The sequence below is a fragment of the Tachyglossus aculeatus genome, chromosome 23 (genome assembly GCF_015852505.1).
Source record: "Tachyglossus aculeatus isolate mTacAcu1 chromosome 23, mTacAcu1.pri, whole genome shotgun sequence".
Classification (NCBI taxonomy): Eukaryota; Metazoa; Chordata; class Mammalia; order Monotremata; family Tachyglossidae; genus Tachyglossus; species Tachyglossus aculeatus.
Window position 1 is genome coordinate 6,257,020 of NC_052088.1, and position 72,089 is coordinate 6,329,108.

The 72,089-nt window shown below is 44.7% G+C and overlaps 1 protein-coding gene across 1 annotated transcript; it reads left to right on the forward strand.

Moving 5' to 3' along the window:
• The first annotated feature begins 3,647 nt into the window (after window positions 1-3,647).
• Window positions 3,648-47,293, forward strand: RAD51B (RAD51 paralog B). The gene is made up of 7 exons (XM_038765437.1): window positions 3,648-3,750; window positions 7,260-7,373; window positions 18,027-18,143; window positions 28,768-28,904; window positions 43,715-43,834; window positions 45,952-46,135; window positions 47,078-47,293. The coding sequence occupies exons 1-7, from the start codon at window positions 3,667-3,669 to the stop codon at window positions 47,291-47,293; spliced, it is 972 nt and encodes a 323-aa protein (XP_038621365.1). The 5' UTR covers window positions 3,648-3,666.
• Window positions 47,294-72,089: the final 24,796 nt, after the last annotated feature.

Consider the following 72,089-nt stretch of genomic DNA (forward strand, 5'->3'; position numbering starts at 1 on the left):
GCCAACTTGTACTTCCCAAGCGCTTGGTACAGTGCTCTGCACACAGAAAGCGCTCAATAAATACGATTGATTGATTGACTGTCTCTATATGTTGCCAACTTGTACTTCCCAAGCGCTTGGTACAGTGCTCTGCACACAGTAAGCGCTCAATAAATACGATTGATTGATTGACTATATGTTGCCAACTTGTACTTCCCAAGTACAGTGCTCTGCACACAGTAAGTGCTCAATAAATACGATTGATTGATTGACGTCTCTATATGTTGCCAACTTGTACTTCCCAAGCGCTTGGTACAGTGCTCTGCACACAGTGAGCGCTCAATAAATACGATTGAATGAATGAATGAATGAACCCATACCTCTGACTCCAAAGCCCGTGCTCTTTCCATTGAGCCAAGCTGCTTCCTCAGGCCCCCAGTAAGCGTTTAATAAACACAATGGACTGGATGATTACCTTTCAGTCATGTTAGAAACTACAACTCCCAGCGTGCCACGCGCCCGCTTGAGTCTATCCGCGCCTCTGATTGGCTAGGAGGCGTAGGGCGACCCTCCAATCAGAACCGGCGATGTTCCCAGGCTGGGCCGTTGGCGGGAACTTTGGAAAGTGGCATCGCCTTGGTTGGTCCTGGGCCCTTCTATGCATGATGATGATGATGATAATAATAATTGTTTATTATTATGGTTATATTAATATTATACGTTGCAGAGAAGCAACGTGGCTAAGTGGAAAGAGCCTGGGCTTTGGAGTCAGAGGTCATGGGTTCAAATCCCTGCTCTGGCAATTGTCAGCTGTGTGACTTTGGGCAAGTCACTTCACTTCTCTGGGCCTCAGTTCTCTCATCTGTAAAATGGGGATGAAGACTATGAACCCCCCGTGGGACAACGTGATCACCTTGCAACCTCCCCAGCGCTTAGAGCAGTGCTTTGCACATAGTAAGCGCTTAACAAATGCCATTATTATTATTATTATATTTGTTAAAGTGCTTGCTATGTGCCAAGGACTGTTCTAAGGGCTGGGGTAGAGGTAAGCTAGACAGGTTCATTCAATCATATTTATTGAACGCTTACTTAGAGAAGCAGCGTGGCTCAGTGGAAAGAGCCCGGGCTTTGGAGTCAGAGGTCATGGGTTCGAATCCCGACTCCGCCACATGTCTGCTGTGTGATCTTAGGCAAGTCACTTAACTTCTCTGGGCCTCAGTTACCCCATCTCTAAAATGGGGATTAAGACTGTGAGCCCCACGTGGGACAACCTGATCACCCTGTATCCTCCCCGGCGCTTAGAACAGTGCTTTGCACATAGTAAGTGCTTAACAAATGCCAATTATTATTATTATTATTATTATTACTGTGTGCAGAGCACTGTACTAAACGCTTGGGACGGACAAGTTGGCAACCTATAGAGACGGTCCCTGCCCAACAGCGGGCTCACAGTCTAGAAGGGGGAGACAGACAACAAAACAAAACATATTAACAAAATAAAATAAATAGAAGGAACATGTACAAATAAAATAGAGTAAGAAATACGTACAAACGTATATACGTCAATCAATCAATCAATCGTATTTATTGAGTGCTTACTGTGTGCAGAGCACTGTACTAAGCGCTTAGGAAGTACAAGTTGGCAACATATAGAGACAGGTGCTTGGACACAGACCCTGTCCCACTTGGGGCTCACAGTCTTCACCCCCATTTTATAGATGAGGCAACTGAGGCCTAGAGAAGCGAAACGACTTGCCCAAGGTCACACAGCGGACAGGTGACAGAGGTGGGATTAGAACCCAGGTCCTTCTGACTTCTAGACTGTGAGCCCACTGTTCTGTAGGGACCGTCTCTATATGTTGCCAACTTGTACTTCCCAAGCGCTTAGGACAGTGCTCTGCACACAGTAAGCTCTCAATAAATATGATTGATGATGATGATGTTGCCAACTTGTACTTCCCAAGCGCTTAGTACAGTGCTCTGCACACAGTAAGTGCTCAATAAACACGATTGATTGATTGATTCTGGGCCCTTACTCTATCCAGCAGCAGCAGCGTGGCTCAGTGGATGGTTAGTGGTTCGACAGTGGTTCAATGGATGATGGTGATGATGGTATTTGTTAAGCGCTTACTATGTGTTAGGCACTGTACTAAGCGCTGGGGTGAAGATAAGAAAATCGAGTTGGACACAGTCCCTGCCCACAAGGGGCTCAAAATATTAATCTCCATTTTACAGATGAGGGAACTGAGGCCCAGTGAAGTGACTTGCCCAAGGTCACACAGCAGACAGGTGGCGGAGGTGGGATTAGAACCCATGACCTTCTGACTCCTAGGCCTGGGCTTTATCCACTGAGCCACGCTGTGGGTGGATAGTGGATCAGTGGGTAGTGTTGATGATGGTATTTGTTAAGTGCTCACTATGGACCAGGCACTGTGCTAAGCACTGTGCTAAGCACTATTATTACTGGAGTCAGTAATAATAATTGGGATATTTGTCAAGTGCTAATTTTGTGCCAGTCACTGTACTAAGAGCAGTACATTCCACTGTCTTTTTAAGGATTATAAGGCATATTAGACTTTATTTAAGAAGTACCTGTATATCTATGTATATATGTTTGTACATATTTATTGCTCTATTTATTTATTTATTTATTTTACTTGTACATATCTATTCTATTTATTTTATTTTGTTATTATGTTTGGTTTTGTTCTCTGTCTCCCCCTTTTAGACTGTGAGCCCACTGTTGGGTAGGGACTGTCTCTGTGTGTTGCCAATTTTGTACTTCCCAAGCGCTTAGTACAGTGCTCTGCACACAGTAAGCGCTCAATAAATACGATTGATGATGATTGATGAAGTATTAGGGAAGGAATGTTTTAGTAATAGCGTCATAGGGATTCACTGCCTTTACTTCAGCAGTGTTCCCTGTTATAACTGCCTGGGAAAGTAATTCTACAAAGAAATGTACTTAACCAAGACGAGCAAAAGAATCATAGGGTTTTGGAAGAATTTTGAAAAAAGATCTTTCTACTTCCTGACAAGACTATTCCCAAGTGATCCGAGACCAGTGGTGACCAAAACTCTTTATCAAACGGTCTGGAGAAAGCGGTTTTACCATTTTCCTTGGTAGTATTATTTTATAATAGCATTTATTAAGCGCTTCCTATGTGCCAAGCACTGTTCTAAGCGCTGGGGAAGTTACAAGGCGATCAGGTTGTCCCACATGGGGCTCACAGTCTTAATCCCCATTTTCCAGATGAGGGAACTGAGGCCCAGAGAGGTGAAGTGACTTGCCCAAAGTCACACAGCTGCCAAGTGGCGGAGCCGGGATTTGAACCCACGACCTCTGACTCCAAAGCCCGGGCTCTTTCCACTGAGCCACGCTGCTTCTCTAGCACTAGCACAACAACTAATATTTCAACAACTTTTAAACTCTATGTAAATTGCGGCCCTTCAGTGGATAGTTAAGGTTCTCCTAAAGTTGGATGCCCCTTAAAATGGTTTTAAGGATTCGGTAATTATAAAAGAAACACCACAGAGCCATATCTGTTTATTTCATTAAAGCATTGTGCGCGGGGAGGGGGGTGTGTGTCTTTTTGTGGGTTGTTGCAACCATTTCTTATCCTCTAGTTTGCTGTTTTCTCTTACAGCAAAGTCATTTGTAAGAAATCATCCGCACCTGGGAGCAACATGGCCAGCAAGAAGCTGAGAAGAACCGGTTTATCTCAGGAACTCTGCGACCAGCTCAATCGCCATCAGATCGTTACCTGTCAGGTGATGCTTCTTTTCATAAAGGAAAAATAGAAATAACCACCTAATTACATTTCTCAAGCCCATCTTTGCACAGACATAGTTATGGCCGGTAATTATGGCCATTCCTGGAATCCCACATCCCCTCACGCAGGGAGAGGGACAATATGTAAGCAATAGTAATAATAATGGTGTTGATTAGTATGTTTTGTTTTGTTCTCTGTCTCCCCCTTTTAGACTGTGAGCCCACTGTTGGGTAGGGACTGTCTCTATATGTTGCCAACTTGTACTTCCCAAGCGCTTAGTACAGTGCTCTGCACGCAGTAAGCGCTCAATACATTTGATTGATTGATTGATTGGTTCTCCCATCTCCCCCTCCCCTCCCACCTTGTCCCCCTCTCCATCCTCCCCATCTTACCTCCTTCCCTTCCCCACAGCACCTGTATCTATGTATAGATGTTTGTACATATTTATTACTCTATTTATTTTACTTGTACATATCTATTCTATTTATTTTATTTTGTTAGTATGTTTGGTTTTGTCTCCCCCTTTTAGACTGTGAGCCCACTGTTGGGTAGGGACTGTCTCTATATGTTGCCAGTTTGTACTTCCCAAGCGCTTAGTACAGTGCTCTGCACACAGTAAGCGCTCAATAAATACGATTGATGATGATGATTAAGTGTTTACTATGTGCCAAGCACTGGATTGAGTGCTGGGAGGGATATAAAATATAGTCACATCGGATTTACTCCTCATTCCAAATGGGGACCAAGGCCATTTTGCAGATGAGGAGCAGTGTGGTCTAGTGGAGAGAGCCCGGGATTGGGAGCCAGAGGACTTGGGTTCTAATCCCGGCTCCGCCACTTGTCTGCTGTGTGGCCTTGGGCAATTCACTTCACTTCCCTCTGCCTCAGTTCCCTCATCTGTAAAATGGGTATTAAAACCATGCAGAGGCCTTCCCAGACTGAGCCCCCTCTTTCCTCTCCCCCTCCCTCCGCCTTACCTCCTTCCCCTCCCCACAGCACCTGTATATATATGTTTGTACGTATTTATTACTCTATTTTATTTGTACATATCTATTCTATTCATTTTATTTTGTTAATATGTTTTGTTTTGTTTTCTGTCTCCCCCTTCTAGACTGTGAGCCCATTGTTGGGTAGGGACCGTCTCTATATGTTGCCAACTTGTACTTCATCATCATCATCATCATCAATCGTATTTATTGAGCGCTTACTGTGTGCAGAGCACTGTACTAAGCGCTTGGGAAGTCCAAGTTGGCAACATATAGAGACAGTCCCTACCCAACAGTGGGCTCACAGTCTAAAAGGGGGAGACAGAGAACAAAACCAAACATACTAACAAAATAAAATAAATAGAATAGATATGTACAGGTAAAATAAATACAGTAATAAATATGTACAAACATATATACATACATACAGGTGCTGTGGGGAAGGGAAGGAGGTACAGTGCTCTGCACACAGTAAGCGCTCAATAAATACGATTGGATGAATGAATCCCCCATGTGGGACATGGACTGTGTCCAACCTGATTAGGTTGTATTTACCCCAGTGCTCAGTACACTGCCTGGCACATAGTAAGCGCTGAACAATTACCATAAAAATGAGGAAACTGAGGTACATTATTGTACTTAGCGTGGCTCAGTGGAAAGAGAATGGGCTTGGGAGTCAGAGGTTGTGGTTTCTAATCCTGGCTCTGCCACTTGTCAACTGTGTGACTTTGGGCAAGTCTCTGAACTTCTCTGTGCCTCAGTTCCCTCATCTGGAAAATTTAGGCTGTGAGCCCCACGTGGGACAATCTTGATTACCTTGTAACTCCCCCCACCAAGTGCTTGGCACATAGTAAGCGCTTAACAAATATGAACGTTATTATTATTATTACTCCAAACTTCTGCTCTTTGCTGCCATTGGGGTTTAGCCCTCTTTATTTTTATGACACTTATTAAGCATGTAGGTGCTTATGGATTTTAAGCTCCTTGAGGGCAGCGATCGTTTGTATTATATTTCTATCTGCCAAGCATCTAGTAGAGTTCTTTGCACAGAGTTGGCACTCAGTCACTGTCGTTGTTTGATGAGATATTTGCAAGGCTATTGAAAATGATCTCTCTTCCAAAATAAGAAATCTGAAGCTGTATGCTTTTATCTCTGGGGAGCACTGAATGTGTAGAGATTTTCATCATTATCCTTATCATTTATCGAGTGGCTCTTGTATAAAAGACCCTGGAACAGGTGCTTGGGAACATATTGTTGGAAGCGAAGCATGGCCTAGTGGAAAGAGCACAGGCCTTGGAGTCAGAAAAATAATAAAAATTGTGGTATTTGTTAAGTGCTTAATCTGTGCTAAGAACTGTTCTAAGCACTGGGGTAGACTGTGAGCCCACTGTTTGGTAGGGACCGTCTCTATGTGTCGCCGACTTGTACTTCCCAAGCGCTTAGTACAGTGCTCAGCACACAGTAAGCGCTCAATAAATACAATTGATTGATTGATTGATTCAAGTCTCATAAGGGGCTCACGGTCTTAATCTCAGGAGACCTGGGTTCTGATCGTGCCTCTGCCACTTGTCTGCTCTGTGACTTAACTTTTCTGTGCCTCAGTTTCCTCATCTATAAAATAGACTCCTGTTTAGACTTTGAGCTCCTTGTGGGACTGGGACTGTGTCCAACTTGATTGCCTTGAATTTACTCCTAGTGCTTGGGAATTTTCTTGGGAGGGGTAACATGAGTCAATCAGGGGTATTTACTGAGGACTTACTGTGTACAGAGCACCGTTTTAACAGCTGAAGAGAGTAATAATTATAATAATGATGGTATTCAGTAATAATATTGATGATATTTGTTAAACGGTTACTATATGTGCCAAGCACTGTTTTAAGCGCTGGGGTAGATACAAGTTAATCAGGTTGTCCCATGTGGGGCTCACAGTCTTAATCCTCATTTTACAGATGAGGTAACTGAGGCACGGAGAAGTTAAGTGGTTTGCCCAAGGTCACACAGCAGACAAGTGGCTGAGGCGAGATTAGAACCCACGACCTCTGACTCCCAAGCCCATGTTCTTTCCACTAAGACAAGCTGCCCACAAGGAGTTTACAGGCCTAGAGGGAAAGACAGACATTAATATATTTCTTTAGATAACCAGAAGGTCTGCCTTGTGTCGTTACTGCTTCATAAGTCTTTCACGGAATTAAGGAGAACTAGGGGGAAAAAGGAGATTGTTGGGTCGGGACCATCTCTATATATTGCTGACTTGTACTTCCCAAGCGCTTAGTACAGTGCTCTGCACACAGTAAGCGCTCAATAAATACGATTGAATGAATGAAATGTAATCCTAGCATGAGAATGGGATAGAAAGGGCCAGATCAAATCCTCTTAAAACATGAAATCAAACATTGAGTAAGAAGGTTTCATTGTTCGGCATAGAATTTTTGTTGTTCATCTTAATTTGTAGTCTTTTTTCTCTCTCTCTCTCTCCCGCTTTCTTTTTCTCTCCGCCTCCCCCTCCCTATGTCTTCTCAGGATTTCCTTTCTCTGTCCCCAATGGAACTGATGAAGATGACTGGGAAGAGTTACCCGAAAGTCCGTGAGCTTCTCCACGTGGTCAGCAGGGCTTGTGCCCCCAAAATGCAAACTGTAAGCCTTCCGTCCTTTCCGTTTCCCAAATGAATGTGATCCTATTAAGGCAAAGAAATGTGATTTAGGGAGGTCGGTAATCACAACTACTTCATTCATGTATTCAATTGTATTTCAGGCAGTAATAACAATAATGATGGCATTTATTAAGCACCTACTATGTGCAAAGCACCGTTCTAAGCGCTGGGGAGGTTACAAGGTGACCAGGTTGTCCCACGGGGGGCTCACAGTCTTAATCCTCATTTTACAGATGAGGTCACTGAGGCACAGAGAAGTTAAGTGACTTGCCTGAAGTCACACAGCTGACAATTGGCGGAGCTGGGATTTGAACCCCTGACCACTGACTCCAAAGCCCAGGCTCTTTCCACTGAGCCACGCCGCTTCTCTTTGTAACCTCAGGAAATTGGCAATCAATCACTACAGCAATGGTATTTATTGAGCATTTACTGATTGGAGAGCACTGTACTAAGTGCTTAGGAAAGTTCAATGCAACTGAGCTGATCCCCGATCCCTGCCCAAAAGGAGTTTATAATAATAATAATAATAATAATAATAATAATGGTATTTAAGCGCTTACTATGTGCCAAGCACTATTCTAAGCGCTGGGGGAGATACAAGGTAATCAGTTTGTCCCACGTAGGGCTCACAGTCTTAGTGCCCGTTTTACAGATGAGGTAACTGAGGCACAGAGAAGTTAAGTGGCTTGCCCAGGGTCACACAGCAGACAAGTGGAGGAGCCGGGATTAGAACTCACGTCGTCTGACTCTCAAGTCATCTACAAGGGGTGGCAGACAGTGAAGTAGATTATTGAGTAGGGAAATAGTAGAGTATAAGAATATTACCAAAGCGTGGCTCAATGGAAAGAGCCCGGGCTTTGGGAGTCAGAGGTCATGGGTTCAAATCCCGGCTCTGCCAGTTGTCAGCTGTGTGACCTTGGGCAAGTCACTTAGCTTCTCTGTGCCTCAGTTCCCTCATCTGTAAAATGAGGATGAAGACTGTGAGCCCCCCGTGGGACAACCTGATCACCTTGTATCCTCCCCAGTGCTTAGAACAGTGCTTTACACATAGTAAGTGCTTAACAAATGCCATTATTATTATTATTATTATTAAAGTATTGTGGAGCTTTGCTTTATTAGTAGCGTGGTCTAGTGGCCAGAACCCATGCCTGGGAGTCAGAGGGACTTGAGTTCTAATCCTGGCCCCACCACACGTCTGCTGTGTGACCTTGGGTAACTCACTTCACTTCTCTGTGCCTCAGTCCCCTCATCTGTAAAATGGGGATTCAGTCATTCATTCAGTCGTATTTATTGAGTGCTTACTGTGTGCAGAACACTGTACTAAGCGCTTGGAGCCCCAAATGGGACAACCTGATTACCTTATATCTACCTCAGCACTTAGAACAGTGCTTGGCACATAGTAAGTGCTTAACAAATGCCTTTATTATCATTATTATTCTTTTAGACTGTGAGCCCACTGTTGGGTAAGGACTGTCTCTATATGTTGCCAACTTGTACTTCCCAAGCGCTTAGTACAGTGCTCTGCACACAATAAGCGCTCAATAAATACGATTGATTGATTGATTGATTGATTATTATTATCCAGTGAGCATATGTGAGGTTTTTATTTTTAACAGGAATTCATTGCAACCATCATCATCATCATCAATCGTATTTATTGAGCACTCACTATGTGCAGAGCACTGTACTAAGCGCTTGGGAAGTACAAATTGGCAACATATAGAGACAGTCCCTACCCAACAGTGGGCTCACAGTCTAAAAACCATCTCTGCAAATGTTCAGCAGAGGGAAGCAGGAATGGTTTTTCTTCCCGCCTTAGTCAAAATCTCATCTTCCTCTTTTACTCATTCATTCAATCGTATTTATTGAGCGCTTACAGTGTGCAGAGCACTGGACTAAGCGCTTGGAAAGTGCAATAGGTGGTCAGGTCAATGGGGCAAAGGATGGGGAGGTTTTACCGCTTTCTCCTTCAGTGAGATTGGTTAGGGATCCCACTATTTAATCACAATCCACTCTAGTGCTTTACTCCACAAAGAAATGTGTTTCTGTAACAGAAGGGAGGGTCTGAAGCAACTAAAATGATTGAAAAGGGGACTAGTTTTGGGGGGAGAGCATGCCGACAAGATTAGAGCTCTTTTTCCTCAAAAGATGAAAGCTGTGAGGAGGCATGATTGAATTTCCCCAAAACCACAAGAGGTGCGGACAGAATGAATCTGTATTGCGGTTCGCCAAATCCCACAACCCCAGAAAAGGTTGAAGGTGGTATCTTCAAAGGAGTAGGCTTAAGTTCAGCAAAAGGTGTCAAGTCTTCACTTAGTGGGTAATAAACATTTGGTATTTAATTACCTCAGGAAATTAGGGCAGGCGGGAAATATGAATAAATTCAAGAAGAGTTTCGACAAATCTACGGGCGGCCAATCTGAGGCTGCTGGAAAACTCAAAGAAGGCTAAGATTTGTGAACGCGAGGTCTCCCATGAGGTTTTCTGGAAAAGTTGTTTTATTTATTTATACATACACATATATATTTATTTATATGATATATAGGTATATCTATATATGTAGACATATGTAGATATACCTGAGTATATATAATGGTACTTGTTAAGCACTTACTGCGTGCCAAGCACTGTTCCAGGCTCTGGGGAAGATGTCTGCTGTGTGACTTATCTATACACACACATATATGCATACATACATATACATTTATTTATGATATATAGATATATCTATATATGTAGACGTATGTAGATATACCTGAGTATATATAATGGTACTTGTTAAGCACTTACTGCGTGCCAAGCACTGTTCTAGGCTCTGGGGAAGATGTCTGCTGGGTGACTTTGAGCAAGTCACTTCACTTCTCTGTGCCTCAGTTCCTTCATCTGTAAAATAGGGATTAAGACTGTGAGCCCCATGTAGGACAACCTGATCACCTCGTATCTCCCCCAGTGCTTAACAAATACTATTATTATTATTATTATTATTATTATTACTACTAGTTAATCAGGTTGGACACAATCCCTGTCCCACATGGGACTCACAGTCTCAGCCTAAATCTGGGGGAATGGGATTTTAATCCCCATTTCACTGCTGGGATAACTGAGGCACAGAGAAGCGACTTGCCCTAGGTGTCATAGCAGACCTGTGTCAGAGTCAGGATTCGAACACAGGCCCTCTGCTCTTTCCACTAGGGCATGCCTTTCTCCCCCACAGAAAGCTAGCCCAGGGTGGCATTTATGCACATATCCATAATTTATTTATTTCTAGTATTTCTAATTTTTTTATTTCGAGAAGCAGCATGGTTCAGTGGAAAGAGCCCGGGCTTTGGAGTCAGAGGTCATGGGTTCGAATCCCAGCTCCACCACATGTCTGCTGTGTGACCTTGGGCAAGTCACTTAACTTCTCAGAGCCTCAGTTCCCTCATCTGTAACACGGGGATGATGACTGTGAGCCCCACACGGGACAACCTGATCACCTTGTATCTCTCCCAGTGCTTAGAACAGTGCTTTGCATATAGTAAGCACTTAACAAATGCCATCATTATCATTATTATTATTCTCTGTGCCTCCGTTACCTCATCTGGAAAATGGGGATTAAAACTGTGAGGCCCCTGTGGTACAACCTGATCACCTTGTAACCTTCCCAGCGCTTAGAACAGTGCTTTGCACATTGTAAGTGCTTAACAAATACTATCATTATTATTAGTGATGTCTGTCTCCCCCTCTAGAGGTAAGCTCACTGTGGGTAGGGAATGGGTCTGTTTGTTGTTATATTATACTCTCCCAGATGCTTAGTAGGGTGCTCTGCCCCCAGTAAGTGCTCCATAAATCCCCTTGAGGCCCCAGGCCGGCTCCAGCCCCAGGCGCGCACCGTGAGTCTCCATTCACCTTGTACGCTTTCACAAATCGGACGAAGACCGGGAAGAACATGGAGGGTGGGGTGGTCTTGGGGTTTTCTCCGAAGTACTTCACGGCATCATCGAAGGCGTCCTGCAAGGCACGCAAAGATCCCTCAGCTTCATGCCACTACCTGCTCTCCCTCCCTAGAGCCCCGGGGAGCCTGAGTGGGACGTGGACTGTGTCCCATCTGCTTATACTCTCTCTACCCTGGCGCTCAGTACAGTGCTCGCAAGGCACAAGCGCTTAACAAATGCCACCATTATTATTATTCTTATCGTTACTACTATTATTTATCTTGCATCTCCCCGAGGGCTTAGTACAGTGCTTTGCACAGAGTAAAGCTCAAATACCATTATTGTTATTTATTATGATGATGATTATTATTATCATCATCTCCTTCTATCTACCCCAGCGCCCGGTAGCAGTGCTTGGCACATTGTACACATTTAAATCTATTATTATCATCCTTATTTGCTTCTCTTGTATCTACCCCAGTGCACAGCTATCTGCAAGCCTGTTTTAGGGCAAGAGATGACAGCACCACATTCCTCTTGGATGGGGTCTAAGGGAGTAATAAATATTACTCTATTTATTTATTTATTTTACTTGTGCATAGCTATTCTATTTATTTTATTTTGTTAGTATGTTTGGTTTTGTTCTCTGTCTCCCCCTTTTAGACTGTGAGCCCACTGTTGGGTAGGGACTGTCTCTGTATGTTGCCAATTTGTACTTCCCAAGCGCTTAGTACAGTGCTCTGCACATAGTAAGCGCTCAATAAATACGATTGATGATGATTGATGATGATGATGCGGCCTAGGGGATTATTGGGAGGTTTATCCCTAACTCTGAGGAAGTTCTCAGCCCTGACTTGAAGAGCCTAAGATGGCTGTGGCCCTTGTCTGGCTCACCGGCCAGCTCAGCCAGCATTTCCAGCCGAGGCTGGAAGATGATGGCGGCTGTGGGACACACCGAGAGGACTTTGACCTGTTCTGTGAGGAAGACAAAATGGCCATCTGCCATTCCCGAGAGCACCGAGGTCACGCTGTCGTCCCCCTAGAAGAGGCCTCCAGAGAATACAAGGAAGGCCGCCTTGCTGGCTCTGCAGGAGAATGGGCTGGAAGCCCCCCACCCCCATGAAACAGGAGCACTTCGTGAAATCCCTAGTGAACGTGTGACCGTCGATACGCCAGAAACACTTGGATTTTTATGAAGGTTTATTTAGAAAACAAGAATTATTCTCTGATTTAGAGAAGCTGTAAAGACCACCCGTCCATTATTTGGTCCTGTGGACTGCAACCTCACATTTGGATGGTTGACTTCTGTGTCTGGGCGATGACCCCAGTGTTCTGGGGCACCGTCCACGCGTTCTTGTATCTGGGAAACGGCAATGTTTGCCTGCTTCTTTATAAAGGACCTTTAATTATCGTTTGACCGAAAGCTGTCCATCACCTCGCCCACTCCTGCCTCACCTCCCTTCTCTCCTTCTCCAGCCCAGCCCGCACCCTCCGCTCCTCTGGCGCTAACCTCCTCACCATGCCTTGTTCTCACCTGTCCCGTCGTTGACCCCCGGCCCACGTCCTCCCCCTGGCCTGGAATGCCCTCTGCCCATCCTCCAAGCTAGCTCTCTTCCTCCCTTCGGGGCCCTACTGAGAGCTCACCTCCTCCAGGAGGCCTTCCCAGACCGAGCCCCCTCCTTCCTCTCCCCCTCATCCCCCTCTCCATCCCCCCCATCTTGCCTCCTTCCCTTCCCCACAGCACCTGTATATATGTATATATGTTTGTACATATTTATTACTCTATTTTACTTGTACATATCTATTCTATTTATTTTATTTTGTTAATATGTTTGGTTTTGTTCTCTGTCTCCCCCTTCTAGACTGTGAGCCCACTGTTGGGTAGGGACTGTCTCTATATGTTGCCAACTTGTACTTCCCAAGCGCTTAGTACAGTGCTCTGCACACAGTAAGCGCTCAATAAATTTGATTGATTGTTTACTTTCAGCTGTGACCTTGGACCTGGCTTCTTCTCCTTCTAGACTGTGAGCCCACTGTTGGGTAGGGACCGTCTCTGTATGTTGCCAACTTGTACTTCCCAAGCGCTTAGTACAGTGGCTCTGCACACAGTAAGCGCTCAATAAATTGATTGATTCCCCCAACTCCCACCCCAACCACATTTCCTCCTGACCCAAGCCATCCTGAGCAAGTTTAAAATTGAAAAAAGGAATTCAGCAGGGCGGCGGGTGAAGCGATGACCAACATTGGTTGACTGTCCATTGGCACTCTGGGGTGGGGAAGACTTGGCTCCTTCCATCAAGGAGTTCACATGGAACCAATCAATCATATTTATTGAGCGCTCACTACTCTACTAAGCTCTTGGGAGAATACAGTATAACAGAGTTGGTAGAAACGTTCCCTGCTCACAGTGAGCTTACAATCTAGGGGGACTGGGAGAATCCAGGCAACCCAAATGGGTACATGTTAATTTGTACGCGTTTTGCCATCTTGTCTTATGGTGTCGAGTCGTCTCCCACCCATAGCGACTCCATGGATGCATCTCTTCCAGAACGCCCCACTTCATTCAGTCATTCATTCAATCATATTTATTGAGCGCTTACTGTGTGCGGAGCACTGTACTAAGCGCTTGGGAAGTACAAGTTGGCAACTTCCATCTGCAATTGTTTGTAGTTAATAGTGATGATGATAATGACGGTGTTTGTTAAGCACTTACTAAGCCCTGGGGTAGATACAAGCTAATCAGGTTGGACACAGTCCTTGCCCCACGTGGGCTCACATTTTTTTATCCCCCTTTTACAGATGAGGTAACTGAGGCAGAGAGAATTATAATAATAATAATGGTATTTGTTGAGCACTTACTAAGTGCCAAGAACTGTTCTATGCGCTGTGGTAGATATGAGGTGTTCAAGTTGTTCCACGTGGGGCTCACATTCTTAATCCCCATTTTACAGATGAGGGAACTGAGGCACAAAGAAGTTAAGTGACTTGCCCAAGGTCACACAGCTGACAAGTAGCAGAGCCAGGATAAGACGCAGGTCCTTCTCACTCCCAGGCCTGTGCTCTATCCGCTAGACTACGCTGCTTGTAGTTCTGGAAACACGTGTTCCCAGGCATTTGGGTGAGAGCACAAGACTGGAAGGGAATTTGGAGGAATTTCCAGGAGAAGTCTGTTGTCCTCCTCTCTGTCCTAATAATAATAATAATTGTGGTATTTGTTAAGCATTTACTATGTGCCAGGCACTGTACTTAGCTCTGGGTGGATATAAGCAAATCAGGATGGACACAATCCCTGTCCCTCAATTCCTCCCTCCCCTAAATATCAGGGCTTGAGTTTTTAATTTAAATTTCTATTTATAAGGCTCAGTGTAAAGAGCACGGGCTTGGGAGTCAGAGGTCATGAGTTCTAATCCGGCTCTGCCACGTGCCTGCTGTGTGACCTTGGGCAAGTCCCTTAACTTCCCCGAGCCTCAGTTCCCTCATCTGTAAAATGAGGATTAAGGCTGTGAACCCCACGTGGGACAACCTGATCACCTTGTATCCCCCCCAGCGCTTAGAACAGTGCTTCGCACATAGGAAGCGCTTAACAAATGCCATCATTATTATTATTGTTATTCCCAGTTGAAGAGAGTCTTTTGCATTCCTACTGTTCAAGCATAAATGTTCCCCTGCCTCAGGTGAACTAAGGCTTGTTTTAACAGTTTCACAGAACTCTAAGAAATAGACCACTTCATTTGGAGCAGATTCCTTTCTTCCTGACTTTTGTTTCTGGTTATTTATGTCCGGGTCAGGCTGATTTTCCTGTGGAAAATTCACATTTTTGCCCTAAATCAACACAGGCAAACCTGCTCAGGGCCAAATTAGTATAATAATGATGGTATTTAAGTGCTTACTGTGTGGCAAGCAGTGTTCTAAGCACCGGGGTAGGTATAAGGTAATCAGATTGTCCCACGTGGGGCTCACAGCCTTAATCCCCATTTTACAGATGAGGGAACTGAGGCAGAGAGAAGTGAAGTTACTTGCCCAAAGTCACGCAACTGACAAGCGGCGGAGCCGGGATTCATTCATTCATTCAATCGTATTTATTGAGCACTTACTGTGTGCAGAGCACTGTACTAAGCGCTTGGGAAGTACAAGTCGGCAACATATAGAGACGGTGCCTACCCTCCAACGGGCTGACATTAGAACCCACGACCTCTGACTCCCGGATTTGCTTGTATCCACCCCAGCACTTAGTACAGTTAATATGTTTTATGTTTTAATATGTTAATATGTTTTGTTTTGTTCTCTGTCTCCCCCTTCTAGACTGTGAGCCCACTGTTGGGTAGGGACCGTCTCTATATGTTGCCAACTTGTACTTCCCAAGCGCTTAGTACAGTGCTCTGCTCACAGTAAGCGCTCAATAAATACGTTTGAATGAATGAATGAATGAATACAGTGTCTGGCACCTAGTAAGTGCTTAACAAATACCACAATTATTATTACTATTATTATTGAATCCATTGGACTCTTGTCAGCGCTTAGTTTAGTAATCTGCATGCAGTAAACATTAAGCTCGTTATGAGTAGGGAATATGTTTACTGAGTCTATTGTACTTACTCTCTCAAGTGCCTAGTACAGTGCTCTGCAAATAGTAAGTGTTCAATAAGTACGATAGATTGATTAACTACCAGAGAAGCAGCGTGGCTGAGTGGAAAGAGCCCGGGCTTTGGAGTCAGAGGTCAAGGGTTCAAATCCCGGCTCTGCCAATTGTCAGCTGGGTGACTTTGGGCAAGTCACTTCACTTCTCTGTGCCTCAGTTCCCTCATCTGTAAAACGGGGATTAAGACTCTGAGCCCCCCGTGGAACAACCTGATCACCTTGTAACCTCCCCAGCGCTTAGAACAGTGCTTTGCGCATAGTAAGCGCTTAATAAATGCCATCATTATTATTATTATTATTACCATTGATCAACTAGTGGGAAGCAGCAAGGCTTAGTGGAAAGAGCACAGGCTTGGGAGTCAGAGGATGTGGGTTCTAATCCCGGCTCCACCATTTGTCTGCTGTATGGCCTTGGGCAAGCCACTTAGCTTCTCCGTGCCTCAGTTACCACATCTGTAACATGGGGATTAAGACTGTGAGCCCCACATGGGGCAATCTGATTCCCTTGTAACTACCCCCAGTGCTTAGGAAAGTGCCTGGCACATAGTAAGCGCTTAACAAATACCATAATAATAATTATTATTAATGAATCAGGTGGCATTGACTCTGATAAAACACAGGCAAATTCCGGGAGAATTTTTCAAATGGTTCAGTTTGTTCCGTGCGGTTCCAGCCTATGTTTTTGGCAAAGTCTTTCCCTTTAGTGCTATGTCTCAACCTCTCCTTTTTGGTCCAGATTCGTCGTCCTTTAGCCCTCCATGTATTGTTGCCTGGCCTAGATTTACTACGATGTACAGTTGAAGTTTGGCTTAACCATTTTTAACCTCTAGATGACAGTCAAATGGGAATAATGATTTATGCTCCTTTAGTAAGGTTGAGTAGGATAATACCTCCAGAGAGTTTTGATAGGGAGGAGCCAACGTCTCCTTTCGAGCCTGGAGGCAAAATTTTGGGATGCAGCAGATCCCCCCACCACCACACAAGCCCCATCACCTCAGAAGCCCAAGGCAGCTTCTCCTTCAGACTTCTGATCCCCATCCAGGAGGACCTGAGCCCAAACCTGTTTTCCCACCTACTTAGACTGTGAGCCCCATATAGGAACGGGGCTGTGTCCAACCTGATGATTTTGTTTCTACCCTGCGCTTAGTACAGTGCCCGGTACCTAGTAAGCACTTAACGAATACCATCGTTAGTATAAAACTCTCATAGCTCTGCCACTTTGTAGCGAATAAATATATATGGGTGTGCGACAGGAAGGAGAGGGAAAGATGATTTGGACTCTAGATCGTAAGCTCGCTGTGGGCAGGGAAAGTGCCTACCAGCTCTGTTATTCTCTCCCGAGCACTTAGCATAGTGCTTGGCACATAATAATAATGATGGCATTTATTAATGCCTTAATTTATTTACTTAATTAATTGATTAATGCATGGCTTAACAAATGCCATCATTATTATTAATCGCTTACTATGTGCAAAGCACTGTTCTAAGCGCTGGGTAGGATACAAGGTGATCAGGTTGTCCCACGGGGGGCTCACAGTCTTAATCCCCATTTTACGGATGAGGTAACTGAGGGCCAGAGAAGTGAAGTGACTTGCCCCAAATCACACAGCTGACAATTGACGGAGCCGAGATTTGAACCCGTGACCTCTGACGCCAAAGCCGGGGCTCTTTCCACTGAGCCACGCTGCTTCTCAATAGTGATCACCCAATGAATTGATAGTGATCACCCTTGATTGATATTTTCTTTATTTATACTGGTGCTGTTGATGCCTGTTTACCTGCCTTGTTTTGTTTTCTGTCTCCCCCTTTCTAGACCGTGAGCCCGTTGTTGGGTAGGGTTTGTCTCTGTTGCCGAATTGTACTTTCCAAGCGCTTAGTACAATGCTGTGCACACAGTCAGCTCTCAATAAATACGATTGAATGAATGAATTTGATAGATTGGAGGGTGGAAGTTGGCAAGAACTCTGTGCAGAAGCTCTAGTATTTAGGGGATTATCCCTGAATGTGGGGAGCAAAATGGGGTTACCAGGCTAGAAAGCGACCGAGTGAACTTTGTAGGTTTTGACGGTGTTTCCTTTCCCCAGGCTTATGGAATGAAGATGGAGAGAACTTCTGATCCTTCTCCAGCCTTCTTACCCACCACGCTTTCAAGTTTGGATGAAGCCCTGCGTGGCGGGCTAGCCTGTGGGTCTCTCACTGAGGTAAGGGAAGCACGTCAGACGTCGTCTGTTCTTTCCCTCCAGCCCTGAACTTCGCGATGCAGACAAGATGGCTCAGGCTGCTGGTGACGTACGAGGCCTGGTCTTGGCTTGCGGTTTTCCTATTTATTTTCGGGAATTGGGGAAGTGCTGTTGATTTACCCTTCAGAGAGGGGAAATCGACAGCTTCGCGGATTTGTGAACCGATTCCGGTGCATCCGGTCCTGCCGGAACACGTGTTTTTCCTGCGGGTTTTGGCGAGGGCAGTGCCAGGGAATTTGGGAACATTCGTTCCACCACCCGATCCTGTTCAGATGCAGGTGTTTGGACTTTCCGACGAAATAGCTCGCGGACGTACTCATATGCTCCTGTGTGCGGGTTAGACACGGTTTTGCAGTGGGATACTTTTTTTTCCTTAGACCCTCGTGATAGAGGACAACTGGATGTAATGAAGCAAATAGAATTGAAAATCTTTTGCATTCTTTAGAAATAGTTAAAAAATTTGGGATTAATGAGAGGCGAGAAGGGTTTTTGTTGTAAATGGTAGACTGTAAGCTTGTTGCGGACAGGGAATGTGTCCGTTTATTATTGCACTGGGCTTTCCCAAGTGCTTAGTACAGTGCTCTGCACACATTAAGCACTCACTAAATACAACTGAATGAATTCTTGGGTCATTTTTACCTGGTTTGTTTATTCCTGGGTTACCAAAGTGCTTCAGAAGAACTTGCCATTCGAGAGCTTATTGCCCTTCAGTTCTTGGGTATAATTACTGAATTAAGAAGAAGAGAAGCAGTGTGGCCTAGTGAGAAGAGCACGGGTCTGAGGTCTGGTGTCTAATCCCTTCTAGACTGTGAGCCCACTGTTGGGTAGGGACCGTCTCTATATGTTGCCAACTTGTACTTCCCAAGTGCTCTGCACACAGTAAGTGCTCAATAAATATGATTGAAAGAATGAATGAATGAATCCCGGCTCTGCCGCTTGCCTCCTGTGTGACCGTGGGCAAGCCACTTCATTTCCTCTGTGCCTCAGGTTCCTCATCTGTAAAATGGGGATTAAAACAGTGAGCCCCTTATGGGACAGGGACTGTGTCCAACCTGATTATCTTATATCTACCTCAGCACTTAGTACAGTGCCTGACACATAGTAAATGCTTAACAAATATCACAATTACTATTATTATCATTGGTTTCATTTTTAAACAATTTAAATGATTAGAGAATTGACTGGGCTTTTTCCCTCTTTCATTCAATCGTATTTATTGAGCGCTTACTGTGCGCAGAGCACTGTACTAAGCACTTGGGAAGTACAAGTTGGGAACATATAGAGACGGTCGCTACCCAACAGTGGGCTCACAGTCTAGAAGGGGGAGACAGAGAACAAAACAAAACATATTAACAAAATAAGATAAATAGAATAAATATGTACAAATAAATAGAGTAATAAATATGTACAAGCATATATACAGGTGCTGTGGGGAGGGGAAGGAGGTAAGGTGGGGGATGAGGAGGGGGAGAGGAAGGAGAGGGCTCAGTCCGGGAAGGCCTCTTGGAGGAGGTGAGCTCTCAGTAGTTAGGACGTGGGCCGGGGCTCGATGGTGGGACAGGCGAGAACGAGGCCCAGTGAGGAGGTTGCATTGGCAGAGGAGCGGAGGGTGCGGGCTGGGCTGGAGAAGGAGAGAAGGGAGGGGTGGTAGGAGGGGGCGAGGTGATGGACAGCTTTGAAGCCAATAGTGGGGAGTCCACCCTGTATGTACTGATTTAGTTGCTGCGGTCACCTCTACTCATTTCCACTCTGCTGTAGCTCCCTTTCACCTTCAAGCTTGAGGTGCCACTCTGGGACCTACAGGTCCCCCCTACAAACTCCTTTCCCACTTTCCATCCTGCCCCATAAAAGCCTCTGGGGGAATGAAGTAAGGGAGCCCAACAGAGAGGGTGGGGCAGGGAGGGGTTAATTCAGCGCTTAGAAAAGTGCTTTGCGCATAGTAAGCGCTTAGTAAATGCCATCATTATTATTCTCCCATGGTATTTAATTATGGATTTATTTTTTCACCCCTCCACCCCTTATCCCAAGGCCCTGAACCACAGTTTCTGAAACCCCCGCATGAATCCGACCCAACTCCTGCGACAGAGGCAAGAAAGATAGACGGAGGGAAATAAAAAGTTCAGGTTTAGGCAGGTTGTGTTTGAGGTGCCAGGAGGCCACATTCAAGTGGAAATGGCTCCAAGGCAAGAGGAGATTCAGTTCAATCATATTCATTAAGCCCCTTACCCTGTGCAAAGCCTTGTACTAAGCGCTTGGGAGAGTCCAAAAAAACAACAGACACATTCCCTGCCCACAACGAGCTCACAGTCTAGGGTGAGATTGTGAAGTGAGATTGAGTAGCCGGAGAGAGTTCAGGGACAGAGATGTAGATTTGCGACGTGTACGTGGACCTGGGAGCAGAAGCCTTGGGAGTGGATGATGATGATAACGGTAGTTGTTAAGCGCTTACTATGTGCTAAGCGGTGGGGAGGGGATACAAAGTAATCATGTTGTCCCACATGGGTCTCACGGTCGTAAGCCCCATTTTCCAGAGGAGGTAACAGAGGCACAGAGAAGTGAAGTCACTTGCCCAAAGTCACACAGCTGACAAGTGGCCGAGCTGGGATTAGAACCCATGACCTTTGACTCCTAAGCCCGGGCTCTTTCCACTTAGCCATGACGGCGAATGTAAAGCAGGATGAGTAGGGGGATTGCAGAGAGAGCCTTGTGGGCCAGCTGCGGTTGGGGGATTCATTCATTCAGTCGTATTTATTGAGTGCTTACAGTGTACAGAGCATTATACTGAGCACTTGGGAGAGTACAATCCAACAATAAACAGATACATTCCCTGCCCACAACGAGTTTATAGTCTGGAGGATGAGAGGTGAAAGAGGAGCCAGTGGATACATTGGGAAAGGAATGGACAGAGAGGTAGGAGAATCAGGGAAGTGGATGGTAAACTTCCCCTTTCTAGGTCACACCTGGAGAGTTTCCAGTCCTCTCCCAGTCTCAACTACAGGAGGGAGAGTCAAGCAGAGGCCTACCCATCCCATTTCTAGCTTGGGCAGTGGCTACCGAGTGGAAGGCAATCTGCTACAAGTCAAAGTTCACCCTTGCCGGGCAGCAGCGGCATGGGAGAGAGTCGAGGCCGGAGACTCAAGTTTACCGCGCGGAAGCAGGCGATGGCAAACCGCTTCCAGATTTTTACCAAGAAAACCCTCTGGATCCACTACCAGAACGATTGCAGATGGAGGTGGGGCGTTCTGGGACACACGTGTCCACGGCGTTGCTGTGGGTCGGAGACGACTCGACGGCGTAAGACGAGACAAGATGGGAAACTCCTGGAAGATAGGAATTTACCTTTTACCACTAATCAATCAATCAATCGTATTTATTGAGCACTTACTGTGTGCAGAGCACTGTACTAAGCGCTTGGGAAGTACAAGTTGGCAACATGTATGTATGTAATGTATACTCCCAAGCAGAAAGTACAGAGCTCTGCACACAGAAGGCTTTCAGTATGCCCTACTGATTGATTATCATGCTGGGAAACCCACTGTGTGATAGTTTCAGTCAGTCAATCATATTTATCGAACGCTTTCCGAGTGCAGAGCACTGTACTAAGCTCTTGGAGAATGCAACGTAACAGGCATATTCCCTGATCCCAAGGAGTTTACAGGCCAGAGGGAGACTATAAGCTGTCTAGAGGGAGCCTGCAAGGAGAAAGCTCTTGTAAACCATGTCATTTGCCTTACAGTATTCCTGATGAGTTGCCTGTTTTTTTTTACGGTATTTGTTATGTGCTTACTTTGTGTCAGACACTGTACTAAGCAGTGGGGTAGATACAAGCTAATCAGATTGGACACAGTCCATTATCCTCATGGGGCTCACAGTCTTAATCCCCATTTTACAGATGAGGCAACTGAGGCCCAGAGAAGCGACAAGGGATTAGAACCCAGATCCTTCTGACTCCCAAGCCCTTCCCTATCCACTAGGCCATGATGCTTCTTTTGTTCTTGGCCACACACTTTATTTGAACCTCAAACGATGTGTTTTAACTGTCTAAATACTTCTGATAAATTGCATGGTTTTTTTTTTTAATCTTCCCCTTCAGCATCTTTCTAACACCCACTTTTCTCATAATTTTCTTTTATTATGAGCCTGCCCTTCCCCTTATTAGGAAGATTACAGTGGTAATAATAATAATGAACATGGTAGTTGTTAAGCGCTTACTATATGTCAATAATTACTAAGGGCAGGGGTAGATAAGATATAATCAGGACCCACATGGGGCTCAGAGGGAGAACTGGTATTGAATCCCCATTTTGCAGATGAGGGAACTGAGGCCTGGGGAAGTTAAATGATTTGGCCAAGGTCACACAGCAGGTAAGTAGCGAAGCTGGGACGAGAAGCAGGGTGGGTTAGTGGATAGAGCAAGGACTTGGGAGCCAAAAAGACCTGGGTTCTAATCCCGGCTGTGCCACACGTCTGCTGCGTGACCGTAGACAAGTGACTGAATTTCTCCACGCCTCAGTTAACTTATCTGTATAATGGGGATAAGAGTGCGAGCCCCATGTGGGACAGGGATTGTGTCCAACCTGATTAGCTTGTATCTCCTCCAGAGTTTAGAACAGTGCTTAGCATGCAGTAGACGCTTAACAAGTACCATAATGATTATTATCATTATTCTTATTAGAACCTAGGTCCTCTGTCTCTCAGACCTGTTACATTTTGAGTTATTTTCTTCCACATAGATGCTGCCTGCATCAGCTCCTGCCTGCTACTCTGAATTAAATCCAAATAGGCTAAATTGTTAAATTTCTCAGCCACAGTGCTTGGCGGCCTGAACTGGTTCGAAAAACATTACCGGGAAATTGACGCTTGTTATATTCTCCCGGTATGAATGTTTAAGAAGGAGGTGGGTTTGAGGAGAAGGAGGCTCCCTCGCTTTTCCCTCCCACGCTGGCTCCAAGCGACCGTGTCCCTGAGTGACTCTCATGCCCCGAAGTCCAGCTGGGCTAAGAAGAGCCAAGATCCACTAGGGTTTTCCCAGTATCCCGGTGGGTCAGTCTGGCCCCGGCAGTTGGAAACTCAACTGTTCGAACATTAAATTCTAATTGCATTTCACTGGAATTGTCGACCGACAAATATTTTGCTTTCGAGTTGCCAGGAGGCAAATTACTTAGACTCTCCTGGCTCTCTTCTAAACCACCACTGGAGTAGAAGCTGGAAATTGAATCACAGCTTCAAGTTATGTGGTCAGATGTTAGAACTCTTAGCCAAACCATGTGAAGAAAAAAAAACCCAATAACAGCTTACTATTGAGGCCTATCTAAATGTTTTAATCCGCTGGGCAAATCTGAAAAAGAATGAAAAAGGTAACTCAAGATGTTCAGAAAAGCTGCTTCTAGTTTGTTGGGGAAATGTGGAGAGGAAAAGCTATTTCAAAGGTATCTGAAAGAGACGGGGATTAAAAAGTTATATTTTAAAATGAGTGTTATTGAGTCAGGCACTTGATTCCCAGCCCAAAATCAAGAGGTGGCAAACCTGTAAGAAAGATTGGTTTTAAATTATTCTAAAGGCGTTTAGGGTGATTTAAAACAAAACAAAAAAGATTGTTCTGTCTTTCCGTCGAAGGAATGTGTGGAACCAGTACTTGAAAAACGATAAATTAGGGGAAAATGCCAATCAGACTCTCAAAGATTCACAAAGTAAAATAGAGACACGTTACCCGTACTTCTGTCATTCTGTGTTCTCAACACATTTCTATAGATATGAACTCATTAATTTTCATAAACTGGCTGAATGATAATGATGGCATTTGTTAAGTGCTTACTATGTGCCGAGCACTGTTCTAAGCATGGGGGTAGATACAAGCTAATCAGGTTGTCCCACATGAGGCTCACAGTCTTAATCCGCATTTTGCAGATGAGGGAACTGAGGCACAGAGAAGTCAAGTGACTACTCATTAATTTTCATAAACTTGCCGAAGTGGACAGGTCCAGATCCAGGAGGCCTTCCCAGACTGAGCCCCCTCCTTCCTTTCCCCCTCCTCCCCCTCCTCATCCCCGCGCCTTACCTCCCCACAGCACCTGTATATATGTATATATGTTTGTACATATTTATTACTCTATTTTACTTGTACATATTTATTCTATTTTATTTTGTTAATATGTTTTGTTGTCTGTCTCCCCCTTCTAGACTGTGAGCCCGCTGTTGGGTAGGGACTGTCTCTATATGTTGCCCACTTGTACTTCCCAAGCTCTTAGTACAGTGCTCTGCACACAGTAAGCACTCAATAAATACGACTGAATGAATTTAGAGCTCAAGGTTGATCGCTTTGTTACTCTGTCAATCGATCAATCGTATTAATTGAGTGCTCACTGTTTGCAGATCACGGTCTCAGTGCTTGGGAGAGTACAACACAATGATATAACAGACACCTTCCCTGCCTTCAGTACCAGTAAGGAAGGACAGGTTCCTCTATGTTATCCACGGATAGCTCCAGTTTGGATCTGCATCCTGAGCCCAGAGGCTGGCGAAGCCCTCGCCACTGGGAATGTGGCCCATCCTGGGAAGGGAGGGGAGAGTCCTGAACTTTGGGAAGGTTGAGCCCATGACAGGGACCCTTGATGCTGCGTGCCGGGAGGAGTCTGAAACGGATCCTCTCACCCGATGCCCTGTTCCTCTTTTTGTATTTCTTGTTATCTTGGTTCCTTATGTTGTCCCTGTGTGTTTATTCATTCTTTCTTTTATTCAGTAGGATCTGTTGAGCACTTACTGTGTGCAGAGCCCCGTACTAAGCGCTTGGGAGAGGACAATACAAAAGTAAACAGACACATTCCCTGCCCACAACGAGCTTAAAGTCTAGAGGAGGAGGAGGAGGCAAAAACTCCTCACTCTCAGCTTCAAGGCTGTCCATCCCCTCGCCCCCTCCTACCTCACCTCCCTTCTCTCCCAGCCCAGCCCGCACCCTCCGCTCCTCTGCCGCTCACCTCCTCACTGTACCTCGTTCTCGCCTGTCCCGCCGTCGCCACTGTCTGCTGTGTGACCTTGGGCAAATCACGTATCTATTGCTCTTTATTTATTTTATTTGTACATATTTATTCTATTTATATTATTTTGTTAATATGTTTTGTTTTGTTGTCTGTCTCCCCCTTCTAGACTGTGAACCCGCTGTCGGGTAGGGACCGTCTCTAGATGTTGCCAACTTGTACTTCCCAAGCGCTTAGTACAGTGCTCTGCACACAGTAAGCGCTCAATAAATGCAATTGAATTGAATTGACGCCCGGCCCACGTCCTTCCCCTGGCCTGGAATGCCCTCCCTCTGCACATCTGCCAAGCTAGCTCTCTTTCTCCCTTCAAAGCCCTTCTGAGATCTCACCTCTTCCAAGAGGCCTTTTTCCTCTCCTCCTCCCCACCCTCCAGCCCTACCTCCTTCCCCTCCCCAGAGCACTTGTATATATATTTGTACAGATTTATTACTCTATTTTACTTGTACATATTTACTATTCTATTTATTTTGTTAATGATGTGCATATAGCTTTAATTCTATTTGTTCTGACAATTTTCACACCTGTTTACATGTTTTGTAGTGTTGTCTGTCTCACCCTTCTAGATTGTGAGCCCATTGTTGGGTAGGGACCGTCTCTATATGTTGCTGACTTGTACGTCCCAAGCGCTTAGTACAGTGCTCTGCACACAGTAAGCACTCAATAAATACGATTGAATGAGTGAATGAATGAAAGGCCGGGTGTGGGGCAAAATCCAAAGCCTTTTGACCTATCTGACTCTGAACTCGACTTTCCCAGCTGATGTTAGCATCTAAGGAGAAAAAGGATGCCTGGCTGGGTTAATCCCTCACGACAGGATAATGACGGAAAGAGTTTCTTGTTAAAAAGGAGCCCTAGAAGAATATTTGAATACAGGTTGTAATTCTCCTTTGGTGAGACATAATTGGTTATGACCCTCTTTTCCTGTACACGCGCATACACCTTGAGCCCTGGAAAGTAATGGCTTGATTACAGAATTTGTCTCCTAATGTGATTATCGCCATCCTTCCCCGCCTTATTTCTTAGATTGGGAGCCTCTTGAGGGCCAGGGCCAGGGTCTAAATCTCATCCGTATACTTTACCAGTACTTGATTCGGTGTTGGGCACACAGTAAGCACTTAGTAGTCAGTAATTCAGTCAATTTTATTGATTGAGCGCTTTTTGTGTGCAGGGCACTGTAGTAAGCGCTTGGGAGAGTACAATATAAACTATGTAACAGACACATTCTATGCCCACAACGAGCTTATGGTCAACAGTCTAGAGACAGACATTATTATAAGTAAATATGTTACAGAGACGTATGTAAGTGCTTTGGGCTGGGAGGGGATGAAAAGTAAATACTGTCGCTCCTGCTACGATTTAGAGACAACTTTTGGACTCGAATCTTAATGGATTCTTTGGTTCTCAGCTTTTTTATTAGCAAAAAAAGGGTGAATGGTTAGGGAATTGTGAGTTCCCCCTCCCCCGCAACTCCTTTCACTGTCAATTTGTCTTGGCAAAATATTTTTGGTCATTTCTGTCTTGACTTTGGCCGTGACTTAGAGGTGGAAACTCAGGCCCCTAGCCTTGAACTTGTGAGCCATTTGGATTTTCGTTTATAATTCTAGTAATTCAAGCTACTACTATTAATAATTGCAATGACGGTGTTTGTTGAGCGCTTATCCTGTGTCAAGCGGTGTTCTAAGTGCTGGAGTAGATATAGCTTTATCAGGTTGAACACAGTCCCTGTCCCTCATGGGGCTCACAGTCTTTATCCGCATCTTACAGACGAGGGAACTGAGGCACAGAGAAGTTAAGTGACTTTCTCGAGGTGTCACAGCAGGCAAGCGGCAGAGCCGGAATTAGAACCCAGGTCCTTCTGACACCCAAACCCTTGCTCTATCCACTAGGGCATGCTGCATCCTCTTCTCTGTTGATAAATGATTCTCTACACTTCCTGTTGTAAGTAATCATTGCTTTTTAGGATAAATTGATCCAGTTAATAATTATGGTATTTAAGTGCCGAAGTGTGTGTCAAGTTCTGTACTCAGCACTGGGGCAGATACAAGACCATCAGACGACCCCTCATGGGGCTTATAGTAGGAGGGAGAGCGGGTATGAAATCCTCCTCTCGCAGATGAGGGATCTGAGGCACAGAGAAGTGAAGTGACTTTCCCAAGGTCACACAGCAGACAAGTGGCAGAACTGGGATTAGAACCGAGGTCCTCGGACTCCCAGGCCTGTTCATTCATTCATTCAATCGTATTTATTGAGCGCTTACTGTGTGCACAGCACTGTACTAAGCGCTTGGGAAGTACAAGTTGGCAACATATAGAGACGGTCCCTACCCAACAGAGGGCTCACAGTCTAGAAGGGGGAGACAGACAACAAAACAAAACATATAAACCAAATAAAATAAATAGAATAGTAAATATGTACAAGTGAAATAGAGTAATAAATCTGTACAAACATATATACATATATACAGATGCTATGGGGAGGGGAAGGAGGTAAGGCCGAGGGGATAGGGAGGGGGATTAGGGGGAGAGGAAGGAGGGGGCTCAGTGTGGGAAGACCTCCTGGAGGAGGTGAGCTCTCAGTAGGGCTTTGAAGGGAGGAAGAGAGCTAGCTTGGCGGATGTGTGGAGGAAGGGCATTTCAGGCCAGGGGGAAGACGTGGGCCTGTGCTCTATCCACTAGGCCATGCTGCCATTACTCTATTTATTTTATTTGTGTATATTTACTATATTTATTTTAGTAATGATGTGTATGTAGCTATAATTCTCCTTATTCTAATGGTATTGACACCTATCTACTCGTTTTAGAAACTTCTCTGGGCCTCAGTTCCCTCTTCTGAAAAATGGGGATTAAGAGTGTAACCCCCGTTTTAATCCCCATTTGACAAATGAGGACTGTCATTTTTGTTTCGTTGTCTGTCTCCCCCTTCTAGACTGTGAGCCCGTTGCTGGATAGGGACCGTCTCTATATGTTGCCGACTTGTACTTCCCAAGCGCTTAGTACAGTGCTCTGCACACAGTGAGCGCTCAATAAATACGATTGAATGAATGAATGATTAACTCATATCTACCCCAGTGCTTAGTAACAGTGCTTAGGAGAAGCAGCGTGGTTCAGTGGAAAGAGCACGGGCTTTGAAATCACAGGTCATGGGTTCAAATCCCGGCTCCGCCCATTGCCAGCTGTGTGACTTTGGGCAAGTCACTTCACTTCTCTGGGCCTCAGTTACCTCATCTGTAAAATGGGGATGAAGAGTGTGAGCCCCCCATGGGACAACCTGATCACCTTGTAACCTCCCCAGTGCTTAGAACAGTGCTTTGCACATAGTAAGCGCTTAATGAATGCCATTATTATTATTATTATTGTGCACTTTCAAATGGACTTTGAAGATGGGGAGAGCTGTTGCTCGTTGTATGTGAAAGGTCCAGGCAGAGGGAGGGTTGGCGATGGAAGAGAAGAGAACCTGGGGAAACTATCAATTGGAAATAGTTTGTGAGCAGGATAGTGTGTTTCATTCTGATTGTTTTGGACTACTGTTTTGAAATAACAAATTTCTTTCAGGTTACAGGTCCAGCAGGTTGCGGCAAAACTCAGTTTTGTATGATGATGAGTGTGTTAGCCACATTACCGACCCACTTGGGAGGATTAGAAGGCACTGTTGTATATATTGACACAGAGTCAGCTTTCAGTGCTGAAAGGTAAGGAAAAAAATGTTCTTGCTAAAGATATGATTTATGTCTTCTGATATCCCTTTTATGTGAGACATCACATTTTGCAGGCATTTTTCAGGAATACATATTAAGCTCAAGGAACCTGGATTCTTTCATTAGCGGTGAACCAAAGTCAAAACCGTAATCACCTTGATAAAATACTGCTTTTGCTGAGAAGAAAAAATCAGACTCACTTTTCCCAAGTTCCTCTGGTACCAATATTTCATCTCTTGAAGCGAAAGAAATCAAGTCATTTGGACAGTTCTGTATACCTTTAGAGAGAGATCTCTTATCCTATTCTTTTTTTTATTGTATTTGTCAAGCACTCACAGTGCCAGGCACTTTACTAAGCACTGGGGTAGACACAAGCTGCCACATGGGGCTCAAAGTCTTCATCCCCATTTACAGATGAGGGAACTGAGGCCCAGTGAAGTGAAATGATTTGCCAGGGTCACACAGCAGACAAGTGGCAGAGCCGGGATTAGAACCCAGGTCCTTATCACGCCTGTCCCTTGCTCTAACCATTAGACAACGCTGCTTCCCTTGCAAACAGAAGTGGTCCCAATAAACCAGGAGACTGGCCACTTCTTAATGACACTGATTTAGTATCTCTCTCTTTCCCTTTCAGTGTGGAAGCAGCACAGTCCAGTGGAAAGAGCCCGGGCTTGGGAGCCAGAGGACTTGGTTCTAATCCCGCCACTTGCCGGCTGTGTGACCTTGAGCAAGTCGCTTCACTCTTCTGTGCCCTTGTTTCCTCATTTGTAAAAATGGCGATTCCAAAACCGTTTTCTCTCCTGTTTACTCTGTCAGCCCCATGTGGGACAAGGGATCGTGTCCGAACTGATTAACTTGTTCCAACCCCAGCTTTTAGAATAATAATAATAATGATGGCGTTTATTAAGGCTTGCTGTGTGCAAAGCACTGTTCAAAGCGCTGGGGGAGATACAAGGTGATAATAATAATAATTTTGGTATTTGTTAAGCGCTTACTATGTGCAAAGCACTGTTCTAAGCGCTGGGGAGGATACAAGGTGATCAGGTTGTCCCATGTGGGGCTCACAATTTTAAACCCCATTTTACAGATGAGGTAACTGAGGCATGGAGAAGTTAAGTGACTTGCCCAGAGTCACACAGCTGACAAGCGGCAGAGCCAGGACTTGAACCCATTACCTCTGACTCCCAGGCCCATGTTGTTTCCACCGAGCCATGCTGCTTCTCCAGGGGGTTCACAGTCTTAATCCTTATTTTACAGATGAGGGAACTGAGGCACAGAGAAGTGAAGTGACTTGCCCAAAGTCACACAGCTGAGAAGTGGCAGAGTCGGGCTTTGAACCTATGACCTCTGATTCCAAAGCCCGTGCTCTTAGAACAATGTAGAACACATAGTAAATGCTTAACAAATACCATAACTATTATTATTTCAATATCACTTTGCAGAGGAATGCCGGTCTCACCTCCACAACATCGCCAAGATCCGCCCTTTCCTCTCCATCCAAACTGCTACCTTGCTGGTTCAATCCCTCATCCTATCCTGACCGGATTACTGCATCAGCCTCCTCTCTGATCTCCCAGCCTCCTGTCTCTCCCCACTTCAGTCTACACTTCACGCTTCTGCCCGGATCATCTTTGTGCAGAAACGCTCTGGGCATGTTACTCCCCTCCTCAAAAATCTCCAGGGACTCCCAATCAATCTGCGCATCAGGCAGAAACTCCTCACCCTGGGCTTCAAGGCTGTCCATCCCCTCGCCCCCTCCTACCTCCCCTCCCTTCTCTCCTTCTCCAGCCCAGCCCGCACCCTCCGCTCCTCCACCGCTGATCTCCTCACCGTACCAGATTTTGACACCTGTCTACATGTTTTGTTGTCTGTCTCCCCCCTTCTAGACTGTAAGCCCATTATTGGGTAGGGACCATCTCTATATGTTGCCGACTTGTACTTCCCAAGCACTTAGTCCAGTGCTCTGCACACAGTAAGCGCTCAATAAATACAATTGAATGAATGTGTCCCAAAACAGTGTATTTGGCTTAGTTTCAAGTCAAATGGTTCGAATCCCAGCTCTGCCACATGTGTGCTGTGTGACCTTGGGCAAGTCACTTAACTTCTCTGAGCCTCAGTTACCTCATCTGTAAAAATGGGGATTAAGACTGTGAGCCCCACGTGGAACAACTTGATCACATTGTATCCCCCCAGTGCTTAGAACAGTGCTTTGCACATAGTAAGCGCTTAACAAATGCCATTATTATTATTATTATTATTATTATTATTATTATTATTATTAAATGAATTCGTGGCTATGTGGACATTACCTAAATGTTTTGTTATATTGTGTACTAAGCCCTTAGTGCAGTGCTCTGCACACAGTCTGTGCTCAATAAATATCATTGATTGATAATATTTACAGCCACCTCCTGTTCCCTGTTTCTGACCCAACTGAGGAATTTCCTCTCTGAGAGTCCCGAAGAGGTAGATGACCCACTCCTTGCTCACAGAGAACTTACAGCCGAAAGAAGGACACAGAAATATTATTATTTACAAACAGGAGGAAGTGTTCAAAGACTGGAAGTTGTTTCTGGAAGTGTGTCAAGAGATTGTGAAGGCAAAAGTATAGATTATAAATTATTTATTCCTTTTAATGCCTGTCTCCCCCTCTGGACTGAGTTGTAGGGAAGGGAGCGTGTCGGCTCTCTAGAATTGCACTCTGCCACACGCTTAGTAAATTGCTGTGCACACAGTAAGCACTCAGTATTGTAAGCACTGTGGATTGATTTATCAATTACTTGGGTGGTGCACACATTCTGCGATAATAGTAGGGAGAAGAAAAATGAAAGCCCCCCCGAAAGAGGTGAAATTTCCGAAGGGATGGAAGGGGGGCTTTGCTGTGGTCTGGTAGATTTCACAGGAGAGAGAGTTCTGGAAGGAGGAAGGGTCTAAGCAAGGGGTTGGAGGTCTCAGAGTTAAGAATGAGGCACAGCGTGTTGATCTTGAGAGGAACCAGAGTGTGAGGCTCGGGGTGTTGGAGAAGAAAGTGAAGAGAAAGAAGGAGAGAACGGATGAAGCGGTTTAAAGTCTGAAGTTTCTGTTGGATGTGAAGACAAATGGTGTAACCATTGGAGATTTATGGGAAATGGAGAGAGATGTGCAGAGTGATGTCTTAGAAAGATGATCTGAGCAGCAGATTGGAGAGCGGAGAAAGGAGATGCCGGAGGCAGGGAGGTCAGTGAGAAAGCTGATCATCATCATCATCAATCGTATTTATTGAGGGCTTACTGTGTGCAGAGCACTGTACGAAGCGCTGGGGAAGTACAAGTTGGCAACATATAGAGACAGCCCCTACCCAACAGTGGGCTAAAAGGGGGAGACAGAGAACAAAACCAAACATACTAACAAAATAAAATAAATAGATGCGGGAGTCAAGTTGGAATCTGACAAGTGCCTGGACCGAGGTATTGGTCATTAGTGGGGAGGGGAAGGGGCAGAGCCAGGGAATGTCTTGGAGCAAAAACGGATGGGATTTAGCAGTAAACCGAACGTGAGATTTGAGAGAGAGTGAGAAGGCAGAGAGCACGCCAAGTTTGAAGGTTTAGGGAAACGGGGAGAATGGCGACGTTGTTGCTTGTGTTGTGGAAGTGATCTGGGGTTGGGATTTCTAATAATAATGACGATGGCATTTATTAAGGGCTTACTATGTACAAAGCACTGTTCTAAGCTCTGGGGACGTTACAAGGTGATCAGGTTGTCCCACAGGGGGCTCACAGTCTTAATCCCCATTTTACAGATGAGGTAACTGAGGCCCAGAGAAGTGAAGTGACTTGCCCAAAGTCACACAGCTGACAATTCGTGAAGCGTTCCATATTTTTCTATTTATTTTATTTTGTTAATATGTTTTGTTGTCTGTCTCCCCCTTCTAGACTGTGAGCCCGCTGTTGGGTAGGGACCGCCTCTGTATGTTGCCAACTTGTACTTCCCAAGCACTTAGTACAGTACTCTGCACACTCAATAAGTACGACGAATGAATGAATGAATGACAATTGGCAGAACAGGGATTTGAACCCATGACCTCTGACTCCAAAGCCCGTGCTCTTTTCACTGAGCCACGCTGCTTCTCTTTTGGAAATTGATGGAGAAATGGGAAGCGAGAGAGTTGAGGGAGTTGTGGTTTGAGTGAGGGAGAGGGTGATGTTGGCTGTGCATATGCGCATCAAGGAGGAGGGAAGGATAAATAGGGAGACCAGAGGGAACTACTAGCTTGGGATAAATGATAATAATAATAATTATAATGTATTTATTAAGCACTTTCTATGTGCCAAGCACTGTTCTAAGCGCTGGAGGGAGACGGTCTAATGATTGATGGTATTCCTGGAGCGCTTACTAATCGCGGAGCACTTTACTCTTCTATTGAACTCCCCCAAGCGCTTAGTACAGTGCTCTGCTGACTGAATGAAGGAGTGACTGACTGACTGAATGAAGGAGACAGAACAGTTTTGCAGAGGAGGCTTAGGATGGATGGATGTGTGGGGTGGTGGGTGAGGAGGTTGTGGTGGGAGAGGGGTGTTTTGGAGTCGGTGAAATTCGAGGTGACAGAGTGACTCGGGACGATGAGATCTGATGTGTCAAGGACTGTGCGTGAGGCCAAGGCGAGCTTTGAGCTCCATAAAGTTGGGAAGGTTAGAAGCATTCATTCGATCATATTTATTGGGCGCTTACAGTGTACAAAGCACTGTACTTAAGCGTCTGGGAAGTACAAGTCGGCAACATATAGAGACGGTCCCTACCCAACAACGTGGCAGTTTGAGAAGCAGTGTGGCCTAGTGGCTAGAGCCCGGGCCTAGGAGTAAGAAAGACTTGGGTTCCAATCCCAGCTCCGCCACTTGTCCGTTGTGTGAACTTGGGCAAATCGCTTAGTACAGTGCTCTGCACACAGTAAGTGCTCAGTTAATACGATTGAATGAATGAATGAACTTCTCTGGGCCTCAGTTACCTCAGCCGTAAAACGGGAATTAAGACTGTGAGCCCCAGGTGAGACAGGGACGGTGTCCAACCCGATTAGCTTATATCTACCCCCAGCACTTAGTACAGCGCCTGGCACGTAGTATGTGCTTAAAAAATAGCGTAACAAAAAGGCAGACTGCTGACGGGTTGTCAAGTACCAGGAAATGGGTAGCAGTGTAGTAGTAGTTGTAGCAGGGGTAGTAGCATTTATTGAAAGCCCACTTTTTGCGGTGTACTGTGCTAGGCTGTTGGGAGCTAGAGAATAATGAGTGAAATGCTGTGCCCACAAGGAGCTTACACTCGAATGGGGAGAATGAGAGAAGGAAAGAAAAGTGTCAGTTATTTAGAAATCTGAGTTACACAGCAGCAAGTCACTGTACTGGGCACTTGGGAGGTCCAAGTTGGCAACATATAGAGACGGTCCGTACCCAACAGTGGGCTCACAGTCTAGACGTCTAGACTTCTTATCTTAGAACTTATCCTGTTCGGAGAAGCAGCGTGGCTCAGTGGAAGGAGCCCGGGCTTTGGAGTTGGAGGTCACGGGTTCAAATCCCGGCTCTGCCAGTGGTCAGCCGTGTGACTTTGGGCACACCACTTTGCTTTTCTGTGCCTCAGCGACCTGATCTGTCAAATGGGAATGAAGACCGTGAGCCCTGCTGTGGGACAACCCGATCACCTTGTATCCTCCCCAGCGCTTGAACAGTGCTGTGCACGTAGTAAGCGCTTAATAAATGCCTTCTCTATTATTATTTATTATTATTATTCTGCCTGGACGACTGTATCAGCCTCCTCGCTGATTGATTGATTCCTTCCTCTCCCCCTCGTCCCCCTCTCCACCCCCCCATCTTACCTCCTTCCCCTCCCCACAGCACCTGGATATATGTATATATGTTTGTACATATTTATTACTTTATTTATTTTACTTGTACATATCTATTCTATTTGTTTTATTTTGTTAGTATGTTTGGTTTGGTTCTCTGTCTCCCCCTTATAGACTGTGAACCCACTGTTGGGTAGGGACTGTCTCTATATGTTGCCAACTTGGACTTCCCAAGCGCTTAGTACAGTGCTCTGCACACAGTAAGCGCTCAATAAATATGATTGATTGATTAATTGACCTCCCCGCCTCCCGTCTCTCCCCACTCCAGTCCATGCTTCATTCTGCTGCCCGGATCGTTTATCCACAGAAATGTTTGGTCCCAGTTTCCCCACTCCTCAGGACCCTCCAGGGGATGCCCATCCCAACTCCACCACCTGTCTGCTGTGTGACCTTGGGCAAGTCACTTCACTTCTCTGAGCCTCGGTGACCTCATCTGTAAAATGGGGATGAAGACTGTGAGCCCCACGTGGGACAACTTAATCACCTTGTGTCCCCCCCAGCGCTTAGAACAGTGCTCTGCACATAGAAAGCGCTTAACAAATGCCATTATTATTATTATTATTATTATTATTATTATTATTATTATTATTATTCTCTGAGCCTCAGTTACCTCATCTGTAAAATGGGGATGAAGACTGTGAGCCCCACGTGGGACACCTTAGTCACCTTGTACCCCCCCCAGCGCTTAGAACAGTGCTCTGCACATAGTAAGCGCTTAACAAATGCCATTATTATTATTATTATTATTATTATTATTATTATTTTTATTATTCTCCGAGCCTCAGTTACCTCATCTGTAAAATGGGGATGAAGACCGTGAGCCCCACGTGGGACACCTTAGCCACCTTGTACCCCCCCCAGCGCTTAGAACAGTGCTCTGCACATAGTAAGCACTTAACAAATGCCATTATTATTATTATTATTATTGTGAAGAAGAGTCGCTAAAGTCTGCCCTTTCCTCTCATCCAAACTGCTACCACCCTGATCCAAACACTTATATCCCACCTTGATTACTGCATCAACTTCTTTGGTGATCATTCTGCCTCCTGCCTCTCCCCACTTGGGTCCAACCTTCACTCTGCTCCCTGGATCATATTTCTAAAGAACCATTCAGTTCACATCTCCCCACTCCTCAGGAACCTCCAGTTGTTGCCCATCTTCCTCCGCATCAAACAGAAACTCCTCCCCATCATCTTTAAAGTGGTCAATTAGCTTTCCTCCTCCTTTCTTACCTCACTCATACAACCCAGCCTACATGTTTCGTTCCTCCAGTGCCAACCTACTCACTGTACTTCCATCTCATCTATCATTCCACTCACCCCTCACTCACATTCCCTCCCCTGGAACTCACATTTCCTTCAAATCCCCCACTTTCCTCACCTTCATAGCTTTATTAAAAGCACTTCTCCTCCTCTAGAAGGCCTTCCCCGACTAAACTGTCATCTCCTCTACTCCCTTTCAAATGATTGTCACATTTAGTGAACGCTTCCTGTGTGCAGAGCTCCGTACTAAGCGCTTGGAAGAGAACAGTACAATGATAGGTATACACGTTCCTGCCCATAGTCAGTTTACAGTCTAGTGGTGGGGGAAAGACGTTGATATAAATAAATCATAGATATGTACTTAAGTGCTGTGGGGCTGAAGGAGGGGTGAATAAAGGGTGTGGAGCCAAGTGCATGGGTGATGTAGAAGGGAGAGGGAAAAGAGGAAATCAGGGCTTAGTCAAGGAAGGCCTCTTGGAGGAGATGTGCCTTCCATAATGCTTTGAAGGTGGGGGGAATGATGGTCTGTTCCACCACTTGTCAGTTGTGTGAGTTTGGGCAACTCACTTAACTTCTCTGTGCCTCAGTTCCCTCACCTGGAAAATGGGGATTAAGACTGTGAGCCCCCTGTGGGACAACCTGATCTAATTGTAACCTCCCCAGTGCTTAGAACAGTGCTTTGCACATAGTAAGCGCTTAATAAATGCCATTATTATTATTATATGAAGAGGGAGGGCGTTCCAGGCCAGAGGCAGGATGTGGGCGAGAGTTCGGTGGCGAGATAGATGAGACTGTGATAAATTAGGTTGGCATCGGAGGGGCGAAGTTGGTTTGTAGTAGGAAAGCAATGAGGTAAGGATAGTTGGGGCAAAGTGATTGAGTTCTTTAAAGCCTGTGGTGAGGAGTTTCTGTTGAATGAGAAGGCGGATGGGCAACCACTGGAAGTTCTTGAGGAGTGGGGCACCTTGGACTGAATGGTTTTGTAGAAAGGGAAGTGTAGACCGGAGTGGGAAGAGACAGGAGGCAGGGAGATCAGCAAGGGAGGCTGAGGCAGTAATCACGGCGGGATAGGATGAGTGCCTGGATTAATGTGGTGGCAGTTAATCCTTTCTGCATCCCCTACACACGTGGCTCAGCACTTGATATCTAGCCCACCTTCTCTGAGGTCCTTCTGCCACACCATGATAAAATTAAGAAGAAGCCACAGTTAGGGCATGGAAGCATTCAGAATTTTTTCCCTTTGTTTGTAAGGAGAAAGAGTCTCTGTGCTCACGAGATGCGGTTTGTCCTATTCACTCGGCAAAACTAGACCGTTACTGTTGTTTGCCAGCCCCATGTGACCCAATAACTCTCCTTTATGTTCGCACATCACTTCTTTTTATGGTATTTGTAAAGCGCTTATTATCTGCCAGGAGCTGTATTAAGCGCCGGGGTAGATAGAAGGTTGTCAGGTTGGATCCAGTCCCTGTCCCACATGGGGCTCACAGTCTGAACCCCTATTTTCCAGAGGAGGTAACTGAGGCCCAGAGAAGTGAAGTGACTTATCCAAGGTCACCCAGCAGAAAAGTGACAGAGCCTGGCTTAGAACCCAAGTCCTTCTGACATCCAGGTCCAGGCTCCATCTACTAGGTCGCGCAGTTTCTCAACTTCACTTCCAGCTCTTGCGCAGAAATTTCCCATTTCAGTCAATCAGAAGTTAGTACAGCTGTGGTGAGTTTGTCCAGTGCTCCCCTTATTCCTGAATCACCCCTCCCCACCCCCGGACCAGCCGTGCAGGAAGAACACCGCCCCAGTCCCATGATATGGGCTTGGGAGTTAGAAGGTCCTGGGTTCTAATCCCGGTTCTGCCACTGGTCTGCTGGGTGACCTTGGGCAAGTCACTTCCCTGGGGCTCAGTTCCCTCATCTGTAAAATGGGGACTCAGGCTGTGAGCCCCATGTGGGACAGGGACTGGGTCCAACCCAAATTGCTTATGTTCACCCCAGGGCCTAGGACAGTGCCTGGTACATAGTAAATGCTTAATAAATGCCCCAACTAATTAATTAAAATGCAGTTGTGACTTCTGGCATTGTTGGTCTGAGCTGTGAGGGTCTGAAATCCTGCTGCACTTTTCATGTTTATTGTCAAGCACTTAGTACAGTGCTCTGCACACAGTAAGCGTTCAATAAATATGATTGATTGTCATTTATTTTTTCCTCTAGGCCATGCTGAAGAGACAATTTCTGGGAGTCTAGTCTCTCTTAGCACTGCAGTTTTTACTCCTTATCTGGACAGTTTCATGACCTAGTGATTATTTTCTCAGCATAATTCTTTTTCTGCCTTGTTTTGGCACCACAGAGAGACAGTTCACTAGTCTCTGCCCAAAGTAGACACTCAGTAAATGTTACTGATTGATTGATTGTTTGAGTAAAAAGAGAAGAGATTTTACAGTTTTTCAAAGTGATTCTCTTTCTACCAAGAAAATGGGACAGGTCAGGTGGTCTTACCCAACATATTCTCAAATCAGAATCCCCCCTAGTCCCTTAAAGTAGCGTGAGCTAGTTCATAGAGCCCAGGCCTTGGAGTCAGAAGGTCATGGGTTCTAGTTCTGGCTCTGCCACTGGTCTGCTGGGTGACTTTGGGCAAGTCACTTCACTTCTCTGGGCCTCAATTACCTCATCTGTAAAATGGGGATTAAGACTGTGAGCCCGATACGGGACAGGGACTGTGTCCAACCTGATTTGTTGTATTCCCCCAACCTCCTAGTACAGTGCCTGGCACAGAGTAAGTGCTTAACAAATACCATTATTATTAATATGATTATTCAATTATGGAACACACCCTTTTCTCCAAAGAAATGTTTTGAGGTGGATGCATAGACATTTTAAAAGTAGGAAGCTTCTCCCTAGAAATGGTCATATGATTGCTCTACTCTCTAGTGACCCGATGGTCTTTTCATTTCCCATTTTATTGGAAACTGTTCTTTCAGTGAACCGGTGGCCTTTGAGTGAACCGAGTTTCTGAAAATAATTTACCTATTTTTGGAACTTCATGAAACCAGTTACCACATTAAAGAAATGCCACAAGCTCTAGCTGAGTAGGAAGCTGCGTAGGTAGGATTGCCAGATTATAATTTCTAAATTTTTGATTTAGGGAATTTTTAGTTACCTCCGATCTTGGATAGTTGTATTTTTTTTTTCTGAGGAAGAGGAAGTTTAATAAGTAGCTCAGGAGTAAAGGGCCATAAATTTGGTCACCAGAGTGCCATTTTTCAAAACGAAATACTGGAAACTGATTCAGTACGAGGGATGAGCATTTTTTCCATCTTCCCTTGTGATGTTGCAGATCAAATACAAACCCATGTGCAAATAGGAATTTTTTAATGGTATTTGATAAGCACTCACTATGTGCCAGGCCCTGTTCTAAGTGCAGGGGGAAATACAAAGTAATCAGGTTGGATACAGTCCATGTCCCACATGGGGCTCACAGCCTTAATCCTCATTTTGCAGATGAGAGAACTGAGGCGCAGAGAAGTTAAGTGACTTGCCCAAGGTCACACAGTAGACAAGCAGTTATGGCTTTATTCAAGATCCCAAAAGCAATAACCCCCTCAAACTCATCAAATTTGATAACTGCCCTCTTTCTCAACCAAAGAGAGTAGTGGCAGTGCAGAATCTGGACATCATAATGTTTGGGATTTGAAGGAAGGAAGTGCAAAGTCAGTCAGTCGTATTTATGGAGCGCTTACTGTGTGCAGAGCACTGTACTAAGCTCTGGGGAGAGTACAATACAAAAATAAACAGACACATCCCCTGCCCACAACAAGCTAAGGAGCATGACCTAGTAGAAAGAATATAATCCTGGGAGTCAGAGGATCTGGGTGCCGTGCCTGGCACATAGCGCTTAGCAAATACTATTATTATTATTATTATCTCGGCGGTCATCCGGTAGGAAGGATAAAGCCGGGAGGGGACAGGCTCAGAGAGCTAACAGGCCAGAAAACGTTTATTCTGGAACTTCTAAGCCCTCATAGAAATTCTCAGGTCTTGCCAGGAACGTGAGGTGGGCAAGTCTGAGAGCCAGCCTCTGCCCCTAAGGAGAGGGCACCTTTGTATCAGGCTTTTTGCTAGCCAGTGTCCTAGCTAATGTCCTGGGACTCAAGAAGAGGGACGGTTCCTTTGAGTGTCTTGGTTTTGACAAGAGAACTAAGACCTAAGTAAAAAATCCAAAACACCTAAAAAGAAGTAACTCATTCCGTCGGACACTGTCTTGGCTTTACGGACAGTGACGAGGAGGTTAAAAAAAACAAACAAAATCCGAAACTCCATGGGAAGCAGCGTGGCCTGGTGGAAAAAAGCCCGGGCCTGGGAGCCAGAGGACCGGTTCTAATCTCAGTTTTGCGTCTCATCTGCTGTGTGACCATGGGAAAGTCACTTCGCCTCTCTGGGCCTCGTTTCCTCAACTGTAAAATGGGGGTTCAATACCTGTTCCCTCTCTCTACCGGGAAAGGGACTATATTTGGCCTGATGAATCCTATCCTAGCGCTTAGAACGGTGCTTGACGCTTAGTAAGCGCTTAACAAATACCATTATTATTATTGCTACTAATTATTCTGAGTGTGGAGTGAGCTTAATTTCTATCCTTGGAAAGACATAGTCGTTTTAAGAAGAATTTTCCACTAGATGTCACTGTTTTCATATTCTATATTCAACAATGCTATTTCATTCATTCATTCCTATTTATTGAGCGCTTACTGTGTGCAGAGCACTGTACTAAGCGCTTGGGAAGTCCAAGTTGGCAACAGATAGAGACGGTCCCTACCCAACAGCAGGCTCACAGTCTAGAAGTCTTCCTCTAAGCGGAGCTATTTGAGCAGAGGACAACCTTCTGTCCTTTGTCCTACCAGAAAAGATCGCTGTAATGCAGATTGTCACAAGAAATCATTGTGATTGTCATGAGGCATTTCGAAGGTCCGATTTTTGTTTGTGTGTTTGTTTCAAAACTTTATTTTACCGGCTTGTCTTTCCAAACCAAAAACAGTCGGGGGATTAGGGCACAGAAAATAACGCTGGCAATTTTGAGTGTGAATAACCCATTGGATGCAGTTGTTTAGCATGGTAGCGGTGAACAAAGTTAGGACATGCCCTTCCTTTAACCACCATTCTTTGCAAAGGAGACTAATGGATCAGTAATAAGATCCAGACCCTTTGGCCACTTAAGTCACCAGTTGAAATCCAGCCCCAGGTGGTAGGGACAGAAACTCATTACTGCCTATCAGCTGTTAAGCGGCTAATGCCAAAAACTTGGGGGATTTCAGTTCTGTTCTGGTGCACTGTGGCTTAGTGGAAAGAACCCGGTCTTGGGAGTCAGAGGTCGTGGGTTCTGATCCCGGCTCCGCCACTTAACAGCTGTGTGACTTTGGTTAAGTCACTTCTCTGTGCCTCAGTTACCTCATCTGTAAAATGGGGATTAAGACTGTGAGCCCGATGTGGAACAATCTGACTACCTTGTATCTCCCCCAGCTCTTAGAACAGTGCTTGGCACATACTAAGTGCTTTACAAATACCATTATTATTATTATGCCAGTCCCCCATGTTGCTTGGCAGTTTCTGTTATGCAGTACTTGCCCCGTGGAAGATTTAGGAGGTCCCAGGTTCAATCAGTCAGCCAGTCGCATTTATTGGGCGCTTACTGTGTGCAGAGCACTGTAGTAAGAGCTTGGGAGACTACAATATAACAATAAACAGACACATTCCCTGCCCACAACGACCCTACGGTCTAGAGGGGGAGATAGACATTAATAGAAATAAATAAATTACAGATATTTACATAAGTGCTGTGGAGCTGGAAGGGAGGATGAGTAAAAGGGAGCAAATCAGGAGGATGCAGAAGGGAGTGGGAGAAGAGGAAAAGAGGGCTTAGTAAGGGAAGACCACCTGGAGGAGATGTGCCTTCAATAAGGCTTTGAAGCGGAGAGAGTATTGTCACGATCTTTCTGCTTTCAGCGGTTCTGTTTTCCCAGCTCACCAGTGGACTCTTGCCTTCCTCCCTCATGAAATTTCCTCTTCCCTTCACCTTTGGCATCCTCCCTTTGGCCTCTGCTTCCCGTTCCCCTCACTTCTTCTTGCCTTCATCACTTACCTAATTTCCTTCTCCCCTCACTCCCTTTGCTCTGCACAAGCACGCTGGAGTGATTCCTTAATCCCTCTCTGCTCTCAGCTCATTGTGGGTAGGGAATGTGTCCGTTCATTGTTACGTTGCACTCTCCCAAGCGATTAGTACGGTGCTTTGCACACAGTTAACGCTCAAAAAATATGACTGAATGAATAAATGAGTGAGTATTTTTCGATGCTGTTCTGTAGGCCTGAGATTATTTTCCCAGTTACTGTGCGAGCTAATGACCTTTCTTGTCATAAACTCTTCCGCCTCATTTTTTCCTGGTGCCTTTGAGTAGTTTTCCATTCTAACCTCCAGGTTTTCTCAGCTATATTTCCTATTTCCTAGGGCATTAAATTGATTTTCTTCGTATTTTCTCAAGCTGCTTGTGCTATTGACCCAGCAACTGCTTATCATTCATAAATAATAATGTTCCTTCTAGTGGAATCATATAACGTGGGTAAATGTGGTTCTGGAAATGTGTTTCCATAGCTAGTTAAAGAGAAAGACAGGAAGATTTCTGTTCCAGAGGAGGGACTTTCACATGAGAGAAGCAGCGTGGTTCAGTGGAAAGAGCACAGGCTTGGGAGTCAGAGGTCATGGGTTCTAACCCTGGCTCCACCACGTCTGCTGTGTGACCTTGGACAAGTCACTTAACTTCTCTGTGCCTCAGTTACCTCTCGTATAAAATGGGGAATAAGACTGTGAGCCCCATGTAGGACAGGTACTGTGCCCCACCTGATTAGCTTGTATCTACCCCAGTGCTTAGAACAGTGCTTGGCACATAGAATATATATATAGATAGAATATATATATATATAGAATATATATAGAATATAATCTGTATATATGTATATATGTTTGTACATATTTATTACTCTATTTATTTATTTTACTTGTACATATCTATTCTATTTATTTTATTTTGTTAGTATGTTTGGTTTTGTTCTCTGTCTCCCCCTTTTAGACTGTGAGCCCACTGTTGGGTAGGGACTGTCTCTATATGTTGCCAATTTGTACTTCCCAAGCGCTTAGTACAGTGCTCTGCACATAGTAAGCGCTCAATAAATGCGATTGATGATGATGATGATAGAACTTAACAAACGCCATGATTATTATTATTAGCAATAGTAGTAATAGTATTTATTGAGCACCCACTAGGTGCAATGCAGGCCCTTGGGAAGGTACAACAGAAGCTCATAAAGCAGATACGGCATGGCTCCATGAAAAGAGCACGGGCTTGGGAATTAGAGGTCATGGGTTCTATTCCCAGCTCTGCCATTTCTCTGCTGTGTGACCTTGGGCAAGTCACTTCACTTCTCTGGGCCTCAGTTCCCTCATCTGTAAAATGGGGATTAAGACCGTGAACCTCCCGTGGGACAACCTAATCACCTTGTAACCTCCCCTGCGCATAGAACAGTGCTTTGCACATAGTAAACGCTTAACAAATGCCATTATTATTAAATACGAGGTTCAGGAATCTTAGCCGACCCAATTCCTGATCCTTTTGACCTGTTCCATTTTATTTTCCACAGGCTGGTTGAGATTGCAGAATCCCGTTTCCCCAGATATTTCAACACTGAAGAAAAACTGCTTTCCATGAGCAGTAAAATCCACCTCTTTCGGGAGCTCACCTGTGACGAAGTGCTCAAAAGGTACGCAGCAACTGTAGCCAAAAGCAAGGGGCTTCTTTTGGAAAGATGATTTAAACCATATTCGGATACTCATTTATTTTTGTTCCACACATTTCTAACACAAAATTAGTCAGTCATTCATATTTATTGAGGGTTTACTCTATGCAGAGCGCTGTACTAAGCACTTGGGAGAGTACGATACAGTAATAAACAGACATATTCGCTGCCCACGATGAGCTTACATTCTACAGTCGTGGCTTAGTGGAAAGAGCCCGGGAATCAGAGGTCATAGGTTTTAATCCTGACTACCCCACTGATCAGCTGTGTGACTTTTGCAAGTCTCTTGACTTCTCTGTGCCTCAGTTACCTCATCTGTAAAATGGGGATGAAGACTTTGAGCACCACGTGGGACAACCTGATTACGTTGTATCTACCCCAGCACTTAGAACAGTGCTTGGCATATAATAAGCAGTTAACAAATTCCATTATTATTATTATTATTTCAGTCTAAAGGCCAGTTTAGCATTTCTGCAGCACTTCTTAAATGCAAGAATCTCCGAACTTTTTAAAACCACTGATAAGTGACAAGTATGAGTTTTGTAGGGGTGGCAGTTGAGGTACCCATAGCATTGGTAACAGTGATGATGATGGTATTTGTTAAGCGCTTACTATGTGCGAAGCACTGTATTTACTGAGCACGGCCGGGATGCAGCGCAACGTACTGAGTGTCTGGGAAGTTCAAGTACCTTGTCCATGCTAAGAGGGAGACAGACATAAAAATGTTGAAATAGTCCCTTCAGCGGCTTAAGACCAGGAAGAGAACTTGGGCTCCTTTGGATTGTGTAGGCGACTTTTCAATGAGAGTATGTCCGTTTTAATCACGATGCTGAATGGCACAAGTCTTACGCTCAGTGCCCAAGTTACATTGGTAAGGAGAAGGAAGTACGGACGCAACAAATGTCGGTGAAAACGTATTCCTCCAAAACGGTCCCAGGAGCTTCAACGTCAACTTTATAGAGAGGATCTGCCATTTCTTTCCTTCCCACTGGGCTCCAGCCTGGGGCAGTCCCAGAACTCATAGTACTTCTAGACTGTTGCTGCCAACTGGGTCAACTTCTAGGTCAACAGGAGGCCTAGGACTCTCCCAAGCGCTTACTACAGCACTCTGTACACAGTAAGCGCCAAATGAATACAGTCGATTGACTGAAAGACCTGTGGTTTCAACCCCACGAGCCCAACTTCTCATACGCCAAGTAAACTTGGAACTTGAGAGGCAGCATGCGTAGTGGATAGAGCACGGGCCTCGGAGTCAGAAGGTTGCGGGTTCTAATCCCGGCTCCACCACTTGTCCCCTTTGTGACCTTGGGCAAGTCACTTCACTTCTCTGTGCCTCAGTTACCTCATTTGTAAATGGGGAATGAGACTGTGAGCCCATATGGGACAGGGGACTGTGTCCAACCTGATTTGCTTGTATCCACCCCAGTGCCTGGCACACAGTAAGTGCTTAACAAGTACCACTATTATCATTATTATTATTGTCACCATAATAACGGGGTCAGTTGGACAAAAATCACCGGTACTGACACGAATTCAAGCGAGGTTTGCAACCCCCAGCTAGAAAGTAGAAAATGTGAACCGTTCACATTCTCCTGATTTTTTCCCAATTGCCACTCTAGACATGCTAGGCATTCATTCAGTGATCCTCTCCGAAGAGGATCTTTCTGCTTTTCTTATGTCAGGGGAAATGCTGGCATGGTAATTAAAAAACAGTTTAAATGAATGAAAAGTTTTGGGGTGGATTTAATTAAATCTTTTCCTGTAGTGTTAGCAACCTAAACATTGTTGCCTTGGGCAGGAATGTAGGAGAGCCAAGAAATGAAACTGACTGGAAACTGAGTAGTCTAGTGTCACTGTTCCAGTTGAGTGAAGTGCACAAAGTAAGCAAACAGCAGAAACGATGAAAAGTGAGGTTGCTGGGTGTTTTGGTTTTTTTTAGAATTCCTGCAAGCATTATTTAGTAACCTAGGGAAGGACATTAACAGAAAAAAATGATTTTTAAGCTTTGTGTTGGCCTTGCATGACATTGAGTTCATTCAGTTCTAGTATATTGTTTTCTGGGTTTTGTTTTCTTTTGGAAGGATTGAGTCTTTGGAAGAAGAAATCATCTCAAAGAGAGTTAAACTTGTGATTATCGATTCCATTGCTTCTGTGGTCAGAAAGGAGTTTGATACACAGCTTCGAGGGAATCTGAGAGAGAGGAGTAACTTTTTGGCGAGAGAAGCATCATTATTGAAGTATTTGGCCGAGGAATTTTCAATACCAGTAAGTTTTCTTTTTTTTTTTTTTGTTTAAATAAAGTTCCTTGACCTATAGTATCAAGTCGTAAAATCAGAGAAGCTGGAAAATGAAAACCAGATGACTCTCTTTCAGGCTGCACACCCCCGTTGCCATTAGCAAATAACGAAAAACACTATCCTCCTTGGCTAGTTAAGTTGGTCCTGTCAAAATGTTTTTGCGTTTTCTTCATCATTGAGCCAATGTCAGATATCGAAAATACTTTAATAAGGCCCAACCATCTCTCTTGTTCTCCTCTCCGCCCTCTTTTTTATATGGGGTTGTTGTCACACTTTTTTCATTTTTGACTGACTCTTCAGGATTGAGCTGAGGCAAATGGGCAACTTCGTTTCACAGAGTGTCTCCTACGTGGTGATTTCTATGCCGGGAATGCCCAAACTTTGCAAATAACTGATTGTTTAGACAGAAGTTCTGACAAACAAGTATTCAGGTATACATCCAATCATTAGCAGAACTTGGTTCGCTTCAGACTCCACTGCGGTTTCCCATTATGATAGGTTGGATGGGATAGAGCCTAAGTTGTTAATAACAAAAGCCTCAGGGATGAATCCTGAAATGTTTCTCAGTGCTGGAAATCGTGGATGGAAAGCTGACAGCTAGGTAACGTGGGATGCGTGTTCAAAAGGTAATCTTAGTTTTGGGATTTCATGGATGGAAAGGCACCTATTTGCTTTTGGGTAGAGCCTCTGAGAGAAGTCTGCTTCCTTTCCGTAAAAAGAAGAAAAAAAAACCGACTCAAAAAACCCCCCTGAAGTAGAAGAGTTCTCTAATCCCAGAGCAAATTCAATTGTGGTCTAAGCTTGGATTTTCCTTGTGGGGAAGAGAACTATCTCTCGTGTTCCTCTACCGGCCTTCCTTTTTATTAGGGGTTCTTGCCACACTTTTTTCATGTTTGAATAACTATCCAAGTCCAAGCTGAGAGAAGCGGGTGACTTAGTTTCACAGTTTGTTTCCAGGTCGTGGCTTCTATGCCAGGAGTACCCAATCTTTGCAAATAACTGGTTGTTTAGACTGAAATTCTGTACCAGCATTCAGGATTACAGCCAATCATTAGCAGAAATCGTTCGCTTCCTAGGTCATGACTTCTTCACCCAATCTTTGCAAATAACTGGTTGTTCATTTTGAAGGTCTGGACAAACGAGTATTCAGGTATACATAATAATAATAATAATGATGATGGCATTTGTTAAGCACTTACTATGTGCGAAGCACTGTTCTAAGCACTGGGGGGGGTACAAAGTGATCAGGTTGCCCCACGTGGGCTCACAGTCTTAATCCCTATTTTACAGACAAGGTAATTGAGGCCCAGAGATGTTCAGTGATTTGCCCAAAGTCCCACAGCTGACAAGTGGCGGAGCCGGGATTAGAACCCATGACTCTGTCTCCCAAGCCCGTGCTCTTTCCACTGAGCCACGATGATTGGTGGCTTCAGACTCCACCGTGGTTTCCCATTATGATAGGTTGGTTGGGATAGAGTCTAAGTTGTTGATAACAAAAGCCTTAGGGATTGATCCTGGAATGTGTCTCCATGCCGGAAATCACGGACGGAAGGTCGACAGCTAGGTACGCATGTTCAAGAGGTAATGATTAGTTTTGGAGTTTCAGAGATGGAAAAGTGCCTATTTGCTTCTGGTTAGAGCCTTTTTAACCGAGGCCCTGAATTTTAAAGTTATGGCTTCCACTAAGAGGAGTCTGTATCCTTTCCTTAAAAAGAAGGAAAAAAAAAAATAACTGAAAAAACCCCTCCAAAGTAGAAAAATTATCTAACCACGGAGCGAATTCAATTCTAGTCTAAGCTTGGTTTCCCGTTGTGGGGAAGAGAAGTAAATTTGCATCTTCTCCTTTCCTGAACCTTTGTACTTTGTAGCAATGAGCTTTAGTTTGCTTCACACACACTGTTTGAACTGTAGGTGATAAAATAACAAAACCAAATGCCAACTACTTATTACTGCAGGGTACCTCATTTACAAAAACCTTCAGACAATATATGCTTTTGCTGTTGGTCTCCTGTTCACTTTATAGTTATTTAAGGGTGACTCATTTCCAAACAAACATTACCATTCATTTGGATTTTGTCAAGTCGATGAAAGACCCTGATTGACCAGTGAGTTGAAATGTGTGACCATCAGAATTTCACTTGCGTGTAGCTACTTTTCAGGAAATCTGTTTTTCTTACTATCTCGATGAGACTTTTATTGAATTCTGCATTTAATTTTCAAGGTAGTTGGAAGTGGAGAGATTTAAACGCTGAATAAAAGTTAAAGGATCCGAGAAAAAGAGAAGGGAATCGCGAACCATCTTCAAATGATGACCGGCAGTCAGATTTTCGAGATGTTTTTTGAGAAGATTGTTAAAAACTGTCAGAAAAAACTTGTTAGGGAGGAAAGCGAAGCACTAATTTATGGGCTTATAGGAAAAAATCTCAAATTGTTATCTGTTTTTGGGGAAATAGGCTTAGACTATTAAAATTGTAGAGGGAAATTTTAAAATTGAGCATCAACAAATAACTCTGGAGCCAGGATGTAGTGTGGAGCGATTTAGGAATGAAATGACCCCTGAGAGATCTGGAGAAGATAGCAAGAGGCCATTGACAGCTATTCAGAAAGAAATTAGATGTTCAGTTCCTTTGGGAGATGCTGCAGGGAGAATTTATTGAACAGCTGGAGGGCTGGGTTTTGTGACTGACAGGTTGAAGTCCCTTTCCAGTCTTCAAACGCTATATTTCTCATAGGAATAGTAATGGTAGTACTTATTAAGGGCTCACGCTGGAAAAGAGCATACATGGACCCGCTGCCTTGAGCGGTCTGTGAATCCCTGTCTGTGAATATAGGTGGGGGAAGAGGACTGGAAATAGACCCAACAGGAGCAGTGAAACAGTAAAACAGCATGAGGGACAAGAACAGATCCCCAATACACAAAATAAAAACTCGAGTCAGTAGCGAGCTGTGATTAGAGCAGCAAAATTTCAGGATCTTAGTGGGTCCCCAACCTCATCTTGGGTAAGAATTTGAAAAGTGATCGATGGTCATCTTGGGAACAATTTTACACGATCCTGGATTTTAGTGCCATCAAGAGAATGTGCAAATATATATGATAAACTACTGCCCTGTGGCAATGTATAAAATAGAAAAGGGAAAGATGGAACTTGCAAAGATAGCATCTATTTTTTTTAAATCATATTTGAGGAAAATATGATGCAGCCACTGGCTGGGCCAATGTTGTCTACTTCATCCTGGATGATATTCATCTCCTTTTTAATTTGATTGTGGTTTATTAAATGGTAAATTCAAATCCCTGCTTTTACTCTAGGAGACCAGGGAGAGATGAAAGGCTAATATACATTGAGCTTTTAATGTTTTACAGGGACACTGATTGAATGGAAAAGTTAAGAGTTGTGTACTTATGTTATTAATTCATACACTAGCTGGAATTTAACCACTCTAGCTTGACTTTAACCCTGTGCAAACTGTGCAGTCACTTGAGAGGAAAAAAAAATCATCGTCATTGGCTTCAAAGCAGTCAGTCACCTTGCCCCCTCGTACCTCTCCTCACTACTCTCCTGCTACCCCTCAACCTGCACACTTGGCTCCTCTAATGCTAACCTTCTCACTGTGCCTCCATCTCATCTGTCTTAGCACCAACCACTCTCCCAAATCCTGCCTCTGGCCTGGAGCGGCCTTCCTTCTCCAATCCAACATACGACTCTCCTCCCATTCAAAGCCAATCCAACATACAACGACTCTCTTCTCATTCAAAGCCTTATCAAAGGCATGTCTCCTCCAAGAGGCCTTCCCTGACTAAGTCCCCCTGCTTCCTCTTCTCTCACTCCCTTTGTCATCACCTTGACCTGCTCCCCCTTTTAGACTGTGAGCCCACTGTTGGGTAGGGACTGTCTCTACATGTTGCCAACTTGTACTTCCCAAGCACTTAGTACAGTGCTCTGCACACAGTAAGTGCTCAATAAATACGATTGATTGATTGATTGATTGATTATTCTGCCCTCCTACCAGCCCCACAGCTCTTATGTAGATATCTGTCATTTATTTATATTAATGTCTGTCTCCCCCCTCTAGACTGTAAGCTCACTGTGGCCAGGGAATGTGTCTGTTTATTGTAGCATCGAACTCTCCCACGTGGTAAGTGTTGAATAAATATGACTGAATGAATGAAGGAATTAATAATAATCATCATCAATCGTATTTATTGAGCGCTTACCGTGTGCAGAGCACTGTACTAAGAGCTTGGGAAGTACAAGTTGGCAACATATAGAGACAGTCCCTACCCAACAGTGGGCTCACAGTCTAAGAGGGGGAGACAGAGAACAAAACCAAACATACTAACAAAATAAAATAAATAGAATAGGTATGTATAAGTAAAATAAATAAATAAATTAATGAGTAATAAATATGCACAAACATATATACATATATACAGGTGCTGTGGGGAAGGGAAGGAGGTAAGATGGGGGGATGGAGAGGGGGACAAGGGGGAGAGGAAGGAAAGGGCTCAGTCTGGGAAGGCCTCCTGTGAGCCATGCTGCTTCTCTAACACTGCTTCTAACACTGTTGCTTCTCAACAGTGCTTGGCACATTGTCAGCGCTAGAAGCAGCGTGGCTCAGTGAATAATAATAATAATAATGATGATGGCATTTATTAAACGATTACTATGTGCCAAGCACTGTTCTAAGCGCTAAGGGGATACAAGGTAATCAGGTTGTCCCACTGGGGGCTCACAGTCTTAATCCCCATTTAACAGACGAGGGAACTCGAGGCCCAGAGAAGTTGTGACTTGCCCAAAGTCACACAGCTGACAATTGGCGGAGCCGGGATATGAACCCATGACCTCTGACTCCAAAGCCCGGTCTCTTTCCACTGAGCCACGCAGCTTCTTGAATTAATGAGACAGGATGGTCAGGCGCAGTAGTTAAGCCAGAAGTGGGCAAGAGCCTGACTTTGGAGGTTGCTCATTTGGATGAAAGGGGACAGACAGAACCAGGATTAGCCAAAGCCGGAATGTGAGAATGGGAAGAGAGCAAGGAATCAAGGATAATGCCACAGCTGCTGGTCTCAGAAATGGGAGGATAGCGGTGTGTTCTTTTGAGGTAGAAAGAGCACCGACCCGCAAGCCTGAGATCCTGGGTTCTAGTACCGGCTCTGCCGCTTGCCTGCTGTGTGACCAGGGGTAAGTCACTTCCCCTCTTTCTGCCTCAGTTTCCTCATCTGTAAAATGGGGATTCACTGCCCTTTCTCCCTCTTACTTAGACCGTGAGCCCGTCTGTTTCTATTGTATCTACCTCAGTCCTTAGTACAGTGCTTGGCAGCGTGGCTCAGTGGCAAGAGCACAGGCTTTGGAGTTAGAGATCATGGGTTCAAATCCCGGCTCTGCCAATTGTCCGCTGTGTGACTTTGGGCAAGTCACTTAACTTCTCTGTGCCTCAGTTCCCTCATCTGTAAAATGGGGACTAAGACTGTGAGCCCCCCGTGGGACAACCTGATTACCTTGTAACCTCCCCAGCGCTTAGAACAGTGCTTTGCACATAGTAAGCGCTTAATAAATGCCATCATTATTATGATTATTTTTGGCACATTACTAAGCACTCAATAAACACCACTATTGTTATCATTTTTATTAGGTGGTAAAATTAGGCGGAGGAGGGGATTTGGGAATGAAAATGAATTGAGCTTTGGACAGGGAAGTTGAAATAGGGTGTTTTCAGATGTACTGGAATGAGTGGAATTGGATAGAGTCATATCAGCCTCCCTGACACACATTCTGAAAGGCCTCATTTTAATCCATAGCCAATATTCCCCTTTCTTCCGAAAACATTTCTTTTCAAGTGAAGTTTCAAAAGAAAAACCGAAGGGGTAAAGTAGCATGTGGGTGGAAAATAACTATTTTTTTTTAATGATATTTGTTAAGCACTTACTATATGCCAGCCACAGGACTAAGTGCTGGAGTAGATACAACCTAATCAGGTTGGGCAACAGTCCCTGTCCCACACGAGGCTCGCAATCTGAATCCCATGGCATAGTGGCTAGAGCACGGCCCTGGGAGTCAGAAGGTCATGGGTTCTAATCCTAGCTCCATCACTTGTCAATCAATCAATCAATCAATCAATAGTATTTATTGAGCGCTTACTATGTGCAGAGCACTGTACTAAGCGCTTGGGAAGTACAAATTGGCATCACATAGAGACAGTCCCTACCCAACAGTGGGCTCACAGTCTAAAAGGGGGAGACAGAGAACAGAACCAAACATACCAACAAAATAAAATAAGTAGGATAGAAATGTACAAGTAAAATAAATAAATAAATAAATAAATAAATAGAGTAATAAATATGTACAACATATTGTACAAATATGTACAATATGTGCGTGACCTTGGGCAAGTCACTTCACTTTTCCATGCCTCAGTTACCTCATCTTTAAATGGGGATTGAGACTGTGAGCCCCATGTGGGACAGGGACTGTGTCCATTCTGATTTGCTTGTGTCCACCCCAGCGCATAATACAGTGCCTGATACCTAGTAAATGCTTAACAAATGCCATAATTTTTTTTTTGATGTCACACAGCACGCCACAAGTCCTCAGGTCGTGTGAGCGGGGAGGGCAGCACGGGGGGAGTCGGGGTTGGTACTTGTGCATTGAACCACTGATGGTCTGAAACTGCTCCGGGTTAGGAGTGCTTTGCACAGAGTAAGCACTCAATAAAGGCTGTTGAGTGAATGAATGAACAAGCTGCATTTGTAGAACGCTTTGCTACTCTGTGCTGAGTTCTCGGGGGAATGTACTAGAAATCACTCGGTCCGTCCCTGTCACACAAGGGGCTCCCAATCGAGATACTTCTCCCAGTATCTTCTGCTCTAATGGATGACCGCTTTCCTCCCACCACTTCCACTTGGCTTGCTCACCATCACCATGCCATCTAAACAACGAGACAATCGGATTTCAATGCCCTACGTGAGACCACGCGATCTATGGCAGCAAGGCCAGTCCGATATTTGAGAGTGCAGGGCTCCGGGTGAGGAGGGAATCAATCAATCAATCAATCGTATTTATTGAGCGCTTGCTGTGTGCAGAGCACTGTACTAAGCGCTTGGGAAGTACAAGTTGGCAACACATAGAGACAGTCCCTACCCAATAGTGGGCTCACAGTCTAAAAGGGGGAGGCAGAGAAGGGAAGCAAAAGTGAGTGATGCAAGAGGGAATCCTTCCTTCTCTGCGCTTATTTAATGATAGTACTTAAGCGCTTACTAGAGAAGCAGCGTGGCTCAGTGGAAAGAGCACGGACTTTGGAGTCAGTGGTCATGGGTTCGTTCATTCATTCATTCAATCGTATTTATCGAGCGCTTACTGTGTGCAGAGCACTGGACTAAGCCCTTGGGAAGTGCGAGTCGGCAACACATAGAGAGGGTCCCTACCCAACAATGGGCTCACAGTCTGGAAGGGGGAGACGGACAACAAAACAAAACGTGGACGGGTGTCAAGTCATCAGAACAAATAGAATTAAAGCTAAATGCACATCATTAACAAAATAAATAGAATAGTAAATATGTACAAGTAAAATAAATAGAGTAATAAATCTGTACAAACATATATACAGGTGCTGTGGGGTGGGGCAGGAGGTAGGGCAGGGGTGATGGGGAGGAGGAGAGGAAAAAGGAGGCTCAGTCTGGGAAGGCCTCCTGTAGGAGGTGAGCTCTCAGTAGGGCTTTGAAGGGAGGAAGAGAGCTAGCTTACCAAGTGCTTAGTAATAATAATAATAATAAGGATGTTCAAATCCTAGCTCTGCCAGTTGTCAGCTGTGTGACTTTAGGCAAGTCATTTAACTTCTCTGTGCCTCAGTTACCTCATCTGTAAAATGGGGATTGACTGTGAGCCCCCCATGGGACAACTTGATCACCTTGTAACTTCCTCAGCGCTTAGAACAGTGCTTTGCACATAGTAAACACTTAATAAATGCCATTATTATTATTATTATTATTATGCGTCAAGTGCTGCTTTAAGCAAGGTAATCAGGGTGGACGCGGTCCCTGTCCCATATGGGGCTCACAGTCTTCATCCCCATTCATTCATTCATTCATTCAATCGTATTTATTGAGCGCTTACTGTGTGCAGAGCACTGTACTAAGCGCTTGGGAAGTACAAAAGTTGGCAACATATAGAGATGGTCCCTACCCAACAGCGGGCTCACAGTCTAGAAGGGGGACAGACAACAGAACAAAACATATTAACAAAATAAAATAAATTCATTCATTCAATCAATCGCATTTATTGAGTGCTTCACTGTGTGCAGAGCACTGTACTAAGCGCTTGGGAAGTACAAGTTGGCAACATACAGAGATGGTCCAAACCCAACAGCGGGCTCACAGTCTAGAAGGGGGACAGACAACAAAGCAAAACATATTAACAAAATAAAATAAATTCATTCAATCGTATTTATTGAGCGCTTACTGTGTGCAGAGCACTGGACTAAGCGCTTGGGAAGTACAAAAGTTGGCAACATCTAGAGACGGTCCCTACCCAACAGCGGGCTCACAGTCTAGAAGGGGAAGACAGAGAACAAAACCAAACCTATTAACAAAATAAAATGAATAGAATAAATACGAACAAATAAAATAGAGTAATAAAAACGTACAAACATCTATACAGGGGGCGGGCTGGGACAGATGAGGGAACTGAGGACCAGAGAAGTGACTTGTCCAGGGTCACCCAGCAGACAAGTGGCGGGGCCGGGATTAGAACCCAGGTCCTTCTGTCTCCCAGGCCCGTGCTCTATCCACTAGGCTGTGCTTTGGCTCACAACTCGCACAACAGGAGACGTGTCCCTTGAACAGCCAGGATCTCAGGGTTAGGCTTGGCGGTTGGGTGTTGGCTATCCTTTCATTTAAGATATTAATATAATTATGATATTACGAGAAACAGCATTAATGTGATATCATGAGGAGCAGGCCTCAGAGTCAGAAGGACCTCCATTTTTTTTTTAAATGATAGTTGTTAAGTGCTTTCTATTTGCTGGCCACTGTTTTAAGCACTGGGGTAGATACCAATCAATCAGGTTGGCCACAGTCCTTATCTCCCATCACGCTTACCGTCTTAATCCCCCGCTGTTGGATAGGGACCGTCTCTATATGTTGCCAACTTGTACTTCCCAAGCGCTTAGTACAGTGCTCTGCACACAGTAAGCGCTCAATAAATACGATTGAATCCCCATTTTCCAGATTAGGGAACCGAGGCACAGAGAAACAAAGTGACTAGCCCGAGGTCACACAGCAGACGAGTGGCGGGGCCGGAGTTAGAACTCAGGTCCTTTTGACTCCCAGGCTTCTGCTCTATCCATTAGACCATGCTGCTTCTCACTTGTCTGCTTTGTGACCTTGGGCAAGTCACTTCACTGGTCCTCAGTTACCTCATCCGGAAAATGGGAATTAAGACTGTGAACCCCATGTGGGACATGGACTGTGTCCAACCTGAATGACTCATGTCTACTCCAGGGTTTAATACAGAGCCTGGCACATCATTATTATTGCTATTAACTTGCCTTCTGGGCTCATTGCTCTCATCCTCCTTTCAAAGATGGACTTACTTGTAGGAGAAGCAGCGTGGCTCAGTGGGAAGAGCCCGGGTTTTGGAGTCAGAGGTCATGGGTTCAAATCCCGGCTCCGCCACTTGTCAGCTGTGTGACTTTGGGCAAGTCACTTCACTTCTCTGGGCCTCGGTTACTTCATCTGTAAAATGGAGATTAAGACTGTGAGCCCCCCGTGGGACAACCTGATCACCTTGTAACCTCCCCAGCGCTTAGAACAGTGCTTTGCACATAGTAAGTGCTTAATAAATGCCATTACTATTAATTGTCATTATTATAATTATTAAATATAAAATAATATAATATAAAATACATTATATAATACTAATATAATATACTATATGTTATAGTATAATATTATAATTATTATTTATATTGCCATTATTAATAAATGCCACTTTCTAGACTGTGAGCCCACTGTTGGGTAGGGACTGTCTCTACATGTTGCCAACTTGTACTTCCCAAGTGCTTAGTACAGTGCTCTGCACACAGTAAGCGCTCAATAAATACGATTGATTGATTGATTGATTATTATTATTGTTATTATTATTATTATTACTTACCCTCCAACCACTCCCGCTCCAAGAGCAGGCAAAACCAAGCCCTCCACTCTGGCCTAATCAATGAATCATTGTATCTACCTCAGGGTTTAACAATTGCCATAATTATTATTATTATTATTGTTATCTTATCACTGCTCAATACACTTTGTAAATTAGTAAAGTATCTTCGGCTGAAAGTAAATGGAATTACTCTCCAGATATCAGTATTGCAGCCTCGGGATGAATTCTGCAGGCACTTTGGAGGTTTGCAGGAGTGACAGTAGTAGAGAAGCAGCGTGGCTCAGTGGAAAGAGCACAGGCTTGGGAGTCAAAAGTCATGGGTTCTAATCCCAGCTCTCCCATATGTCTGCTGTGTGACCCTGGGCAAGTCACTTAACTTCTCTGAGCCTCAGTTACCTCATCTGTAAAATGGGGATTAAGACTGTGAGCCCCACGTGGGACAATGTGATCACCTTGTATCATCATCATCATCATCATCATCAATCGTATTTATTGAGCGCTTACTGTGTGCAGAGCACTGTACTAAGCGCTTGGGAAGTACAAGTTGGTAACATATAGAGACTGTCCCTACCCAGCAGTGGGCTCACAGTCTAAAAGGGGGAGACAGAGAACAAAACCAAACATACTAACAAAATAAAATAAATAGAATAAATATGTATCCTCCCCAGCACTTAGAACAGTGCTTCGCACATAGTAAGCGCTTAACAAATGCCATCATCATCATTATTATTGTTAAGCGCCTGCTGTGTGCAGTCCAATGAACTACACACTGGTGAAAAAAAGTCTATTAATGAGAGTTAGACCCAGTCCCTAATCCCCAGCGGCTCACTCTTGAAGAATATTCGACAGTATTATCGAATGAGGGTCGGAGTACAACAGTCACAGCTGCAGCCGCAGAAGCTCAGAAGTTGAGAAAGCCTCATGCCTCTGGTGAGTTCTCACCATCCTGAGGCTGTAGGATGGACTGACGGGAACTCCTTGGAGTGATTGCAACCTGGAAGTATATCTGAACAGTGCTTCGCACATAGTAAGTGCTTAACAAATGCTATCATTATTATTATTATTGTTAAGCGCCTGCTGTGTGCAGTCCAATGAACTACACACTAGTGGAAAAAAAGTCTATTAATGAGAATTAGACCCAGTCCCTAGCCCCCAGCGGCTCACTCTTGAAGAATATTCGATAGTATTATCGAATGAGGGTCGGAGTGGAAAGGATATTTGAGTGACAGACACGCAAGGAAAGCTGAAATAATCAAGAGAAGAAAACAATGAAAAGACAAGGGAAAAGATCAGTCAATTGAACAAGACCAGTAGGGTACTGTGGGGTGAGAGGATCAGATTTTCGGTCCCCCCTCTCAGCTCAGAGTACAACAGTCACAGCTGCAGCCGCAGAAGCATCGTAGAAGTTGAGAAAGCCTCATGCCTCTGGTGTGTTCTCACCATCCTGAGGCTGTAGGATGGACTGACGGGAACTCCTTGGAGTGATTGCAACCTGGAAGTATATCTGAACAGTGCTTCGCACATAGTAAGTGCTTAACAAATGCTATCATTATTATTATTATTGTTAAGCGCCTGCTGTGTGCAGTCCAATGAACTACGCACTAGTGGAAAAAAAGTCTATTAGTGAGAATTAGACCCAGTCCCTAGCCCCCAGAGGCTCACTCTTGAAGAATATTCGATAGTATTATCGAATGAGGGTCGGAGTGGAAAGGATATTTGAGTGAAAGACACGCAAGGAAAGCTGAAATAATCAAGAGAAGAAAACAATGAAAAGACAAGGGAAAAGATCAGTCAATTGAACAAGACCAGTAGGGTACTGTGGGGTGAGAGGATCAGATTTTTGGTCCCCCCCTCGGCTCAGAGTACAACAGTCACAGCTGCAGCCGCAGAAGCATCGTAGAAGTTGAGAAAGCCTCATGCCTCTGGTGTGTTCTCACCATCCTGAGGCTGTAGGATGGACTGACGGGAACTCCTTGGAGTGATTGCAACCTGGAAGTATATCTGAACAGTGCTTCGCACATAGTAAGTGCTTAACAAATGCCATCATTATTATTATTATTGTTAAGCGCCTGCTGTGTGCAGTCCAATGAACTACGCACTAGTGGAAAAAAAGTCTATTAATGAGAATTAGACCCAGTCCCTAGCCCCCAGCGGCTCACTCTTGAAGAATATTCGACAGTATTATCGAATGAGGGTCGGAGAGGAAGGGATATTTGAGTGACAGACACACAAGGAAAGCTGAAATAATAAAGAGAAGAAAACAATGAAAAGACAAGGACAAAGGTCAGTCAATTGAACAAGACCAGTAGGGTACTGTGGGGTGAGAGGATCAGATTTTCGGTCCCCCCTCTCGGCTCAGAGTACAAGAGTCACAGCTGCAGCCGCAGAAGCATTGTAGAAGTTGAGAAAGCCTCATGCCTCTGGTGAGTTCTCACCATCCTGAGGCTGTAGGATGGACTGACGGGGACTCCTTGGAGTGATTGCAACCTGGAAGTATATCTGTCTGTGTGAACGTGCATGCAGACGTCAAAGACTTTAATCCATTCTTACAGATGTAAAAGTCTTGTTCAGCTTGTAATTGCACCCGACTCATATGTACACGACACTGAGTTTCTTTTGGAGAAAGGGTCATTCTTGCCAACTCTCTCTCTTGCTGCTCTCTCAGTCCTCATTTTTAGGCTGCTTTTCAAAGTCACTAATTGACGGAGCTCCTACTATTCTTTATTGTGTCCAAGTTAAAAGATCTTCCTTTTTTTTTCCTACCAACGTCTGGTTAAAACAATGACTGTTGAATCTTCTCTTCAGGATCAGAGTTCTTGTTTTTCCTATGTTTTCTGTCTACGACACCCCATCAGCCAGAGGTTTCAAGAAGAAAACACTCTGCAGATGGGGCTGTAACACTGAATGGGAAGTTTCAAGATTTCCTGGCGTTTTACCAAAGTTTTTCCTCCATGTTTCTCCTAGTTTCACTACATTGAGAGGAAGTAAATCAAGGCCTGAGCTCCAGAGAGTTTGAGTAAACATTCAGAGGCAGATGATATCCATCTAAAGGGCTTTAAATCGGCCTCTCCCTCAATAGTTAATCCATTAACTGGAATTTTGAATTTGTCTTTCTTCTAGAAGATTGTTCATCATTTTTGGAGTCATGCCTCAGCAGTCTCCCCTAACTCCAGGAGGAAGAAAAGCAGATTTCTATCTCCCGGGCTAAGTCTATTTTGGTCCTATCTGTTTTGGCAGTGTTTCTCGTAACACGATCTTCTGATTTCATTCAAGCTTCAGAACTAGACATCCCACCGCCTCGATTCTGTTGAAAGCCACCCCCGAGCTCTCAAGAGACGATAACAAAGGCACTTTCACGGACTTACCTTCCCAGGCCTCTAAATTTAGACATATTAGATGTATTAGACATTCATTATAGCAGCATGGCGAAGTGGATAGAGCATGGGACTTGATGCCAGAAGGTCATGGGTTCTAATCCCGGCTCCAACAAGTCACTTCACTTCTCTGTGCCTTAGTTCCCTCATCTGTAAAATCAATCAATCGATCAGTCATATTTATTGAGCGCTTACTGTGTGCAGAGCACTGTACTAAGCGCTTGGGAAGTACAAGTTGGTAAAATGGGGACTAAGACTGTGAGCCCTGTGTGGGGCAGGGACTGTGCCCAATCTAATTGGCTTGTATCTACCCCAGCATTTAGAACAGTGCTAGGCACATAATAAGTGTTTAACAAGTAGCATGCAAGTATTATTATAATGTTATTATTATTATTGTATTATTGCTCCTTTAAAATTTTAGGAGAGTTTAAACCTTAATTTTATCAAGTGTGTCTAGAGCAGGTGGGCCAAATCTAATCTTTTTTATCCCATATGCAGGCCACCAGGCCTGGTCTCTAACCCTATTGTTTTTTTTTCCTTTTTTAATAGTATTTGCTAAGCACTTATGTGCGGGGCTCTGTACTGAACCCAAGCTAATTAGATTGAACACAGTCCATGTCACACATGGGACTCACACTCTTAATCCCCTTTTTACAGAGGAGGTAACTAAGGCACACAGAATAATAATAATAATAATTATGGTATTATTCAGTGCTTACTATGTGCCAGGGACTGTACTAAGCGCTGGGGTAGATACAAGATATTGGGTGGGATGCAGTCCCTGTGCCAAATGGGGCTCACAGTCTTAATCCCCATTTTGCAGACGAGGGAACTGAGGCACAGAGAATAATAATAATTATAATGTTGGTATTTGTTAAGTGCTTACTATGTGCCAAACACTGTTCTAAGCACTGGGGTAGATACAAGGTAATCAGGTGGTCCCATGTGGGGCTCACGGTCTTAAATCCCCATTTTACAGATGAGGTAACTGAGGCACAGAGAAGTTAAGTGACTTGCCCAAGGTCACACAGCTGACAGGCGGGCGAGCCGGGATTAGAACCCATGGCCTCTGACTCCAAAGCCCGGGCTCTTTCCACTGAGCCATGCTGCTTCTCTAAGTGAAGTGATTTGCCCTAATTCTCTAAAAGAAGTGAAGTGACTTATCCAAGGTCACACAGCAGACAAGTGGCGGAGGTGGAATTAGAATCCAGGTCTTTCTGATTCTTAGCCCTGTAATCTATCCTCTAGGCCATGCTGCTTCTCTAGGTGTGGCCCTGACACAGTTATGTTAATATTCATCTATGCCCTCTAGCCTATCAGCTCATTGTGGGCAGTTAATATCATCAATCATATTTATTGAGCGCTTACTGTGTGCAGAGCACTGTACTAAGCGCTTGGGAAGTACAAGTTGTCAACATATAGAGACAGTCCCTACCCAACAGTGGGCTCACAGTCTAATATGTGCTTATTGTTGTGTTGTACCCTCCCAAGTGCCTAGTACAGTGCTCTACACACAGTAAGCATTAGAAGCAGCAAGGCGTAGTGGAAAGAGCCCAGCCTTGGGAGTCAGAGGTCGTGGGTTCTAGTCCCGGCCCCGCCCCTTGTCAGCTGTGTGACTATGGGCAAATCACTTCACTTCTCTGGGCCTCAGCTGCTTCATCTGTAAAATGGGGATTAAGACTGTGAGCCCCACGTGGGACAACCTGATTACCTTGTATCTTCCCCGGTGCTTAGAATAGTGCTTGGCACATAGTAAGTAAGCACTTAGCAGATACCATCATTATTATTATTAATAAATACAATTGAATGAATGAATCACCCCCCCCACCCCCCCCAAATGGAATGGCTATGACGGGAAAGGAAAATGTCATGTCTCAGAGATCTTGTGAAATCCCGCTGGAGTTAATAATAATAATAATGATAATGATGACATTTATTAAGCACTGGGGAGGTTACAAGGTGATTAGTTTGTCCCATGGGGGTGCCCTGCTCACAGTCTTAATCCCCATTTTACAAATGAGATCACTGAGGCCCAGAGAAGTGAAGTGACTTGCCCAAAGTCACACAGCTGACAGTTGGCGGAGCCGGGATTTGAACCCATGACCTCTGACTCCAAAGCCCGTTCCCCTTTCCACTGAGCCACACCGCTTCTCATATGAAGTACGGAGCTAACTTCTGTCTAGTCTTCGTTGAAGAAGTGTCCAGTGAACTGATGACTCAGAGTTAGGAGTCCACATCTCTCATTTATGATTTCCTGGCTTTGCGTTAGACTTTTGTGGGCTGTTGAGCCCATTGGTTCCCCTCTCCCTGCTCCTTTCTTTACGCGGGTGACATTCTTTGTCGCTTGGTGATACTTGTCCAGCATTTTGGGATATTCCGCCAAAAGCTGTGGCCTACAGATACATTCAATCACATTTAGTGAGTGCTTACTGTGTGCAGAGCACTGTACTAACCGTTTTTCTCTTCCATTTCGTCCGCTTTGGTCAACACCCTATGAACAAGTGATTCAAAAAGTGGTTTTTTAACTTTTTAAAAGGCCCTCGTAGGAGTTCATTGTTCTCCTGGGAGGGTCTCTCCTTGATTTTCGCTCAGTTTAAGCAACAAGCATTTTAGTCCGAGACCTACGTGGCCAAGCAGGTGAGGGGAAGCAGGTTTAGATGGCTGTGACTCATTTAGGGAAGCAACATGGCTCAGTGCAAAGAGCCCGGGCTTTGGAGTTAGAGGTCATGGGTTCAAATCCCAGCTCCACCAATTGTCAACTGTGTGACTTTGGGCAAGTCACTTAACTTCTCTGTGCCTCAGTTACCTCATCTGTAAAATGGGGATTAAAACCGTGAGCCCCCCATGGGACAACCTGATCACCTTGTAACCTCCCCAGCGCTTAGAACAGTGCTTTGCACATAGTAAACGCTTAATAAATGCCATCACCATCATTTAGGCAAGTTACTTCATCCCTCTCGGTCTCTGCTGTTGCGGTTGTCAACTGCAGAGACCGATGCTGACTTCGATTTCTAACAGCTTATAAAAACGAGGACTAATTCCTGGGCAAATATAAAAGAGCATTTAAATAATAAGTACTAATAAACAGGAAGCACCTTAGAGAAAGAGCTACACTGCAAGTGTCCCCGCTCTGAACTTATTAGTAAAGTCCATGCATGCAGAGCGTAACTACGGGTTTTGTTTTCCAATGAAGCCCTTATGTGTCCACCCTCATTGCTTTGGCTTTTCTCTGGTGGGGTTCTTTTATGAGATGTTGCAACAGCGTTGGAACGAGAGTGCATATTTAGTAAGGCTTCATCCTCTGGAAAGTTGTTTGTGCAATTGGTTTCCAATGGCATTATCGTATGGGCTAATAAAATGCAGAAATCTCCTGTGTTTGGATTTCAAGATCCGAAGTTTTTAACTGTTTCAGAAGGTTCAGGGAATTAGTTTAAGTTGGTATATCAGTTTCAGGTTCCTTCTCCTCCCTGCCTCCTATCCCCACCCCCACACTGTGATGTTAAACAAAAGTTTTCTCTTAAAAGGAGATTACAGGGTCTCCCTAGAGCGGGAAAGTGGTCAGGATTGTTGAAATGTTCTCGGAAGGGACGGTTTTGTTTTAGGTGAAAATGCTTATGTGTAAGGCCTTAGCTTATTTTACCAATAAGGAATTATAACCAGTTTTTGTGGCGTTGTCATCCTCTGTGTTTTTGATTATGTGTCTTTTGAGACTCTGCACTGCTCTGGTTTATTGCCTGAAAGATCTACGCTCAGAAACTGCTTAATGCCATTCAGCCAAAGGCAAGAAAGCGGGTTGCATTTTCTGCTGGCTTGCTTTAAAAAAATAGAGGAAGCAGTGAAAACTCACGCTGCTGCCAATGGACCTGGTCCTTTGGTTGTTTTTAAGTGAGACAGTGCATCAGAAAAATAGACACAAAATCTTAGAAATAGTTGAAAACTTTTGTTGATGCTACCTGTTTGACTGACGAAAACCACCTTTTCAATTTTGTGGGGTTCTCAGGTTTAGATTATGAACCCTGCCATTTTGAGGCTCTTCAACAGCTCCTGCCTTCTTCTAGAACTGTTCTCACCTGTCCCTACTCTCCAGCTTATTCTTTTAGTTTGGCCTTGGACTATCCTGTCTTTCCCTTATTGCTCATGTATATCCCCCTGCCTATCATCATCATCATCAATCGTATTTATTGAGCGCTTACTATGTGCAGAGCACTGTACTAAGCGCTTGGGAAGTACAAATTGGCAACATATAGAGACAGTCCCTACCCAACAGTGGGCTCACAGTCTAAAAGGGGGAGACAGAGAACAAAACCAAACATACTAACAAAATAAAATAAATAGGATAGATACGTACAAGTAAAATAAATAAATAAATAAATAAATAGAGTAATAAATATGTACAAACATATATACATATATACAGGTGCTGTGGGGAAAGGAAGGAGGTAAGATGGGGGGATGGAGAGGGGGACGAGGGGGAGAGGAAGGAAGGGGCTCAGTCTGGGAAGGCCTCCTGGAAGAGGTGAGCTCTCAGCAGGGCCTTGAAGGGAGGAAGAGAGCTAGCTTGGCGGATGGGCAGAGGGAGGGCATTCCAGGCCCGGGGGATGACGTGGGCCGGGGGTCGATGGCGGGACAGGCGAGAACGAGGTACGGTGAGGAGATTAGCGGCGGAGGAGCAGAGGGTGCGGGCTGGGCTGGAGAAGGAGAGAAGGGAGGTGAGGTAGGAGGGGGCGAGGGGATGGACAGCCTTGAAGCCCAGGGTGAGGAGTTTCTGCCTGATGCGCAGATTGATTGGTAGCCACTGGAGATTTTTGAGGAGGGGAGTAATATGCCCAGAGCGTTTCTGGACAAAGATAATCCGGGCAGCAGCATGAAGTATGGATTGAAGTGGAGAGAGACACGAGGATGGGAGATCAGAGAGAAGGCTGGTGCAGTAGTCCAGACGGGATAGGATGAGAGCTTGAATGAGTAGGGTAGCAGTTTGGATGGAGAGGAAAGGGCGGATGTTGGCAATGTTGCGGAGCTGAGACCTGTAGGTTTTGGTGACGGCTTGGATGTGAGGGGTGAATGAGAGAGCGGAGTCGAGGATGACACCAAGGTTGCGGGCTTGTGAGATGGTAGTGCCATCAACAGAGATGGGAAAGTCAGGGAGAGGACAAGGTTTGGGAGGGAAGACAAGGAGTTCAGTCTTCAACATGTTGAGCTTTAGGTGGCGGGCGGACATCCAGATGGAGATGTCCTGAAGGCAGGAGGAGATGCGAGCCTGGAGAGAGGGGGAGAGAGCAGGGGCAGAGATGTAGATCTGGGTGTCATCAGCGGAGAGATGATAGTTGAAGCCGTGGGAGCAAATGAGGTCACCAAGGGAGTGCGTGTAGATTGAGAACAGAAGGGGACCAAGCACTGAACCTTGGGGAACCCCCACAGTAAGAGGATGGGAGGGGGAGGAGGAGCCTGCAAAAGAGACTGAGAAAGAACAATCGGAGAGATAAGAGGAGAACCAGGAGAGGACGGAGTCTGTGAAGCCAAGGTCAGATAGCGTGTTGAGGAGAAGGGGGTGGTCCACAGTGTCAAAGGCAGCCGAGAGGTCGAGGAGGATTAGGACGGAGTATGAGTCGTTGGATTTGGCAAGCAGGAGGTCATTGGTGACCTTTGAGAGGGCAGTTTCCGTGGAATGTAGGGGACGGAAGCCAGACTGGAGGGGGTCGAGGAGAGAGTTGGTGTTTAGGAATTCTAGGCAGCGCATGTAGCCTAGGATTCCCTTCCCCTGTGAAGCTGCCAAATTCCAGCTCTTCTACTCTTCAGAACCATCCTGAAAACTCACCTCTTCCAAGTGGTGGTAATTAAGTTCCCCCCTTAAGTTCCTTCACCCCGGGTCAGGTAACCTTAATAGCTAATATTAGCTAATATTAGTGTGCTCTCTCTCTCTCTCTCTCTCTCTCTCTCTCTCTCTCTCTCTCTCTCTCTCTCTCTCTCTCTCTCTAGCTCAATATATCATTCTCTCTAGCCTTAGTACTTATACATGGATATTACATTTCTATATATAATTGATATGTCATCATTCATCATTGTCAGTGCTATTTATTGAGTGCTTACTGTGTGCAGAGCACTGTACTAAGCGCTCGGGAGAGTACAATATAACAAAGTTGGTAGTCACGTTACCTGTTCACAGCGAGCTTACAGTCTAGAGGGGGAGACACGCATTCATAGAAATAAATGTTTTAAAATATATGTATGCATAATATATATGCATCATATATACATAGTATATATATGTATTGTGTGTATATATATATGTAAATCAGTGCTTTGATATAAATTGATATATGTATATGAATCTATGCATGTTATTCCAGAATTCATTGTCCCATTTTACTGCCATTACCGATATTATTATGTTTTTTTTCCCCTCTTGCTCCCACTGTCTTAAAATAATTTATACCTGCATATTTCCCCCATTAGACTGTAAACTCCTTGAGGACAGAGACTGTTACTTCTACTTCTATTATATTCTTCCAGTGCTTAGTACAGTGCTCTTGCACATAGAAGCTCAATAAATAATAATATTGACTGATATGAGGATAGGATTTTTCCTTAATTAATCCCGATTAATAGCACTGCAGTGCTTTGAAAATCAGGTTTAACCTTTTTTTTAAAAAAACAAAACGTATTTGTTAAGGGCTTACCATATGCCAGACACTGTACTAAGCGCTGGGGTAGATACAGGATGGACACAGTCTATGTCCCATGTGGGGCTCACAGTCTTCATCCTCATTTTACAGATGAAGGAACTGAGGCACAGAGGAGTGAAATGACTTGCCCAAGATCACTTAGCAGATAAGTGGTGGAGCTGGGAATCAGAACCCAGCTCCTTCTGATTCCCAGGCCTCTGCTTTATCCACTAGGCCACACTCCTTCTCATGTAACCATGTTTTAAAGGGTCTTTCCCCTTTCATTCATTCATTCAACCGTATTTATTGAACGATTACTGTGTGCAGAGCACTGTACTAATCAATCAGTCGTATTTATTGAGCGCTTACTGTGTGCAGAGCATTGTACTAAGCGCTTTGGAAGTACAAGTTGGCAACATAGAGAGACAGTCCCTACCCAACAGTGGGCTCACAGTCTAAAAGGGGGAGACAGAGAACAAAACCAAACATAGACAAAATAAAATAAATAGAATAGATATGTACAAGTAAAATAAATAGAGTAATAAATATGTACAAACTAAGCACTACTAATTCTACTAAGAAAGTACAATTCCTGTGCACAGTAAATTTTATGCCCACACGATTCGGTCAGTGAACAGGATTGCCAGTCCTGTACCACAGCCTGGAATTAGCAATTAAGTTGCAAATGACCCCAGTCTATGAAAATATGTGCAGTTGTTCTTCTTGGCTCCCTGACTGCGCTGTCTCTCGCTCGTTCTCTGATGGTTCCTTCTCATCAGGCTTCAAACAGTGGTTGACACCTAGTCAGCGCTTAGCAAGTACCATTATAAAAAAAAAAGAAAAAGAAGGAAGACCCATAGGACTTGGTAATAGACAGAATATAGGGGTAGGAAGAGAGAACAACTTCAAACACACCCAAGCCTTCCTAACCCTAAAAATACTTTCTCTGGATCCTGCTGTACCATCCAGTGATTATTCCGCCTCCCCCGTCTCCCTCCTTCCACGCGTTTCCAGACCTCCTGCTTCCAATTCTCCTCCGACTCCATCCTCAACCCTCTACAATCCGGTCTTTCCTCCCTTCACCCCACCGAGACCGCTCTCTCCAAAGTCACCAATGACCTTCTTCTCGACAAGTCCGTCGGACTGTAGTCTTGTAGACTGTAGAGGAGCAACATGGCATAGTGGCTAGAGCCCAGGCCCGGGAATCAGAAGATCATGGATTCTAATCCCGGCCCTGCCACTTGTCTGCTGTGGGACCCTGGGCAAGTCTCTTTACTTCTCTGCGCCCCAGTTACCTCATCTGTACAATGGGGATTGAGATTGTGAGCCCCATGTGGGACAGAAACTGTGTCCAACCTGTTTACCAGAGCTCAGTACAGTGCCTGGCACATAGTAAGCACTTAACAAACACCATTTATTATTAATATTATTATTATTATTATCCTAATCCCCCCAACCTCTTGACTGTCTTTATCATTATGGATCACTCCCATCTCCTGGATACCCAGGCTGTTTGTGACCAGGCCTCTCCTGGTTCCCCTCCTATTTCTTTGGCTTCTCATTCTCTTTCACCGGCTCTTTCTCCACCTCCCGCTCCTTAGAGTGCCCTGTAAAGTCCCCTTCTCTTCTCACTATCCGGGCTCTCTGTGAAGAGCTCACCTCCTCCAGCTACCACCTCTGTGTGAAGTACTTCCAAATCCACCTCACTAGCTCTGATTTTCCACCTCTTCCGCAATCTCCTATAATCTTCCTTCCTCTGGGTCACCTCGGCATGGATGTCCCAACGGCACCTCGAGTTCCTCGTGTCCAAAACGGAACTCCTCAGCTTCCCTCCTAGACTTCCTCCTCCACCTTACATTTCCATCCCAAATATCAACAGCACCATTCTCCCCATCTCTCGAGCCTGTGTCTGTGGCGTTATCCTTCAGTCCTCCTTCTCTTCTTACCCCTATATTGTCTGTAACCAAGTTCTGTGAGCCCTTCTTCTCTTTTTTTTTAATGGTAGTTGTTAAGTGTTGACTAGGTGTCAAGCACTGTTCTTACAGATGAAGGAACTGAGGCACAGAGGAGTGAAGTGACTTGCATAAGAGCAGCATGGCTCAGTGGAAAGACCCCGGGCTTTGGAGTCAGAGGTCATGGGTTCAAATCCTGGCTCCGCCAACTGTCAGCTGTGTGACTTTGGGCAAGTTACTTCACTCCTGTGCCTCAGTTACCTTTTCTGTAAAATGGGGATTAAAACTGTGAGCCCTCTGTGGGACAACCTGATCACCTTGTAACCTCCCCAGCGCTTAGAACAGTGCTTTGCACATAGTAAGTGCTTAACAAATACCATTATTATTATTATTATCACATAGCAGATAAGTGGCGGAGCTGGGAATTAGAACCCAGCTCCTTCTGACTCCCAGGCTTGTGCTCTATCCACTAAGCCACACTGCTTCTCATGAAACCATGTTTTCAAGTCAGCATTGGGCCCTTCCTATCCACATTGTTCTAAGTGCTGGGGTGGGTACACATTTATCGGGTTGGACACAGTCCCTGTCCCACATGGGGATCAGAGTCTCAGTAATGATGATGATAATAATAATAATAATAATATTATTATTACTTAGATTACTTAGATCCCCCTTCTAGACTGTGAGCCCGCTGTTGGGTAGGGACCGTCTCTATATGTTGCCAACTTGTACTTCCCAAGCGCTTAGTACAGTGCTCTGCACACAGTAAGTGCTCAATAAATACGATTGAATGAATGAATGAATGAAATAGTAGACAGGATCCCTGCCCACAGGAAGCTTACAGTCTGGAGGAAGAGACAGACTGTTAAAACCCCATTAGAACAGAAACCCTTGGAGGGCAGAGCAAGAGAGCGTATCTACTAATTCTTTTGTGCTTGACCAAGCGTTTAGTACAGTGTTCAGCCTGCAAAAGTTGCTCAAGGTGGTTGAAAGTAGGGCGTCCAACTTCAGTTCAAGTACCAATCCTCCACTTCTGCCTTTGTTCTTAGGGGGATGTGGGTTCCTCAGGCAGTTAGGAGGGCTTATTAAAATCTTTTATTTCTGGAATCCTTTGTCTCATGGTGTTTCCCAAGAGAAGTAATCACTCTTTTACTGTAGTGTAATGTAGTCCTCTCTTTGCAGACTGATATACAAAAATCAATTTATACTATATTTTGAGCTACGTATACATAGAACACCATTTTAACTGTTTTGGTTCAATCAATGGTATTTATAATAATAATAATAATGATGGCATTTGTTAAGTGCTTACTGTGTGCCAAGCACTGTTCTAAGTGCTGGGGAGGGATACAAGGTGATAAGGTTGTCCCACGTGGGGCTCACAGTCTTAATCCCCATTTTACAGATGAGGTAACTGAGGCCCAGAGAAGTGAAGTGACTTGCCAAAGTCACACAGCTGACAAGTGGCAGAGCCAGGATTAGAACCCATGACCTCTGGCTCCCAAGCCTGTGCTCTTTCCACTGACCCACGCTGCTTCAGAGTGCTTATAGAGTGCTTACTTTGTGCAAAGCACTCTACTAAGTTCTTGAGCGCATACAACAGTTTTATTAATGGTATTTCTTAAACGATTACTATGTGCCAGGTACTGTACTAAGTGCTGGATTAGGTATAAAATAATCAGGATGGACGCAATCCCTGCCCCACATGGGGCTCACTGTCCTAATCCCCATTTTACGGATGAGGGAACTGAGGCCAGAGAAGTTAAGTGACTTGCCAAAAGTCACACAGCAGACAAGCGGTGGAGTTGGGATTAGAACCCAGGGTCCTTGGGCTCCCAGCCCATGCCCTGGTCGTGCCGCTTTGGAGTGTGCAATAGACGTGATATCTGGTATGTTGCAACCAAAGCGAAACGTTTAGTGTTCTAAACATTTTTTCCATAGCACTTTTTTCATTTCTTACATTTTTATCCCCACCATGGTTCTCTGAGGCAGGGAATGGAGGTTACTTCATTCATTCATTCAATTGCATTTATTGAGCACTTACTGTGTGCAGAGCACATGCTAAGTGCTTGAGAGAGTACAACACAAAAATAAACAGACACATTCCCTGGCCACAATGAGCTTACAGTCTAGAAGGAGGGAGACAGACATTAGTATATATACTAATAAAAAAATGGCAAATATATACATAGTGCTGTGGGACTGGGAGAATAAGAGAGGGAGCAAGTCAGGGTGACAGCAAGTATTACTCCCATTCTGCAAATGAGGGCACTGAGGCATAGGAGAAGCAGCGTGGCTGAGTGGAAAGAGCGTGGGCTTTGGAGTCAGAGGTCATGGGTTCAAATCCTGGCTCCACCAATTGTCAGCTGTGTGACTTTGGACAAGGCACTTAACTTCTCTGGGCCTCAGTTACCTCATCTGTAAAATGGGGATTAAGACTGTGAGGCCCCCCGTGGGACAACCTGATCACTTCGTAACCTCCCCAGCGCTTAGAACAGTGCTTTGCACATAGTAGGTGCTTAATAAATGCCATCATTATTATTATTATAGGAATGTTAAATGACTTGCCCAAAGTCAAGCAGCAGGAGTGGGCTACTTTTTTTTTCAATTGATTGCAATTGAAGTAAAATCAGTAAAATCAGTTATTAATGTCCATTAAATCATACTCTAATGATAATAGTTGTGGTATTTGTTAAGAGCTTAATTGGACAGGCACTGCAGTAGGTACCAGGTAATCAGATCGGACGCAGTCTCTGTCCCACATGGAGCTCACAGCCTAAGTAGGAGGGAGAACTGGTAAAGAGTCCCCATTTTTCAGGTGAGGGAATTGAGGCAGAGAGAAGTGAACCCAGCCCTCACACTTAGCGCCTCGAATGCTCACCTACTTACTGTACCTCGATCTCGTCTGTCTCACCGCCGACCTCTCATCCAGGTCCAGCCTCTGACCTGAAACCTCCTATCTGTTCATATCCAATAGACGATGTCTCCCCCCACCTTCAAAGCCTTACTGAAGGCCCATCTCCTCCAAGAGGCCTTCCCTGACTAACCCCTCCTTTCCTCTTACCTCACTCCCTTCTGCGTCACCCTGACTTGCTCCCTTTATTCATCCCCCCTCCCATCCCCACAGCATTGATGTACATAGCTGTAAATTTATTTATTTTAATGCCTGTCACCCCCTCTAGACTGTAAGCTCGTTGTGGGCAGGGAATGTGTCAGCTATATTGTTTTATTATACTCTCCCAAGTGCTTTGTACAGTGCTCTGCACACAGTAAGCCCTCAATAAATATGATAGACCGACTTGCCCAAAGTCACTCAGCAGACACATGGCAGAGTCGAGATTACATATCTATTCTATTTACTTTATTTTGTTAGTATGTTTGGTTTTGTTCTCTGTCTCCCCCTTTTAGACTGTGAGCCCACTGTTGGGTAGGGACTGTCTCTTTGTGTTGCCAATTTGTATTTCCCAAGCGCTTAGTACAGTGCTCTGCACATGGTAAGCGCTCAATAAATACGATTGATGATGGTGATGATGATTAGAACCCAGATCCTTTGATCCCCAGGCTTGGGCACTTTCCACTAGGCCACACTCCTCTCACACTATTAGCACTTAGAACAGTGCTTGGCGCATTGTAAGCGCTTAACAGATACCATCATTATTATTAGACATTTGAATCACAATGGCTAAAATTAGGTCGGTTCACTTGAGCGCCAATTGGATCGCGTCTGCCACAGCTGAGTGGAGTCCGCTCTTACAGAAGCGTATTTCAACCCGGTGAGAAACA

Coding starts and splice junctions, on each gene's coding strand:
- RAD51B (XM_038765437.1), top strand. CDS start 3,667: ATGGCCAGCAAGAAGCTGAGAAGAACCGGTTTATCTCAGGAACTCTGC. Junction 43,835..45,951: donor TGTGACGAAGTGCTCAAAAG/GTACGCAGCAAC, acceptor TTCTTTTGGAAG/GATTGAGTCTTTGGAAGAAG. Junction 46,136..47,077: donor CCGAGGAATTTTCAATACCA/GTAAGTTTTCTT, acceptor TAACTATCCAAG/TCCAAGCTGAGAGAAGCGGG.